This window comes from Eleutherodactylus coqui, chromosome 3 (genome assembly GCF_035609145.1).
Source record: "Eleutherodactylus coqui strain aEleCoq1 chromosome 3, aEleCoq1.hap1, whole genome shotgun sequence".
Taxonomy (NCBI): domain Eukaryota; kingdom Metazoa; phylum Chordata; class Amphibia; order Anura; family Eleutherodactylidae; genus Eleutherodactylus; species Eleutherodactylus coqui.
This window is the reverse complement of record NC_089839.1, coordinates 298,387,867-298,459,955: the sequence shown is the minus strand read 5'-3', so window position 1 is coordinate 298,459,955 and position 72,089 is coordinate 298,387,867. Positions and strand designations below refer to the sequence as shown.

The window sequence follows — 72,089 nt, the reverse complement described above, 5'->3', positions numbered from 1 at the left end:
TTTTTGGCGTCCAACTAGGGGGCGGGGCTTATCTTTACGGGACATCGCAACCAGTAGACTGAAACAAACTCCTGGCCCGTTGACGTGGATACTGGATCCTGAGACCCCAGACTGAAAACACCGGTGTAAAGGTAAGAGCTTATCTTACTATTATACAGTCTGGATTCTTTAGATCTCTGTGTGTCTCTAACGGACTAGAGGTTAGTTGTTGCCTGTTTCCTATATTTTCTGCCCCGTCCATATTTTAGAGTGAATAAGTTCATTTAACTGTCCTAGACGGAAGAACTCACTCATTGGGACTTAAAGAGTCATGTTGTCTGTATTGGAGATTTAAATAATTGTTATTGTTATAGTCTCATTTCTGAACAAGAACAAGGGCGAGTCTATTGAATGTTACTTTGGCCGTTTAGAGGAAGTTGGCAGAGATCTGGGCTTGTATGATTGTCCAAAAGCCATACGTAATGCTGCTTTTTGTGAAGCCTTTATGCAAGGAATAGATAAGCGCCTGTCTGACCGCGTTAAAGCATGTACCCCCGATTGGCGACAGGCCAAACCGCGTGATCTATATAAGAAAGCTGTAGGATTTGTCATGGACACAGAAGACCACGCAAAGGGTGTTATGGTTAAACATTACACCATGGAGGGGGACACAGCCCGACTTAACGACCCCAGGCGGGAGACCCGTAAGTGTTATAACTGCGGGAAGACTGGACACTTGGCCCGTAATTGTAGGGCCCCTAAACGCCCTAGACAGAACATGTCAGACGAAAGGGGGCAACAGGGAAGTACGGCCAATACCACATCATCCCGCCCACAGGGAAACAACGGGTATACCAATTACCAATGAAGGTCTGGCACTCCTTCCCCCGTGTCCCTTATAGTTACTGACGCATGTGGACCACAAATTTTTCAGCCTCTAAAAATCCAGGGGAAGGAGGTGCCCTTTTTAATTGACACAGGGGCCACTAAATCATGTGTCAGTACCTCACAAGTCAATGACCTTAGTATTCCTCTCTCAGACTCCATAGCCATAGCCGTTGGAGTGTCCGGTGAACCAACACCCATGCGTGAGACCGAGCCCATAGAAGTCTCCTTTCAAGGGTCACGAGTCCTCACTCGCTTCCTGGTGTCACCCGCTGTGGATTGCATCATGGGAACCGATGTGATGGGACCCCTGGGGTGCTGTATTCAGCTCCATCCTTCCGGTGAGGCTCATGTCAGTACCTCTGCGGCCGACCACCAGGTATTCTGTCTCATGGCAGCAGACTTGGTCACTCCGCCTCCTTCTTGTACTGTATATGTGTTGACCCCAGAAGATACACAGGTTCTCTCAGCAGTGCCAGAGACCTTATGGGCAAAAGGGAAGACAGACTTGGGCCATCTCCACGTACCCCCAGTCATGGTATATCTCAAAGATGGGGAAAAAGCCCCCATGATCCGCCAGTATCCCCTAGCCATGGCACAGGAAGACGCAATAGCCTCCACTATTACAGAGTTATGTGCCTTGAATGCTTTAAAACCTTGCGTCTCACCCGCTAACACGCCACTCTTCCCGGTTAAAAAGAAAGGGAAGAAAGGTGAACCTGATACCTACCGGATGGTTCACGATCTAAGAGAAATCAATAAGGTGACCATCCTAGAGACAGCCTCCTTTGTTTTCTTGCAGACAGCGGGTGTAAAGCCAGTAAAGACAAATTACAGTTTTGCAAATCTCATGTTGTGTTTCTTGGTCACTGCCTAGGTCCTGGTACAAAACACCTCACGCCAGAACGTACCAAGGTGGTGGAGGACATGCCACTCCCCGCCTCCCATGCTCAGTTGCGGACATTTCTGGGGTTAGTTTCATATTGTCGGCCGTGGATTCGCTCTGCCTCCATGACCATGCAGCCTCTGTACGACTGCCTGAGTTCTAAGCCATTTGCTTTGACCCCGGAAGCCGAGTCAGCTTTTCACCAGCTGAAAATACAGATTACCAGTGCTCCAGCACTGGGTCTGCCAGACTATGATAAACCCTTCCAGATGTTCGTGACTGAGATGGCGGGACATGCTACTGCCGTCCTCACACAAGAGCATGGTGACAAAAAGCGCCCTGTAGCATACTACAGTGCACATCTTGACGCAGTAGCCAGGGGTTCACCCTCCTGTGTAAGAGCAGTTCTGGCTGTACAAGCACTACTTGAGAAAGCTTCTGAGGTGGTCCTAGACTACCCTCTTGTGGTCCTCACGCCCCATGACGTACATGGAATTCTGACACAGGTGAGCCGTAGACATCTGTCTCTTGCTAGACAGGTCAAAATGGAACTTGCAGTACACTCTTCATCCAATGTCTCATTTCAACGTTGCACAACTTTGAATCCGGCCACCTTACTGCCATTAGGTGACACTGATTCAAATGGGGGAGTAAGCACAGGGGATCAACTTTTTGTCAATTCCCTAGGCGAAGAGGAAGCTTTTGACACCGAGCACCAGCATGACTGTGCTGCTCTGATGGAGCAGGAGACAGCTGGATTTGCTCATGTCACAGATAAGCCTCTCCTGAACCCCCACCTTGAAATGTTTGTGGATGGATCACGATACCAGAATGAGATGGGCAGATTTGTGACAGGGTTTGCTGTAGTATCAATGAATGAAGTACTGATAGGCCGCGCCTTGCCCCCACATATGTCAGCACAGGAAGCGGAGCTGTGCGCTCTGACCGAGGCCTGCAAATTAGCCCGGGGAGTTACTGCTAATATCTATACGGACTCCAGGTACGCGTTTGGCATTGCGCATGACTATGGGCCGATTTGGCGCGCGCGGAGCTTCCTAACAGCTCAAGGCAGACCGATAAAGAATGGTGAGGCAGTAAGTAGTTTAATGTCAGCTATCATGCTCCCGAAGCAGGTAGCCATAATAAAGGTAAAGGCACACACCCAAGGGGACTCCTTGGAAAGCAGAGGCAACGAGAAGGCAGACAGAGCAGCTAAGGCTGCAGCCCTGCTGGACTGGAGGGCACCCGTGTGCAGAGTTCAGACCAGGTCCTGCCCAGCGGAGGAGGATCCTGATCCCCCTGCCAAGGACCAGACTCCCTCTGTCCCACCACAGAAGGAGGTGGACCTACTCCCCTCAGGGCAAGAGCAGGAGCGCTGGGCAAGTGCAGGGGCAGTAAAAGGAAATGAAGGTTGGATGATGGGTTCCCGTATGTGTTTACCTGCGGCTGCCTATCCTAGTATGGCCCTTTTGGCTCATGGAAAGGTGCACGCTTCTCGTAATGCCATGGTAGCCCTGGTGGAGAAAATGTGGTACGCTCCGGGATTTGACAGGATGGCAAAGGCATACGTCAAGGCTTGTGAAATCTGTGCACTACACAACCCCGGTCAAGTAGTAAAGACCCCTCGGAAGTGCACTCCGCGACCTTTGTACCCCTTCCAGAGACTACAGATAGATTACATCCAGCTGCCCAGGTCAGGAAGGTATGAGTATGTCCTGGTATGCATTGACCTCTTTTCTGGGTGGGCTGAGGCCTACGCGGTCCCGAAGGCCACTGCCCAGGCCACTGTAAAAAAAACTTGTGTCAGAGTTAGTGTGCAGATTTGGGGTACCAGAGACCATTGAGAGCGACCGTGGTACTCACTTCACTGGTGAGGTAATGAAGGAAGTCATGTCCGCCTTAGGAGTAGAGCAGGCGTTTCACACCCCCTATCATCCACAAAGCTCCGGAAAAGTGGAAAGACTCAATGGCACCCTAAAACTAAAAATACAGAAAGCCATGGTTCAAACAGGAAAACCTTGGCCCGAGTGCCTACCTCTGGCCCTCTACTCAGTACGGACCACGCCAAATAGGAAAACAGGACTGTCTCCTTATGAGATTCTCTTTGGCTCCGTGCCCAGGCTAGGACTGTATCACCCACAAGCTCTATCCCTGGGTCATGATAAAGTTACTTCCTTTGTGCAGGACTTATGCCAAAAGCTAAAAATAACGCACGACCTAGTTTTCTCTTCTATTCCAGACCCTGATAGTTTGGAAGGATCCCACTCTCTGAATCCCGGAGATTGGGTGGTGGTAAAAAGACACGTCAGAAAGACTTTGGAACCTCGCTTTGACGGACCATACCAAGTGCTGTTAACCACTCCCACCTCGGTCAAGCTAGAAGGCAAACCCACTTGGATCCATGCCTCACACTGCAAGAAAGTTCCAACGCCTCAGCACCACGAGGGGGGTGGAGAATAAGCCCAACCCAGGGTGGGGGAGGGGGATGGCAACCTGGACACCAGCACTGATAGTCTGGATAGGTGTATTATTTACCCTTTGTTTTCTTGGACTACTCTCTTTTCGGGACAATTCCTCACCAACTGTCGATGTAAGAAGAAGATGGACTGTTTGGGCGGAAGGACACCCCAACATGTGGGAATACTTTGCAAAAGACGTACTGAATATCTCCCACATGTGCATGCCCAACCTTCGGAATGGGGAAGATATTTTACGGACTTGCTTACTGTCTATCCCCACTCCAATAAAGACACTTCGCGATATATATTCAATAGTGCATAACGATAGTGATGTGGAAGAGAGCAATGTTGTTCAGGAAAATACCTTTCTTAATGTATATGAATATTGTCCCCATTGTGATGCGGTCGAACATACACTTTGGTCAAATATGACTCGTTTTCGGGTCAGGAATGTCGCTCCGGCTGAGGTATGCTATAACTTCACGTGTAATAAAGAACATATGGGAGGTTGTGCGCAGAGAACCAGGGTGACTAGTGATTCCCAGAGACTCTGTAATCGCACAGTCGAGCAATGTAGAAAGGTACATACTCCTATGCTTTGCAACCACACAGTCCGAAGCCCCAGCCATTTTAGGCACGTCAAATTACCATTAGGCTGGGTCCTGTCCTGCGGTAACCTGACTTACACATATATTCCAGCTAACCTGACCGGAGGTCCCTGCTCCCTAGCTAGATTAAGTATACTAATGTACCAAAAACCTAGCAGCCCACAACTCACCAACAGACAAAAGAGGGAGGTAGAAGGACTGGATAGCAACTGTGAAGGACCACCCACTCTACTTAGCTACTCAGAACATACGGCACTGGCGGTCAGTATTGTGGGTGTTCCCGGGTTGGCACAATATAACGCAAGAGTAATCAATGGATTAGCATGCGATATGGTAAAGGGCCTGAATGCTACATCACAGGCCTTGGACCTTCTCCTACTAGACATACAAGGAGTCAGGAAAGCAGCTTTACAAAATAGAGCCGCCATAGATTACCTGTTGCTCGCAGTAAACCACGGATGTGAGGAATTTGAGGGGATGTGTTGTTTCAACCTCTCTGATCACTCAGAATCCATTCACCAAAAGATCAATACCTTGGGAAAAATAGCTACTAGCATAAAACAGGATAAAGACCAGGGATGGTTTAGTTTTCTTAACCCTGCAAATTGGTTTTCTGGTCTGGGAGGATGGTTCATGGGAATCCTACAAAGTATAGTACAGATAATTGTCATGCTGTTGTGTATATATATAGTAATCAAAGTCATAATCTCTTGTGTGGGCAAATGTACGGCAAAAGCCTTTACAGCCCCTGTGTAGGCCGACCCCTGCTGGAGGTAGGCAGAACATACGGCGGTTCCTTCCAGTCTTGTCACTAGGTAGTGTAGGGTCAGGGTGAGGCGACCTGGACGTGTTCACCATTAGGACTATCTCCAGGAGGGACATTGGTGTGGGTGAAGATTAGGGAGTCCCACGCCGTGCGTACCTGTGCACGCTACTAGTATTGTAACATCATACTAGAGACGCCTTATAGGGACTAGTCGACCAATAGGACCTACCTCGACTATGACTTTTCAAAATAGAACTGGACCCTGCGTGTGTCTTCCTGATGTCCAAAATGGGGGAATGATAGGGGCCAAGAGGGGCTGAAGGAGTTAATATATGTTGCTTATCAAAATGAATATATTGCAAATATATATGTGTAACAGAACTCATGACTATTGAGAAACAGGCCTGTGGTTTCTCTCTTAAGGTCTACGTCTGACCTAGTGGAATCAGGAAGTTCACTCGAACAGATGTCTTGGAATTTAGCAAGAGATGGCTTAACCACAAAGAAGTTGTCAGCTCTCTCTAAAATTAATGTGTTTGTCTAAAAGTCATGTGAAATCATAAGTTTAAGATGTATGTAAAATCACGAGTTTTTCCTTGTTTAGCCACGAGGGGGATTGGCTATAAAAGCTAAGAGATACAGACAACAAACAGAGTTCATTGTTTCAACCATATACCGTGTGTAATGGTCAATACTTTGACTCTCAAGAGCGCTCCTACTTAGGTCAATTTGGAACCGGACAACATCACTGACCAGTCTGTTTGTGCAGACTAACCCTCGACAACTTCATTTGCCATTTTTCTGCCCAAGCCCCCAGCTTATCCAGGTCCGTTTGTAGCCGCACATTGTCCTCCGTTGCATTAATTATATTGTATAATTTTGTGTCATCTGCAAATATTGATATTTTGCTGTGCAGCCCCTCTATCAGGTCATTGATAAATATGTTGAACAGAGTGGGGCCTAGTACTGAACCCTGTGGCACCCCGCTAGCGACTGTGGTCCAATCAGAGTATGAGCCATTTATTACCACCCTCTGCTTTCTATCATTGAGCCAATTTTCTACCCACTTACACACGTTTTCGCCCAGTTCGAGCTGCCTCATTTTGTATATTAGCCTATTATGTGGCACGGTGTCAAAGGCTTTAGAGAAGTCCAGATGTACAAGATCAATAGATTCTCCCTGGTCCAGCCTAGAGCTTACTTCATCGTAGAAACTGATCAGATTTGTCTGACATGAGCGACCCTTCATGAATCCATGCTGGTGAGGAGTTATTCCCTTAATCTCCTTGAGGTACTCATCGATGGCGTCTCTCAGAATCCCCTCGAAAATGTTTCCCGTTACTGAAGAGAGACTTACTGGCCTGTAGTTACCAGGCTCACTTTTGCTCCCTTTTTTGTAAATTGGAACCACGTTGGCAATGCGCCAGTCTAATGGTACTACTCCGGTCTTGATAGTGTCTAGAAATATTAGGTATAGCGGCCTAGCTATCTCGTCACTTAGTTTCTTTAGTATCCTTGGGTGTAATCCATCTGGGCCCGGCGATTTATCAATTTTAGTTTTCTTTAGACGCTTCCGCACCTCCTCCTGCGTTAGGTATGAGATATTTTGTGAGGGGTTCATTTTATTCAACTGCATCTCGTGTGGCATTTCCTTTTCTTTGGTGAATACACTTGAGAAGAAACTGTTTAGTAGATTTGCTTTCCCTTCGTCATCATCAATGATTTCTCCTGCATTGTTTTTTAAAGGGCCAGCGCTCTCCCTGCAAATCCTTTTGCTGTTAAAGGGGTTGTCCCGCGCCGAAACGGTTTTATTTTTTTTCAATAGCCCCCCCGTTCGGCGCGAGACAAACCCGATGCAGGGGTTAAAAAAGAAAACCGGATAGTGCTTACCTGAATCCCCGCGCTCCGGTGACTTCTTACTTACCTCGTGAAGATGACCGCCGGGATCTTCACCCTCGGTGGACCGCAGGGCTTCTGTGCGGTCCATTGCCGATTCCAGCCTCCTGATTGGCTGGAATCGGCACGTGACGGGGCGGAGCTACGAGGAGCCGCTCTCCGGCACGAGCGGCCCCATTCAGAAAAGAAGAAGACTGGACTGCGCAAGCGCGTCTAATCGGGCGATTAGACGCTGAAGATTAGACGGCACCATGGAGACGGGGACGCCAGCAACGGAACAGGTAAGTGAATAACTTCTGTTTGGCTCATATTTAATGCACGATGTATATTACAAAGTGCATTAATATGGCCATACAGAAGTGCTGAACCCCACTTTAATGTAGTTTAAAAATAGCTTCGGGTTGTTTTTGCTCTCTTTTGCAATCCGTCTTTCTGCTTCCTCCTTGGCAGTTTTGATCGTATCTTTGCATATTTTGTTTTTTTCCCTGTATGACTTTAGCGCTTCTTCGCTGCCTTGTTGCTTTAGTAGTTTGAACGCTTTCTTCTTTTCGTTTATTGCCCCTCTTACCGTCTTGTCGAGCCACATTGGTTTCCTTTTAGCTGAGTTTCTTTTATTTTTAAAGGGAATGAACTGCTCACATGAGGTGATTAGGATCCTTTTGAACTTCTCCCATTTTTCCTCCGTACTGATATTTTTGAGGATGTTGTCCCAATTAATGTTACCGATAGTAGTTCTAAGCTCATCAAATTTTGCTTTACTAAAGTTTAGTTTCTTTGTCGCTCCCTGATAAGGCTTCCTATTGATTGACAGCTGGAAGTTGATTATATTGTGGTCGCTGTTCCCCAAGTGCCCCTCAACCTGCACCCCCTTTATACGTTCCGGTTTGTTGGTTAGTACTAGGTCCAGAATGGCCCTCCCTCTTGTTGGTTCCTGCACAAGTTGGTTCAGGTAATTGTCTTTAATTACTCTCAAGAACTTATCACCCCTGTGAGATTTGCAGGTTTCGTTCTCCCATGTTATATCTGGGTAATTAAAGTCCCCCATGATAATTACTTCGTTTCGCTTTGACACCTCTTCTATCTGCCTTAGTAGTAAGTTTTCAGTTTCTTCTGTTGCTTTTGGTGGTCGATAGAAGACCCCTATCAGGATTTTGTTATTTTTTCCTCCCTGTATTTCTACCCACAGAGATTCCACCTGTTCGTCTCCTACCCGTATATCCTCCCGTAGCCTTGGCTTCAAGTTCGATTTGACGTACAGACATACCCCTCCCACTTTCTGGTTCCTTCGGTCTCTTCTGAAGAGATTGTACCCCTGCAAATTCACCGCCCAATCGCACTTATCATCAAGCCATGTTTCAGTAATTCCGACTATATCATAGTTTTCATCAGTCATTCTCGCTTCAAGCTCACCCACTTTACCGATCAGACTTTGTGCATTCGTGGTTATACAATTTATATCATTTTTTTTGTTTTTTAAATTTGTTTTGTTGCTATTCGTACTTATGGCTGATCTATCAGTTCTAACTGTACTAACCCCACCCCCTGCTCGACCCCCATTCCCTTTACTTGGACCCGGATCGCTAGTTACACTGGCTACCCCACTATTTCTCATTTTACCCTCCCCCCCAGTCCCTGTAAATTCATTAAAATCGCAATTCTGTTTTAAAGCTGCGAGTCTGCACACAGTATGCATTCAAAAGTCCATGCATGACATTAAATCTGTGTATTCTACATCTAAGGGCTTGTATGGTGCGTCCTACATACTGGAGACATCATAAGCATTGTCGCATGTAAATAACAAAGTTAGAGAAGCCGTTTATAAGAGGTTTTTACCTGGTAATTTTCATCGGTGGTGAAACTGGTCATTTCGTTCGTAATATTTGAACAGCACCCGCCGCCCCTCATATTATACCTATAGCAACCACCTATGGCCGGGAGGAGATGTTGGATGTCTTTGTTACACTTTTTTGTTTGTTTGTCTCAGCTTGCTCGGTGCTAGACAGGTTTTTAAAGATCTAGCTCTACTAAATATGATGTTGGGTGTGAAGAATAATAGGTGAAGTATTATAATTTAATATTATTCCCCCATTTATGGTTAGACGAAAGCCCTCACTGACTCACTGACTGACTCGCCTCTAATTCTCCAACTTCCCAATGGCGTAGAAACATGAAATTTGGCACAAGCATAGATTATGTCTAAAGTAGGAAAAGTTAATGGGTCCCAACTCAATTATTTAATTCTAAGTGCAAAAGAATTAGCATCCAAATATTAATTACGGAATCTAATTCTCTCACTTCCTGATGTTGTAGAAACATGAAATTTGGCATGAGCATTGATTATGTCATAAATAGGAAAAGTTAATGGGTCCGAACTCAATTATTCAATTCTAAGCGCAAAAGAATTAGTGTCCAAATTTTATGTATATAATCTAATTCTCTCACTTCCCAATGTCATTTTATATAAAGGAAACGTCGCATGGTTACCTCCACGTGGTGTTTCCTGGGTAACGCAAAGAACTATGCAAAATGGTGAACATATTTTTTTCCCGGTATCTCTAAAGTAACCACGACTTCAGAAGATTTTCTGTGTGAACACCAGATAAACACCAGTACCAAATTAACTTGGGTGAAGCCGGGTATATCAGCTAGTATATATATACAGTATATATATATATGCGAAAGCCCTCACTGACTGACTCGCCACTAATTCTTTAGCTTTCCACTGTTGTACAAATGTGAAATTTGGCAGGAGCATTCTGTAGGTCCTACATAGGAAAAGTAAAGGGGTCACAACTTGATTATTCAATGCTAAGAGTAAAAGTATTGGCATCCCTGTGTAATGTACCTAATCTAATTCTCTAACTTCCCAATGTCGTACAAACTTGAAATTTGGCACAACCATTCCTTAGGTCCTAAATAGGAAAAGTAAAGGGGTCATAACTTGATTATTTAATGCTAAGTGCAAAAGTAAGTGACCCCCTATGTTATGTAACTTCCCGATGTCGTCCAAACGTCAAATTTGGCACGACCATTCTTTGGGTCCTAAATAGGAAAAGTAAAGGGGTCTCAACTTGATTATTCAATGCTAAGTGCAAAAGTAAGTGCACCCCTATATTATATTCCTAATTAATTCTCTAACTTCCCGATGTCATACAAACTTGAAATTTGGCACGACCATTCCTTAGGTCTTAAACTAGGAATTATAAGGAAAATATATAGTACTAGTGTTTCTAGTGGCGCAATGCACCTCACAGCTCTGCTGCATGCATGTAACACACACACACAGCACTACTACATGTAAATCACATATAACTCTGCTATTCTTCATGCAACAGGGATGAAAAGTAGCATGGCAGAGTCCTGAACAATGTGAATAATAATTAGTGTTCATGTGACCCTGGACTGCTCCAACACAAGTGACTGATCACGTGACACTGACATCATGACAGGTCCTGTGAGCACAGGACTGCTGTAAATGTTCATTAGTATTCCATCCCCTACAAACCCCAGAAGTCATAGTTGCTATGGAATACTAATGAACACCTAGCTGGACAGCAGCTCTATGTGCATATACTGAGGAGAATGTACCTCACCTCTATGTGTATATACTGAGGAGAATGTACCTCACCTCTATGTGTATATACTGAGGAGAATCTACCTCACCTCTATGTGTATATACTAAGGATAATCTACCTCACCTCTGTGTGTGTATACTGAGGATAATCTACGTCACCTTTATGTGTATATACTGAGCAGAGTCTACCTCGCCTCTATGTGTAAATACTGGGGAGAATCTACCTGACCTCTATGTGTATATACTGAGGAGAATCTACCTCACCTCTATGTGTGTATACTGAGGAGAATCTACCTCACCTCTATGTGTATGTACTGAGGAGAATCTACCTCACCTCTGTGTATCTACTGAGAAGAATCTACCTCACCTCTATGTGTATATACTGAGGAGAATCTACCTCACCTCTATGTGTATATACTGAGAAGAATCTATCTCACCTCTGTGTGTATGTACAGAGGAGAATCTACCTCACCTCTGTGCGCATATATACTGAGGAGAATGTACCTCACCTCTGTGTGTATATACTAAGTAGAATCTACCTCACCTCTACGTGTATATACTGAGGAGAATCTACCTCACCTCTGTGTGTATGTACAGAGGAGAATATACCTTGCCTCTGTGTATATATACTGAGGAGAATCTATGTTACTTCTGTGTATATAATTAGAAGAATCTACCTCACCTCTGTGTGTATATACTGAGAAGAATCTACCTCACCTCTGTGTATATATACTGAAGAGAATCTACCTCACCTCTATGTGTATATACTGAAGAGAATCTACCTCACCTCTATGTGTATATACTGAGAAGAATCTACCTCACCTCTGTGTATATATACTGAGGAGAATCCATCTCACCTCTATGTGTATATAGTGAGGAGAATCGAACTGACCTCTATGTCTATATATAGAGGATAATCTACCTAACGTCTATGTGTATATACTGAGGAGAATCTACCTCACCTCTATGTGTATATACTGAGGAGAATCTACCCCACGTCTGTGTATATACTGAGAAGAATCTATCTCACCTCTGTGTGTATGTACAGAGGAGAATCTACCTCACCTCTGTGCGCATATATACTGAGGAGAATGTACCTCACCTCTGTGTGTATATACTAAGTAGAATCTACCTCACCTCTACGTGTATATACTGAGGAGAATCTACCTCACCTCTGTGTGTATGTACAGAGGAGAATATACCTTGCCTCTGTGTATATATACTGAGGAGAATCTATGTTACTTCTGTGTATATAATTAGAAGAATCTACCTCACCTCTGTGTGTATATACTGAGAAGAATCTACCTCACCTCTGTGTATATATACTGAAGAGAATCTACCTCACCTCTATGTGTATATACTGAAGAGAATCTACCTCACCTCTATGTGTATATACTGAGAAGAATCTACCTCACCTCTGTGTATATATACTGAGGAGAATCCATCTCACCTCTATGTGTATATAGTGAGGAGAATCGAACTGACCTCTATGTCTATATATAGAGGATAATCTACCTAACGTCTATGTGTATATACTGAGGAGAATCTACCTCACCTCTGTGTATATACTGAGGAGAATCTACCTCACCTCTGTGTGTATATACTGAGGAGAATCTACCTCACCTCTATGTGTATATAGTGAGGAGACTATACCTCACCTCCATGTGTATATACTAAGGAGTACCTACCTCACCTCTATGTGTATATAGTGAGGAGAATCGAACTGACCTCTATGTCTATATATAGAGGATAATCTACCTAACGTCTATGTGTATATACCGAGGAGAATCTACCTCACCTCTATGTGTATATACCGAAGTGAATCTACCTCACCTCTATGTGTATATACTGAGGAGAATGTACCTCACCTCTATGTGTGTATACTGAGGAGAATGTAGATCACCTCTATGTGTATATACTGAGGAGAATCTACCTCACCTCTGTGTGTATATACTGAGGAGAATCTACCTCACCTCTATGTGTATATACTGAGGAGAATGTAGATCACCTCTATGTGTATGTACTGAGGAGAATCGACCTTAAATCTGTGTGTATATACTGAAGAGAACGTACCTCACCTCTATGTGTATATACTGAGGAGAATGTAGATCACCTCTATGTGTATGTACTGAGGAGAATCTACCTTAAATCTGTGTGTTTATACTAAGGAGAATGTACCTCACCTCTATGTGTATATACTGAGGAGAATCTACCTTAAATCTGTGTGTATATACTGAAGAGAATGTACCTCACCTCTATGTGTATATACTGAGGAGAATGTACCTCACCTCTATGTGTATATACTGAGGAGAATGTACCTCACCTCTGTGTATATACTGAGGAGAATCTACCTCACCTCTGTGTGTATATACCGAGGAGAATCTACCTCACCTCTATGTGTATATAGTGAGGAGACTCTACCTCACCTCCATGTGTATATACCGAGGAGAATCTACCTCACCTCTATGTGTATATACTGAGGAGAATCTAACTGACCTCTATGTGTATATACAGAGGAGAATCTACCTCTCCTCAATGTGTATATACCAAAGTGAATCTACCTCACCTCTTTGTGTATATACTGAGGAGAATCTACCTTAAATCTGTGTGTATATACTGAAGAGAATGTACCTCACCTCTATGTGTATATACTGAGGAGAATGTACCTCACCCCTATGTTTATATACTGAGGAGAATCTACCTCACGTCTGTGTGTATATACTGAGAAGAATCTACCTCACCTCTGTGTGTATGTACAGAGGAGAATCTACCTCCCCTCTGTGTATATATACTGAGAAGAATCTACCTCACCTCTATGTGTAAATAGTGAGGAGAATCGAACTGACCGCTATGTGTATATATAGAGGAGAATCTACCTAACGTCTATGTGTATATACTGAGGAGAATCTACCTCACCTCTGTGTATATGCTGAGGAGAATCAACCTTACCTCTGTGTGTATATACCGAGGAGAATCTACCTCACCTCTATGTGTATATAGTGAGGAGACTCTACCTTACCTCCATGTGTATATACCGAGGAGAATCTACCTCACCTCTATGTGTATATACTGAGGAGAATCTAACTGACCTCTATGTGTATATACAGAGGAGAATCTACCTCACATCAATGTGTATATACCAAAGTGAATCTACCTCACCTCTTTGTGTATATACTGAGGAGAATCTACCTTAAATCTGTGTGTATATACTGAAGAGAATGTACCTCACCTCTATGTGTATATACTGAGGAGAATGTACCTCACCTCTATGTGTACATACTGAGGAGAATCTACCTCACCTCTGTGTATATACTGAGGAGAATCTACCTCACCTCTGTGTATATACTGAGGAGAATCTACCCTCACCTCTGTGTGTATATACCGAGTCGAATCTACCTTACCTCTATGTGTATATAGTGAGGAGACTCTACCTCACCTCCAATGATCTCTTGCATAAATCACGTTTTTATGATATAGGTTATGGTTACGGCTCACCAACTCTTCCTCCCACCACAGCTCACACAGCATGCCTACAGCATTCTGCTACAGAAGCCCCCTCCTATCCATTGTGTCTATGGCCCATAAGGCTGCTGTAAAGCATACACTAGCAGCTTTAGAGTTGAGGTGATCTAAAGTTTTAAAACATCTTATTTTTTCCCATTTCTATTGATATTTACACAGTTTAACATCTCAAATGTACTTTGAAATAAAAAAAACTAAATTTTTGACTCTTCAAAGTAACCACCTCTAGCTGATATAACAGCTTTACACAGTCAAGGTATCCTTTCTACATTTGCATTCAGATATTGTTCAGAATTTTCTTACCAACATTGTTGCAGAAGTTCCCACAAATGTGCTGCACTTGTAGGTCACATTACTTTCACCCTTCTGCCCAGTTAATTTCAAATAAGCTCGATGGGGTTTAACTGAGTGACGGGTAATACTCTTTTTTACGGACCTCGCTAATGGGCCTTCTACCTGCATATACATCTTTTAAAGCGGTGGCTTAGCGGACTACTGACAGCCAGGCTCCTGCTCTAACAGCCAGGAATAGAGAAACCTCAGATCCTGCCAGCTTTTTACATGCCACAATCAGTAGCAACTGCAGCATGTAAGCAGATGACAGGGGAGGGGGCTCTTTTTGTTGTAGTGGCCCAGAGTTTATATATATATATATATATATATATATATATATATATATATATATATATATATATATATGTGTGTGTGTGTGTGTGTTTGCAAGGTGTATGCAGGTTAGTCCAAGAGAGAGATTTGCCAAGGGTCAGTCTGCCAGTCAGTCTATGCAAGAGAGTTGTGGAGAGAACTTCTGCTGAGTGGGAAAAACGGTGTCTCATCTTGTGAGGAGCCCCAAGATGGAAGAGGCTGAGCAATGGCCTGATGTGTGCCCTGTCCCCAATCCACCCAGACCTCCTTGCTGTTAATATGGAGGACTGAGAGCAAGAGTGAGAGAGTATAAGAGGAGCCGCCATGCAGCTCTGAGTGCTACTTCCAAAATGTGAGTGTTGACCGGTAGAGAGTTTGAGAGAGAAAGAGAGTGTCCAGGAACAGAACCCCACAGATAACTGGGACTGTGGACTCGTCTGACATCCTGTGAATCCTGCCTGTCACTATTGTGTCTACACCGGTGTCCTGCTGGCTGATGTAAAATTTTGGACTGTAATCTTTATTTGGAGTAAACAAGCGCAACCGACCGTTCCTGGTTTTGCTCATAAAGTTATCCCTGTGTGTGGACTACTTATTTCCAACTTCTGGATTCACCGCAGTGGATGGAACAGTGGCGTCACCTGTGACAAGGACTTAAGGTAAAGCGCAAACTAGGTTTGTCTGTGAAACTTCCCCAGCAGTAAATCCTATTTTAACATATTTGTTTTGTATAAATGTCATGTTATTTTACATGTACGGATGTTCATATTCTCTTTTAGATTTATGTTTTTGGTTTTTGTCTCATATATTTTATCACTATTCAAATCGATGTTTCTATTATATTTATCGTTTTTATTGACGCATTTGTGAGATTTCATTACGTATATGAATTTTGTTTATTTTTTCCCCTCTCCCCCCCCCCTTTTTTTGCCTCCCCTTTCTTTGTTAATCACTCCTCCATTATCTATTTGTACTTATCACCCAGTCCTATCCAGCCAAACTGACGAAGGGGTTCATCCCCGAAACGCATATTCTATTGCTGGTTTTTAATTTGTGAAATAATAAAAAAGTGCTTTCACCATCACATATTGGACCTTTATCTTCATCCTACAGTAGCTTAGAGGGTTACGCCTCCATACCAGTTTTTTTTCACATCCTTTTTGCCCCAGCAGTAACTTGGTCAGGTCCCGTTCTACCCCCATGGGAGGAAATGGTAGAGTCCCGTGATAAGGCCTCAATCTACCCCACTCCTCAGATGCTGCAGGGCGGAGCTTAGGGCGTCACCAACAGGATGATTTATAGTAACATAGTATGTTAGGCTGAATGAAGACAATGTCCATCTAGTTCAACTTGTTTCAACTCCTCCCCCCCCCCCCCTTCATCCTTATAAGTCCAGAAGAAGGCAAAAGAAAAAACCCAACCAGCCAAATTAGCTCCTGACTCCATAATGGCAGCCAGAGTAATCCCTGGATTGACATTTGAGACCAACAACCCACTGGTCACCTAATGTCTATATCCCGTAATATCATAGTGCTCTAGAAATTCCTCCGTACCTGTTCCTAAATATGGAGAAGAAGTGCCTCCGCCATTTTTCCCAGACCCAGAGAAAAAGTTGTGTACCCGTGTATAAGTTTCTACAGATTACTGAACTGTTTTCTGGTCTTCCAGCCCTCTGAGCCCTCTGAGAAAGTCATTGGTGAAACAAGGCTGAGCTACCTGTAGAAAAATGCAGTGAGATGATAAGGACTCTTCGTTTAAATCTCATTCATATGTTTCAAGGATGTGTTGTACCCTGAGAGATGGACGCTTTGAACTGTTGGACAAGGTTGAGTTGCCTGATTTGCATTTTATGACAGTAAATAAAGAAGACAACATGGACCCTCAAAATGGCGCCCAAGCTTCTTCATTATCCTGTACTTTTGAGCCCGCAAAAACTTCCCACCACCAGCTTCCCGCTGTGGCTGAGGAAAAAGTAGGGGGGGGGGCGTTGCCCCTACTGTGGAACAGCAACAGAGTACAGAGGACCACCCAGGGGAGGAGTCAGCACTGCTGGTGAGTGAGCCGCTAGATTTCTCCCAACAGACTAGCGTGAGCACCCCTCCAGGTGAAATGGCGGCCAGAGTACTACAGGGAGTTCCAGCCAAATACCCTTTGTCCAAACCCCCCTTTCATTGGGGCGATGAGCCCGAACTAGAGGGATTAGTATTCCCACCTGCACCTGCTTCATCTCCTCCAGAGGAGCGCCTGAGGGAACCCTCCAGACTGGATTCTATCTTTCCTGAGGGTGCCTCTTCTGCTGTTACACCTCCGGCAAGGGAGAGACTCCAGAGGCCACAGAGATACCACGCTGGGGACAGTCTTGTGGAGAGCCAGTTACCCCCATGGATCCTGATCCAGCGGGAAAATTAGGAAGTTAAGGACATCCTACCTGCACACCTATGGCCCTTATCAGGGAGTACAGGGATGCCAATTTCACTTTTACCTTCATTAAGGAACAGGTGGAGTGGCCAAGACGACCCCTATATGTTGTGCCTGCTTCCCTACTCAAGGGATGGACTTTGGACTGCGCACACATGGCACCAGGAACCGTGGAGAGGTATGCCAGTCCAGAGGACTTATTTACATCACGGCGGCAGTCAGCCCTGAGCCAGCAGCAGACCCAGGGGAGCCCATCATTCCCTATACTAGGGTGACGTGGTGTTAGAGATTCCCGTGTTGCTTTTTAGACTTCTTTTTCCAAAGACTGTATTTCCCCTGTTACGCCCACAAGGACTGAAAAGTTATTGTATCCCCGTTGCATAGTTTATAATGCAAATGATTGTGTTTTTCTAACGTTTATTGCTACTACTATCACTACTTTTCTTGAATATTATATAACGTTGCATAAAACATTTGGTAATGTGCAAGAGTGTGACAGGAGTTTAAAGTAAAAGTTTTTCATGTCTACTGACTGTGTGCACGTTTGAATGATGTAAATGAGTTAGGGGCAGGGGCGTAACTAAAGGCTCAGGGGCCCTGATGCAAAAAGTGAGCTGGGCCCCCCCCTCTATCTGTATCTGTACCCGTACCCATACCTAAATCATGCTGCACAGAGGCATAACTTGGAGCTTCTGGGCCCCAATGCAAAACCTGTAACAGGGCCCCCAACTATAATGCTTCATTCATAGTACTGGTCTGCCTATATGTAGGAGAGAGGCCTTATGGGCCCCCTAAGGCTCCTGAGCTCGGGTGCAACCGCATCCCCTGCACCTCTATAGTTACGCTCCTGGTTAGGGGGTTTTGTATGCTATGTCCCCACTAATCCATTTAAGGTGTGTGCCTGTCTGTTATCTCCACTGTCTCAGGGGATGCATCCTGATTATCATTTTTCTAGTCAACTCGGTTGGGGGGTAATGACTTTTAGCTACTACCCTTCACATAGTTCCTTCAGGGGAAGTGATGGTCATTCCACTTGCTCCTTGTTCTTCTAAACCTGCCAGTCACTCTCTTCTATTCTTTTGTCTAGCTACAGTGATGTATTCTCTTTTTTGTCTTCTTTAGTCTTTGGGGAGAAGAATTATGTAAGTGCCCCATAGCAATGTTAGTGAATCCTGGATTTTGTCCAGCCTAACAGTCTACTTCAGTGGTTATGGCCATACCACTTCTCATACACGCTGTCATGCATTAATGGTTTTAAAACAAAGTGATGTCTTAGGTATAAGAAATCCACGTCAGAGAAAAGGGAGGCATGACTGGAATAGTGGATCATCTTGTCGGTACAAAGTTCAATAAAGTTTAATTCAAACAAAAAAAATTCAGTTGAATTAAATACATATTTTTCCCAACAAAAGAAAATAGTTTTTAAATGGATAATATACCCCCAAAAATGTAAAAGACCAACACAAAATGGGTATTAGCACGTTAGTAACAACCCAGGCAATGAAAATATTTTGTTATTTATCTCACATGATGAACGCCATTAAAATAATTTAAGAAATAATGCCAGAATTGTTATTTTTCTTTTGTTTGATTCCCAAAAACTGTAATAAAAAGCAATCCAAAAGTCACATGTACCTCAAATTGGTATTTCCGTGTTTCCCCAATAATAAGCCCTACTCGGATTTTTGGGGGGTGGGGAGGGCTTGAAATATAAGCATTCCCCCGAAAATAAGCCCTAGCTACACTAGATAAAAATAGAAGAAAACAGCAATACTCACCTAGCTGGCAGCATCCAGGTCCCTCACACTGGTCTCAGGCGCTGCGTACAGGCTGTTGTGTCCTCCACGCTGACAGCACTCTCTTCCTGGTAACGGGGCTTTGAACACCCCACCTCCAGCAGGCGAGGGATGTGATTGGATTACGAGCACCGCAAGCTCAACCAATCTGAGTCAGCACTCAACCATTCACAGCCATTCAGTGAATGACATCACTGAATGGCTGTGATTGGTCTATCTGTAATAAAAAGCAATCCAAAAGTCACATGTACCTCAAATTGGTATTCCCGTGTTTCCCCAATAATAAGCCCTACCCTGATTTTCGGGGGGTGGGGAGGGCTTGAAATATAAGCCTTCCCACGAAAATAAGCCCTAGCTACACTAGATAAAAATAGAAGAAAACAGCAATACTCACCTAGCTGGCGGCATCCAGGTCCCTCACACTGGTCTCAGGCGCTGCGTACAGGCTGTTGTGTCCTCCACGCTGACAGCACTCTCTTCCTGGTAACGGGGCTTTGAACACCCCACCTCCAGTAGGCAAGGGCTGTGATTGGATTACGAGCACCACAAGCTCAACCAATCTGAGTCAGCACTCAACCATTCACAGCCATTCAGTGAATGACATCACTGAATGGCTGTGATTGGTCTATCGAGCGCTGCCTCTGATTGGCTGAGCCAGCGCCAGGCACCAAGATGCCACCGGCTAGGTGAATATAAGACACCCTAAAAATAAGACACTGCACCTCTTTTGGGGCAAAAAATAATACGGTATAAGACAGTAAACGTGGTAGTATAAACTACAACTCTCCCTGCAAAAACAAGTTCTCAAAGAGCTCCCTTGCCAGGGAAATAAACATGTTATGAGTCTTTGAATGCGGAGATGCAGAGTCAATTGTTTTTTGTTTTGGATCATTGTCTTGCTGTAATATACAATTAGGCGTACACCAGAGGGTATTGCAGGGTGTGTCAAAATGCTGTGGTGGCCCTTTTTGTCCACTGTTCCGGTCACTCTGTGCAAGTTGCCAACTTTGGACCCAGCACAAGAGCCCCAGACCGTCATACTTTCTTCTCCATGTTTGACAGTTGGTATCACACACCTGGGAACCATTCTTTCACCTACTTGACGGTGTACAAAAACCCTGCGTGATGTACCAAAGATGTCACATTTTGATTCATCAGTCCATAAGGCCTTTTTCCACTCTTCAGTAGTCCACTGGAGGTACCGCCTGGCCCAGCAAGTCTTTCTTCTATTGTGCCATCTTAGAGGTGACTTTTTACTGGTACTCTACCTGCCAGACAGCCATTGCTTCCTGGAGGCGGGGTTTACAAACTCTCTTACCCGGAAGCAATGTTCTGTCGACTGCTTAAGACTGAAGCGAGAGTGCTAAAGTGCCAGAGACCAGCAGGAGGGAGCCGGATGTCGCCTGCTGGGTAAGTATTGTTTTTTTGGTTTTTTTTATGTTGTGTTGTTAGGGCTTCGTTTCAGGGTAGGGCTTATATGTCAAGCCTTCCAAACCCCTCCTCCCCCCCCCGAAAATCAGGATAGGGCTTATTTTTAGGTTAGGTCCTACTTTTGGAGAAACTCGGTAGGTGATACATTCCCTTTAAATAATACAATTCTAGCTACCCAGAAAAACCACCAGAGGGAGCTGAGGAGCTGACTGTAGACAGATTTATCACTGATTTCCAGTATATAACAATTAATTGCAAAACTGACCTTATATGGTGCACAAGTTAGACCTTTATTAATGGGCCGATGATTGGATAACTCGAACGTACTGGGTCGCAATGCGAACTCTTTAGCAAACCCCCCACCTACTCTGTCCTATTTATAAGACCGGTGTCTTCTTATATAGAAGAGGGACTTTTGGACCCTGTGAGACACCAGGGCCTGGGTGCAACTGCTACTTGTGCATCCACTATAACTATGCTCTTGCCTACTGACCAAAAAAAAGAATCAATGGGCCATTTAAAAATGGGCCCTGACTGCACAGATGGTAACTGGTGCAGTGAATAATAGGTCTATACTTTGGGATCAGTTTGGATCTTTTATGAACCATTTCCACTTTTTGAGGAGGATCTTCCCACTTCAGCGGAGCTTGACGTCGCAATAATTAAGATGGTAGCTTATATCTGCCACCTAGTGGCGAACAGATTACCCTACAGCCCAAAAAGTTTACTGTGAACAACTGAAAACATTAAAAAGGCGCCTAAGGAAAAAGCTGAAAATCCAGATTCTGTGCTAAATTGAAGCACCACTTCACCCTCCGGAATTTCAGTAAGGTGAAGTTCACATCCGCATTTTGTTTTATGTTCTGATTTTCAATCAGAGGAGCAGAAAAATGGGGGGAAAACGCTTCCATTTTACTTCCTATTGACTTCAGTGGAATTTAAGGAGCTTCAGTTATGGTCTGTTCGGTTCCCTTTGGTCTGATTTCCTTTTTTTCCTTTTCTGCCAAGAAAACTGAAAGTGAACAGATTGATGCAAACTGAAGTGAACAGTTACAATATATTAATGGATTTGTTAAATGGTTCCATAAAAAAACGGATCGTTCGGTTCCATTTGCATCAGTTTCTAAGGCCTCATGTCCACTCAAAAAATACAATCCGCGCAGAATCTGCCGCGGATTCCGCATGGATTTGCTTTAAATGGCATTTTTTTTGCATGCAGATATCTGCACACATTGCTATCAATGTGATAGCAATGTTGCCGATCCGCGGCAAATGGAGCATGCCGCGTTTTTTCTCCCACGCATGAAAAACGCAATTCTTTTAAAATGCCATCCGCGGGTGCAAAAATCAATTTAATGGACCAGTGGATGGCAATGATTCCCGAGGGGCAAAATCCGCCGCGGAATCCGCAATTCCATTTACCCAGTGGACATGAGGCCTAATAGATTTGATTTTTGTTTCTTCGGCTCTAGTTTAATAATTGCACATGTACAGTGTCATTTACCAGATTCATTAACCCTTAGGCCTCATGTCCACTGGGTAAATGGAATTGCGGATTCCGCAGCGGATTTTTTCTTTCTTGCAAGATCGCATGAGTGAAAACATCGCAAATGTAAAAGAAACCATTGAAAATCATTGGTTTCATAATTCTGCGTTTGCACTTATTTTTGCATTGCGCGATTTTCTCGCCCGTGTGAAACTGGCTTTAAAGGGGTTCTGTCAATAAAATTTTAAAAATGCACACCCACCCACATTCTACCCTTTATCCCTTAAGAGTTAAACCTGTAAAAAGAAAAGACCGAAAAAAAAACCTCACCTAATCCTGTTGTTGTTCCCCCTCCACTATTTACCTGCCGCGTGCAGGGTCAGCTCTAGCGGCTCCTGCGCGCTCTCGCCGTCCTGGCCGCGTCTTACTTCTGCGGTCCACGAAAGTGGACGGCGAGTGTGCTTGCTTGCCGGGAAGGGGGACGCATGCGCACTCGCCGTTGACTCTACGAGGACAGCAGAAGTTAGATGCGGCCAGGCCAATCAGTGGGCGATGCGTGACTTGTGACGCGCCGACCACTGACCCGGGCGGCAGTACTTGCCGGCCGCCATGGTCATAGCAGGGGTGGAAGCTAGCACTTTGCCAGCTTCTACCCTGCAATCGCATAGCTGCCAAAGATAAAGAGGAGGAGCAGCAGCCTCCCGGGGACCGGCCCTGACGGCACAGGTGAGTAGGTTTTTTTGTTTTTTCCTGACAGAACCCCTTTAAGTACATGACCCTTTTTTTTTTCTCCATATCGTTTTTTTCCATTTTCATAGAATCATAGCTCTTCTACTTGTCCACCAACATAGTTGTCTTCGGAGCTTGTTTTTTGCAAGACAAATTGTATTTTTCAGTGGTACTATTTAATGTACTGAAAAATATTTTAAAAAATTCTAAGTGGAGCGAGATGGGAAAAAAAACATTCCACCATCTTTGGGAAGGTCTTTATTCTGCGGGTCTGTATGATTGCAACGATACAAAATGTATCTGGTTTATCTTTTTGTAGTGCTACTTTAAAAAAATAAAAATCTTTGGAAGGAAAACTATTTTCTGCCATTATCTACTGGCAGCCATAGCTTTTTTAATTTTTTCATTGAGGCAGGTGTGTAAGGGATCGTCTTCTCTGGCACGTCCTGTAGTTTATATTGGTACGGGGGAGAGGCGGAACGGGGGTGGGGCTAATTCTCGGAACTTAGTCCCGCCCCACCTCCTTTCATTGCAAATAATGCAGAGGGGCGGAGAGGAGGCAGAGAGGGGGCGGGAGCTCAGTTACTGCTCCTTGCTCTTCCATCCTCCCCCCCCTGCACATGAGGACGACGTATATCGGCTCCGCGTGAAAACCAAGCCGATATACATTCGTGGGAATGCAGCCTTAAAAAAGAGTAGTCCACACACAAAAAGTACTTTTTCTACAAGAACCAGGAACGTGTAGTCTTGTTCTTTTGCTACAACGTCTTTTACAAACAACAGAAGAACAACTAGTATGAAGCAACTTGTACAGTATTAGATTATTAGTAGTATTAGGCTTACATTTCTCACTTGTTTTCCTTTGACTTGTGCAGTGCGGGTTTCGCAAGTGTCGTGGATTTCCTTTTTGCGTCCACGGCCTACTCAATTAGGAATGTTTACACCCTTCCAGATTAATTATGAATTGATTATGCGCATAAGAAGATTTCACACTGACACAGGTTCAGCATGTATAAGCTTCCTCAATTCTGCTTTATTGTTGGGCGCGCAGCCTCTTTTAAAGAGTTTAACATATCTGCCCATCTGGGCAGGTCAAAGATTACATAGATACAACGTATTGTTTAATTATTGGATAAGCATCTTGAAATTCTTCCATCCTCCGGTCATCTGCCATTGGCCATCATGTGGTAGCAGGACGAGATGAGTGGGTTGTCTTGGACACACGTGTGGTTCCTCCGATATGATTGGATATTACAGCTTGAACTATTAATTGCATAAATTTACCGTGTTATTTGCATAAGTTTCCAGTAAAACTGCTCGGGTTATTATTGCGGTAGCTGCTTCAGACTGCGGTTATTTATGTCTGATTTTACTTCTTCTAAAGTTACAAAACACACGGAGAAAATATAGCGTGTTTTTGCTAAATACTAGCTTGTCAGCAGAGTTTAGAGAATAGAAGTTTCATTAAAGGAAGTAGATACATTGGATATCTATATTCGTAGGAAAACAGACAACAATGGAAAAGTACTGTCATTTAGTATACAGAATGCTAAGCATGTAAGAACAGGTTCACTGTCCACTACAAAGGTCCACAATCCAAAATATAGATATATTGGGTTTCCACTACACAAGATATATTCATCCACAGTCTCAGTTATCTATTAGATCTTTCTCTCTTGGATGAAACTCTGAAACGGACTGACTCTAGACCTCTTTCACACTTGCAGTAATCATCAGCCGGTCACTCTCACATGACTTGCAGTTTTCCTGAATAGGAACATGCGGTTCTTGCGTTCTCAGCAGGTCTTGGTTTCCATAACCCAAAAAGGGCAAACTTCCTCCAAGGAGAGACCTCGAGATTGCTGCGCTCTGGCAGGAGAAGCAAACCATCTCTCCTCCATCTCCATGACACGACACTTCTCTCTCCATTTCAAAACTCCAAACTTCTACCTTGACGCCTGACTCACGTGCACATCAACCAATCCACAACTAGACAAAACGATACATTTTCCAGACCTCCCCAGACATTAACCCTTTCACGCCGGAAAGTGCTAATCTTATATTTATGGACACTATAGAGACTATTGGCGCATTGCCAATGTGGTTCCAATATGCAAAAAGGGGTCCATAAGAGAGCCTGGTAACTACAGGCTGGTAAGTCTCACTTCAATAATTGGAAAAATATTTGAGGGGGTTTATGAGAGATGCCATCCTAGAATACCACAAGGAGAACAACGGAATAACTACTCACCAGCATGGGTTAACGAGGAGTCAATCATGTTAGACAAATCTGATCAGCTTCAACAATGAATTAAGTTCTAGGCTGGACTGGGGAGAATCTTTTGATCTCGTATATATGGATATACGAGATCAATAGGTTGATATATCAAATGAGACAGCTCACACTGGGAGAAAACGTGTCTATATGGATAAAGAACTGAGATAGAAAGCAGAGGGTGGCAATAAATGGTTCATACTCTGAATGGGCCACCATCGTTAACGGGGTGCCACAGGGCTCAGTACTAGGCCCCATTCTGATCAATATATTTATCAACGACCTGATAGAGGGGCTGCACAGTAAAATATCAATATTTGCAGATGATACAAAATTATACAAGACAATTAATACAACGGAGGACAATGTGCGACTGTAAAAGGAACTAGATAAGCTGGGGGCTTGGGCAGAAAAATGGCAAATGAAGTTCAATGTTGATAAATCTAAGGTTATGCACATGGGCAGGAGAAACGGATGTCACCAATATACACTAAATGGGGTACTGCTAGGGAACAGTGATATGGAAAAAGACCTGGGGGTACTAGTGGGTCATAGTTTAAACTGGAGCAACCAATGCCAGTCAGCTGCTGCAAAAGCTAATAAAGTCTTGGGGTGCATTAAAAGAGGCATAGGGGCGAGGGACGAGAACATTATCCTTCCATTATATAAGGCACTAGTCAGGCCTCACATGGAATACTGCGCACAGTTCTGGGCACCGGTGCTCAGGAAAGATGTTACAGTGCTGGAGGGGGTTCAAAGAAGGGCAACTAAACTAATACATGGAATGACGGGACTGGAATACCTAGAGAGGCATCAAAACTGGGATTATTTACCCTGAAAAAAGACGGCTAAGGGGCGATCAAATAACTCTGTATAAATACATGAGGGGACGATACAAGGATCTCTCCCATGATCTGTTTACACCCAGGACTACGGCGGTAACAAGAGGGCATCCGCTGCATCTAGAAGAAAGCAGGTTTCATCACCAACACAGAAAACTTTACTGTAAGAGCAGTGAGACTGTGGAACTCTCTCTGCCTGAGGACGTGGTGATGGCAAAATCCATAGAGGAGTTTGAGAGGAGTAGATGTCTTTCTAGAATGCTATGGTATTACAGGCTATAGACATTAGGTGACCGGTGGGGTTGTTGATCTCAAATGTTGATCGAGTGATTACTCTGGCTGCCATTATGGAGTCAAGATGGAATTGCCTTCCCCTGGACCAACAAGTAAGGGGTTGAAACAGGCTGAACTAGATGAACATTGTCTTTATTTAGGCTAACATACTATGTTACTTTACCCTACCATTATGTTTACCCTACCATTTCCTCGGCTGAGGGCCTGCTCATCGGACGCTGCAAGACCACAGCAGAGGGAGGAGAGCATAGTGTTCTTTTCATGTGCATCCTCCCACTGCCGCCAATATCTCAGACACCCCCTTTAAGACTAGGGCTACACGGCGACTTTGGCTGTGACATGGGTCATGCAACCAAAGGTTGCAGTGTAATCCTTTGATCTGGTAATGTAATAGAAGTCAATGCAGTCATGTTGCGACTTATAAGTTGCTGCAACCGCAGATCCCAAGAAACCAACCTCTGGACTTTTTGCAAACTGCAGGTCTCTTTTATGAGATTGGAGGACTCCAGAGTGATCTTTACCCAAATGACCTATGTCAAGGCTGAAGTTGATTAGAAACACTATTTTTTCTCCTTAGTGACTTGCTCCTGTCTCTGTTCCTTCTCTCCTTCCACAGTTAACTCTCTCTTTCCTATCAACTCTCTTGGTATTGTTGTATCGTGTCTCCACCAGAACTTAGGAGTGGAGACAAGGGTTAGTCCTGCCCGACCGCTGTCATTCTGGGCCTCGCCCTCCCATCTGCGCGGGTCTAACCTAATCGACTGTCAGCATTCCTACCATGCGGCCTTTCCACACCCCGGCATTCCATTTCCTTCGGTGTAGGTAAAATGATGTCCCCTTGCTCGGTGAGTGTTGCTAATGTTCTGCCCTTCCGCCATCGGTGCTCTCCGTCTACCTCAGTCACCCCTGGCGACCTCACCTCAGTGATTGACTGTCTGCAGCATTCTTAGTCTTCCCAATCTGCAGCGTTTTAACAGGCCGTGAGTGGTCTACCCGGGTCTGCCTCCATGGCGACAGTCAAGCACCTTCCTACAAGGCACCAGCGCTAGGACCAAAGTTCACACAGCGGAACAGAAAGAGGCATGAGGCCGGGCACCGGCTTGAGTCAGAGGGCAGCACAGCGGTGCATCTGCACACAGTTCACCACAGCTGGCCATCCCGTCACTGATGACGGTTTACATAGCCGGAGAGCGAAGGGTCGGCCGCCACCGATACTAGCAGGGACACGGGAACTGGGAGATGACATGTCAGTCAGCACAGTGCAAGGGGGATACGGGACAGCCAATCAACAGTTGGCGACATGCACTCTGCCTCCACCCATTCTCCTGCCCAGCCAATTAAGTTGGGGGGCATTGTTTGTGGGCATATGGTTTGTCTCCACCAATTCTTGTGGTGAAGACAAGATACAACAATACCCTCTCTCTCTCTCTCTCTGGCATAAACTTGGTTTAGTACTCACACTTGGATGTTACTTTCCACCACAGCAGCTATGGTAGATGTTTTTCTTAGAGAGAAGACAGCCAGAGAGAGAGACTGAAGCAACCTATCAGCTCCAGAACTAGACTGGCTAACCCCACCCAGGCCCTGTCTTTTATACTCTTCCCACTAACCAATCCCTCACCTAACTAGGGGTAACTGACATGTGTGGGAGCAGGCTAGGGTGTATTCTGCAAAATCATGCAGTGTTAGAAGATAGTAGCAATACCAAACATTAAGGTCATTGCGGAATATCGCCAAGGGGGAGACCTGTCAGGTCTCTGCGGTAAGCCTATCTGACATAGGCTCACCACGGAGAATCACGGCATGCTGCGATTTGAATCCTGCGAGCAAACAATCGCTATGATTCTCTGCTCGTGGACAGGGGGCTGCGCTTTCCATTGCAACGCTATGGAAAGCGTTCACTGCGTTACCCGTGGCCGTATTATGGCCGCAGGTAACGCAATGAACAATCGCCCGTGGACAGGCAGCCTGACCCATTATAATGGGTTAATAATTATCAACCAATAAATAAGTTGACAGTTACACACATAAATAACCATGTCCACATTACATTAGGTGGTAGCAGTAGTGCTGTGGGACCCTGACTCTGGGGTACTACGCAAGAAAGCTGCAGAGGGAGAGTAACTCCATAATGCAGTGTCAGATGCATGAAATAGCGGGCATACAGAGTGGCACTATGGTCCTTGCCTGGAGTTTCTACCATCGTGTAATATCAGTTGGGAAGGAGGGATAAATTAAGGACGTGGTCATACAAGTTTATAGCTACATCCATTCCGCCTTAACCAGCACAAATTCATAGAAGGCAAATTTGATGCGGTATTCCCAAAAGACGCATCAAATCTACATAGTAGAAACATGATGAGAATGAGATGTGAAGAGCAATTGAAGCGTGCAGGAAAGGCTGCTGGTACGAATGTGAGACCGGATGAGCCAGCTGGGACGGGTTTTTAACACAGTTTTCCTTGCAAACCCTAGCAAGAATACATTGCAATAAATGTCTGTCTGTTGCAGCCATTGGTGTCACGCGGGGAAGGCAGAGCGAGTGGCCGTTTATGGCAGCACTGGCAGGATGAGGTTGCAATTTAGTAAGAGGCAAAAAAAACAAAAAAAAAAAACTCTAACGCACTGGGCATTTATGGGGAAATGTAATTAAATTAAATGAATGCCTTTAATGTAGTCTGATAGCTGTGAAATGGACAATGGGTCATCTAAAAAGGGACTTTTAAAAACTTGCGATTTTTTTCCTTTTTTTAATTCGTGTAAAACTCTAGATTTAAAAAATCCTATTTTTTTATTTTTTTTGCACAGTGACCGCTAAGTCCGAGTCTGGCACTTCCTGTTCTGTAGAGAATCTTCTCAGTAGCCATATCAAATCAGCAAAATTACAATGAGAAGTGACATTACTACATAGAGAACACTAGACCCACCATTTACAATGGGTGATGTCACAGCTCACCTCCTCCCTGCACAGGTCAGAGCATGGCCAGAGGAAAAAAAAAAAATCCCATAAAAGTCAATGCACGCCCTCCTATCCATTGTGTGTTATGCCCAAGAGGCTGCAGTAAAAGCACAGCCTTAAATGCAGTTACCTGCAACAAGATGTTTTTTTTTCTGCTTGTACATTACTATGGAGGAGGCAAACAAAAAAAAACACCATCTATGGAATTTTGGGTGTAGAATAAAGAGAAAACTTGATCCTGCGTTAAAAGGTCTGCGCTCTTATTAAAAGAACAAGCAGTCTCTGTAAAAATACTATGAGATTTATTGAAGTTCAGGCATGGACAATCTTAACCATTGGATTCAATCATGTGACAATCGTTTTCTATCTATTACAGCACCTTCTCCGGTACATCGGGAGGAGCACTATATACACTTTGTCAAAAACCCTCCGGCCCCTAGAAATAGTTGTCTTATTGCTGCAAAACTCATCCTGCAGTTCCATCTCAGGCAATTATGTAAATTATTAGCGTTGTTGTGTGATAAGTTAAAAGGTCTTCTACCTGATGCCCTAAAAATGGTTCCCCCTTGGCCTACAAAAGTCTCTCGGAGGCTCCTTGTGTGTAGTGACCTCTTATTCTGCTTGTGTGGAGCTTGTTGACCACTGGCCGCCTTTATGGTGCAGAGAAGAGATTACACCCTGTTACCAGCGTCTTAGAGGGGCGCGTTATTGGGATGTGAGAAGCTGGATGGTCGTATCCATGAATTGTCCCCCACCGGCCCGTTCTGACTTGTGTATATGCTGTCATGCATCTACTGGTCCCAACACATCTAAGGCAACTGGGCTCAGAATGCTCAACAGACCATTAGTAGAGAGGATCATCCGAGAAGCAGGAGCTCCAACTGTTTGTTGTCGGCTATACAGAGACAGGTGATGGTTCAGACACAGGGGGTGTAAGAATGGCGTTTCTAGGGACTTGGCTGAAGGATATTTTGTGTCACTGTGCCCATTACATGTACGGCCTCTGACATCCACCCACCTACTGTCGCCCATGTTTGGATTGGGCTCATGAAGATAAAACTGGACGGTTGTCTTCAGCGGCAAATCCAGGTTTAGTTTGGGCACTGACGACAGCCATGTTAGTGTCTGGAGACCTCGGGGTGAGTGCCTCAATCCTGCCTGTGCTGTGGAGCGGCACACTGCCCCCTGCTGGTGTGATGGCATGGGAGGGCGTGTCACAGGAATGTCTCCACAACATTGTCACACTTCCGTGGCTGCCTGCTCACCAGATTTATCCCCAATAGAACATGTATGGGACCATCCGGGACACCAACTTCCATAACCTACGAATTTGCCCAATCTAGAGCCGGTTACAGCAAATGTGGAGCGATATGGCATAGGATACCATACGGAACCTGTATACCTCCATGCCCTCCCATATCACATCCTGTATCCAAGCTAGAGGCAGTTCAACAGAGCACTAGAACCTCCATGCCCCCCCGTATCACATCTTGTATCCAAGCTAGAGGCAGTTCAACAGGGTACTAGAGCCTCAATGCCCACCTCTATCACATCTTGTACCGCCTCTAGCTTGGATACAACAGGGTACTAGAGCCTCCCTTCAATAGAAAGTTTTATTCCATCTGACAACTTCTAGGGGAGGGATTGGTTTTGACAACAAGTGTAGTTTGCCATCAGATGCAATAAAACAGCACCATGGCCAAATCCCTGAAACCGAACAAAGAAGATGGGATTTTCCTATTGTAGGCGTCATTCAAAATGTAATCTGCATAAAAAGCTGTAACGTCTGTGTTTAGATTAGTATATAAACCAATATAGTTATTAAGGATCATAATTAGTGAGCATAAACGACTGTCCGACACGTCATCATGAGTAATTGGAGAAGAATGGCAAGGTGCCAGTTGGCCGCTCCGAGAGATCAGATTTGTTGATTGTAGTGTCTGAACATTGAAGAATTTGTTGGGAATGTAGATAAGTCAGGATTCAACAATTGCACTTCAGATGCTGCAACAAATCCTTCAGTTTGGTTGGATTTGTTAGGCCCGGGTGCTGCGAGAGAAGAAGAAAAAAAAGATCAGTTACCGCTTGCATAAAGAAACCAGATATGGCGCTGTGCAAAAGCTGGTGCACTGCTGCTATCCTAGTCTAGGAACTGTATTCCTGCCATACAATCACATTCTATACATGGATCCATAACACAGACCTGTGCATGAGCCCTTACATTAGAAAGATGCGGCCATTTTATTCCAAGAACAGCCCCACATCTTCTCGCAGGTCGTGTCTGGTATTACAGCTCAACTCAATCCACTTCAGTGGATCTGAGCTGCAATACCATGCATAACCCTCAGTTAATGGTGCCTCATTAGTACTAGAAAAGACTATTAAAAGGGCAACTAAACTTTTCTAAAACGTCCGACATCACAGGGACATGTCCAAAGTTTTGATCAGTGGTGGTCCAAGTCCCGTTCAGTTGCCCATGTGCAGACTCTGCTCACATTGGCCAAGTGCAATAAAAGGAGCTGCTGGATGATTTCAGACTACCCCCTAAAGTGGATAGCACACAAACTCGAGTCTGCCCCATTTTTTTGAGAAATCGGAGGCACTTGAGCATAACCAGTCCCACAAACGATTATTGCAAACTTAGCAAGTCTGTCCTCGATAACAAGGGTTAAAGGGAACCTGAGCCGTCCCTACAGCACTGTAAGCCAAGTTATGGTGCAGTTATGGGATGCAATAGGGAGCCAGGAGATGCATTTATGCTCACCTGCTCCTGTGATCCATCACTGTCTCACACACTTAGGGTGCGTTCACATGAGCGTAGGCGTATTTAGAAAGAACGTTTTCGGCGATCATGACCAGAGCTAGAAAGCGTATTATCGTTTGTTCCTACTTTGCAAACTCTTTTCGGCCATCGAATATGCGTTGGCGCGTATTTCGGTAGCATATGTTCCGTTTTTTTTTCGGGTTGCCGTTTTTACGCGCCGTAAAAATCGCCCGTGCGAACGAATACATTCAAAACCAACGCCTCAGATGGTCACATATATGCGATTGGGCGCAAAAATGCACCATTTATGCGCTCATGTGAACGCACCCTAAAGTAGCCATGAGGCTCCCAAAGACTTGTATAGGAGATCTTGCAGAGTCCCATGTGCAGTCTCAGATTTTTTATTATAGTCATTAGATTGTTATAATAAACTGTTGCAGCATCACGGTAGGTCCGCTGTTTATTATACCACCAAAACCCTTCTCACTTCTGCTTCAGGCTTGTGAGCAAACCCACTTTGGCAGGCACAGCCCTAGGGCGGCAACCCATGGGAGGATTCCTGAGTCACACTGGGAGGAGAAAAGTCCCTCCCTACCACTGGAAGCAGCCGCCATCAACCTGGAGACCATGTCGGCAAGCCCCTATCCTACTAGAAGACCCCAACACCATCCAGGGGCACTTGCTTTCATTTACTTAAAGGGGTTGTGCCAAGACAGAAATTTAGCCCCTATGCACAGGGATAACTTTGATTGTTAGGATCTGACCGCTGGTAGCCCTAGGTGATTGTGAACGAGGGTCCCTAGGGTTCCCCCATAAATGGAGCCGTGGTCATACATATGCACTGCAGCTCTATTAATTAGAATGGAAGGTACAAAGACTTCAAGCTTTTACCCGCCTCCAATATTCCAATGACATGGATGGAGCAGCAGTGAACATGCGTGACCACCACTCCATTGATGTGGGGTCTTTCAGGACACCCGTTTACAGGATTATTGGAGGTCCCAGCTGTTGGACCTCCATTGATACAGAAAGTTACACCAATTCCCGCAGAAAGGGAGTAACTTTCTATCGTCACACAATTCCTTTAAAAAGGGCTTTTCCCACTAATGACATTTATCCACTATCCACAAGCTTTCTGGAACTCCCTGCAATTCTGACATTAATGTAAATCGAGTAGCAGTGCGCAAACCACTCTAGTCACTTCTATGGGTCAGAGGAAGATTGCCAAGTGCATTGATGGTCACGCATCCCTGCTACAGTCACATCAGGAACTCAGGATGCACAGATGTCAAGACTGCTTGGGGGTCCCAGGTTTCATTAGTTCTAAAATCCCTTTAATACAACTGGTCAAAAGAAGCCTGGAGGTCTAAAACAGCAATACACAATTATTTGCAAGGAATGAAGTGATTGTTTGCAAAGGTCTACAGTGATCAAAAATTATTTTTCTTGCAGTTTAACTCTTTGGATGGGGAAGGGGAGGTGGGGTTGTTCGGCGCATCTTTGCCATGCTCATCAGACCCATCAGTACTTACCGCAAACTGCAAAGCTTGGTTTAGGTCCTCTATAATGTCTTCTGTGTCCTCTAACCCAATGGACAAACGGATAAGGGTGTCGCTGATGTTCAGCAGGGCTCGGTCCTCCTCTGGCACTGAGGCGTGAGTCATAATGGCTCTACACAAGAGGAAGCAGACAGTATTATACGGGCCATAAAAGTGCTGGAAGGAGATGAGCCGGTTGCAAGCCCATCTGTCAGCTGCTCTGCATATTTTACCGGCGCCTCTGCCGTTAGAGCCAGAATCATGGAGCGCTGGCAATGAGATATGGGACTGCAAATCTGGACAGAAGTGAGAATTTAACCGCTGTGTACTTAAGTTCTCTTGGTATCTCAGGAGTAATTAAACGAAGGGCTAACGAGTCAGCTTAAAGGGAAGGGGGTCATCAGAAAATGCCCTATTCTACAAATCAAGTTTAGCATTTTTATTTTTCCATGTCACCACGTATATAAAAAAGCCAATATCTCCCAGTTTTCACACCGGTGAAGCCTAATAGGCTGACACTTGCTGTTCTGTAGAGCTCCCTTCTCAGTAGTAGTCTCATTATCACAGGCAGGATTATAATGAATTATTCACACTAGTTCACTCATAGAAGACACCTCCTAATGATGCATCAACTTGTAAGCCCATGGATGGAATTCAAAGTCGCGTTACAGAAAAGAACAGTTAAATGCCACTGTTGATGCAAATTCCACACAAAAGCCAAAATCCCATTGAAAAGTGCTAAATCCTTGTATGGAACCGCCCACTGAAAGTCCTTTGAATAGGTAGTCAGTATTTGATTATGGGGGTCCAGCACTTGGAACCCCCACAATCAGCTGTTTCAAAAGCCTGCAGCACTCAAGCCTCTTCCTTGCCTACCAGCTACAGCAGCACACATTGTAGAGCTGCTGTAGGTGGTATAGCAGCTCAGTCACTTGAATTGGAGGTCAGTGGACTGAGAGGAGGCCACAGTGAGAGTCTCTTAAAACAGTTGATGGGCTAGGGTCCTGAACAGTCAGTCCCCATCTTGCAGATATTGATCTATCTTAAAAGGAAAGATCCCAGAAAACACCCTTTAACTTTATTTGAAGAGGACAGAGCAAGGGCTATGATTCTTTTCTGAAGCCTGGGTTACTGCCTAGAAGATGGCTCCATAACTAGTTGGGTTTAAGAAATAACTTGGCTGCAAGAGGTCTGGAGCAAAACTGAACAAGGAAGGGGAGAAGCTAGTTAAGACTGATGAAGACTTCTAAGTGAACTTGGTCCTGGCACTTGTGTACATAGTGCATGGAGAAATAGGCAGTGGTCACACCTGGACCCAGAGGAGAAGCAAAGACCCCTCTGGCCCCAAGCATTATAAAGTGGAAGGCCACATTACACTTTTTTTGCTACAGGCTTCAATCTGTGGTTTGCCAGCTAATGCAAAACTATAGTTTCCAGCCAGCCCTCACAGCCCCATGTTAGAGATCATAGCCTTACTGTGTCATTGTCACACTTACGGGTGCTCAGCCAGACTTTCATATCCACCAAGACTTTCGGCAAGTGCAAACACCTGTGGGGGGGAAAAAACATTTCAGGCTTTGACTGGAAACCATAACAGGCGATGCCAAGGATTTCCAGGTTATATTCCAAGATCTGTGGTATATTAGAAGCTCATTGTTCCAGTTCATTAATTAGGTAAATATTCCACCCGGTGCCAGCCATGGTTCAGGAAATACTTCTAGCCTGTGCCAAGAAGCGTCCGGCAATATTGTACCCAGAGGTCAATCATTGGTCTGAAGGTCTGTCAGCAGTTTTGATGATGCAAAGCTATGCAGGGGTTGTCCAGCGTTATGCAAAAAGTGTATACTTTTCAACAAGAGAACCAACATCAGTCTTGTTCACATTCATGTCTGGCATTGCAGCTCAGCCACACTGCCTGAAGCACTGGAAAGATAACTGGGCATTATCATTCTGCTTGTTAAAGGGGCATGCCCCTACATAGTGTGACGCTTAGCACTGATTGGATAGTGTCAGTGTGTAGGGATACGACACGCAGTTGGAAAATGTATTCATAAATTTCCAGGAAGAATAACAGGAACAGAACAGCTAGAAGATACGTCCAGAACTGTCATATTATGCAGAATATGGTTTACCAAGACTGACATGGCAGAAGTGCGGCTAGAACACACACACACTTAGAGGTTGCGATATATAGGAAAGCTATAGTCATATTTACTTTTAAGCTCTTGAGGAAGATCTTTGCATGTTCCACATTGCCTTTAATGTAGAATGTGATCATTCCTGGCACTCCTGTGCACTGCCGCTTGGTGATCTCATACTGTGGGTGTGATGGGAGCCCTGAAAACCAACAAAAAAAAAAAACCTATGAGTGGAATCTGGTTAGTAGACGAATGCATATGGTGATACCACATGGCAGTACCTGGTGTGCCCACTAGTCTAACAGACATAAAAGGACCCTGTGTGTTACCATACAGGGTCTTTGCTTATCTGGGTAAATGGAGCCTAGGGCCATGTTCATACAAGGCAGAGTTGGTGGGTTTTACCTCCCATATAAACAACCCCACCCAACCCCCAAAAAAATAAAAAAAAATTTAGGTCAACGTAGCCATATGAGGGCTTGTTTTTTTGGAGAAGTTATACTTTTCAGTTGGACTATTTAATGTGCCATATTATGTAACAGAATTAACAGTGTTGTTTAAAGGGTTAATATACGCGATCGGAGTGAACACTGACCACGGCTGACAGCCGACACCACCCATGTCCTGGGGCACTAAGGGTTAAAAGTTAGGAATACGTCCAAATGATACCTGGAAACAGAACTTTGTCAACACGAGGATCTCTCTCCAGAAACATGGCCGCCGCCAGGGCATTATGGAAGTGCTGCCTCATTCGGAGGGGTAATGTTTTCAGGCCGCGGTTGCAGAGGTAGCAATCAAACGGTGATGGAATGGCGCCAAGAGCTGCAACACAAGAATAGTCAGAGATTCAGTATGTAACGCAAATATTGGAGTTTTTCTACAGAGTCTGGAGCAGCAGGGAGAGATGAAAGGCAAATATTACATTTAACAGGATCCTCTAGCTCTGAAATGCGTTAGATCCAATGGGACTGACTAAGGAACCGAAGCGCTGAGGCTGAACAAACAGTGAGGTGGTGAGAAGGTAAGACAAGAATTTTAACAAAGGAGAACAAAAAAAAAAAAAAAAAAGTTTCTCCAGAAATTCACATAAAATACATTAGAAAACCACAAGATGTAAGCCGTGCCATCGACTGAAGAGTGCTCAACATGCCTCAGGTCTTTTACCCCATGTGACTTGTGTTTGCAAAAGCCCATTTGTTACAATGTATCGTAACGTGTTGCAGATGATTATAGAGCCCTGAACTAGATATGATGCTATACATCAGAGGCAGCATGCTGACTGTTTCCAGCTGTAAGGCCTAATGAATGCATGGAGCCTGGACAACGGCACAGAATCCTTACAGCACTGTAGTATTATAGGCGGTCTATCTGCTCCTTATGGCACCATCTAGTGACCTTTAACCCCAATTCACAGGGGATCAGTGATCGCTGGGATCCTAAGTGATTCTTGGAATGGTGGACTCCCAAAGCCCCAGGTGAATGGAGTGGTGGTCCCTGCATTGACTTCTACAGGAAAGAGTTAACTGAGCGCATCAATCACCCTTGTATTCACTTCTATGGGACATGCAGAGATCAAGGCACTTAGCAATCCCTCTCGATCCCATTGAAGCAAATACAGCAGCTCCCCCATTCACATTAGGACTATTCTAAACAGTACACCTCGAATACCCCAGTCAGAACCCCTGTGATGAGACATTTATTCCCTCTCCTATGGCATTAAGTGGGAAACACCCTTTAGAGGACCTGCCGTGTGCCCATGTCTGTGCCCCCTCATTTCGCATAACTTTGCAGCCCTGCTAAGTCCAGTGAAGAGTGAAGTCTTTTGTTCATACAGTATTCCCCAGTTTCTATAGCTAAGTGTCAGTGTGTGATGTCAGACTCCATTAACACTGCAAACCACCCACTTGACACAAATTCAGCTTCTAGCACTGTCAAAGAAGAGTCAGTATGGGGAAATAGGGAGGAGGCATTGTCAGATTTGGTGGGCCCGCAGCTACAGAGCTATGCAGGAGGCCCCGCAGACATGAGTACATGACAGAGCCTCTTTAAAAGGTGACATTCATACACATCTTGCTTCTTGTACTCACCCCGGTCCTCTGCAATGTCCCGCGGTGTTCTGGTCCTGACAGCGCCTTGTGCACATGCATGCCAGATGTCATACATCAGGTGTGGGCACAGAAGGGCGCATGGCCCAGGAAATTTAAAAGCTCTGGCTCCCGGGTAGCATGTGTAGTTGGGAGCAGAGATGTCACTGGGAGCCGCTGTATGCGTTCCCGGTCACATGATCGCTGCTATCCAATTTAAGTCTCATCTCCCCATAGGGATCATTTCCATGAGGGAAGATGAAATTACATCCCTAAAGCTTTACCTCGACTTCTGCGCACCAAATGGCAGATGTATGCGCAAAAGCTGTGGATTGCCAGGGTAATTTAACATCTCCCTACTCCTGGGTACTGCAGGTAGCTGAGAGCCTGGAGCAGTGATTGAGGGCCCCAGTCAGCGGTCCCCAGTCACGTGATCGCCGTTGTCCAATGGCGATTACGTAAAAGCTAGAACACAGTTGAAGTTTAATGCCCTTTCGCTTTGAGTCTTGTTGTGCATACGGATATAAGATTAGGGCCACGATGAGTATAGGTCTCTGAACGCAGGACAAAGAGGGGGATCCATTTTGGGTGCAAATCCTCATTTTCATGTGCACTATAGAAAAAAAAAAATCCTCTTTTAAATGACATTTGCAAAAATATGAAGTTTAATTTTTTCTCTCCTCTAAAAATTGCATTAACTCCTGAGGAGAAACTGTGGGGTCAACATACTCATGACCCCCCCCCCCCCCCCACTGAATATACTAAGGGGTGTGGTTTTTCAAATGGGGCCATTTGTGGGGGTATCATTAACACCCATGAGCCTTTACAATCTTGGCTTGGTGCAGGAAAACAAAGTGTTAATGTTAAATTTGTACGTCTCCTACATGGTTAAAAAAGAATGAATAAATAAAGTCAGGATCACTTGGATATGCAAAACCTTTACAGAGTTATTCTATGTTAAAGTGACACAAGTCATATTTCCAGAATTTGGAACGGGCTTGGTCACTAAGGGGGTAAGGCCAGCGTCATACAGGCGTATTTCTGGATTCAAAGTTTCCACATGCGATATGCAGAGAATATAACCCATTGACTTGGGTTTTTCTGCACATTTTAGGCGCGAGAAAAAAAAGCCAAAAAACCTCAGACTAATTGAAGATTTCAATTAGTGCGCATTGCGCAAAGAAAAAAAGAAGAAAAAATTCCCTCTTCATTATGTCGTCACTCACCATTCTGAAGGAACTTTAACTTTTCATGCAGTTTGTCGCAGTTTACAGAAACCAGTCCCATGACGACGTCACTGTGGCCTGAAACACAAGGAGTTAAATGTTCTTAATTCTGATACAATATCTCTATACAAGTCCTCGCAGCTGGTTTCTGGGGAATATTTACTGTATCGTTTCGGTAAACAACTTCCTATTGAGCTCTAATTAAACAAATGGATGGATCAGACACAGACTGCCCCCTGGTGGCGACAGACATTACTGCCATCAGTTTCATACTGCAGGGGAGTTACTTACCATTCATATATTTGGTTGCTGAATACATGCAGATATCCGCTCCCAGAGCCAACGGCCGCTGCCATGAGGAAAAAAAAAAAAAAGTGGCATTTCCAAATATATACAATACAGAGTCGGGCTGCGATGTCCAGAGCCCACCAGAAGAGTTCATTCTGGGGGCCCCTTTTACTGCTACATGCAAATATTACTTGAGCCCCGTTCTTTATACTTCTATAGAAAGGTGTTATGGTACAGCCTGTGTGAGGGGTGGGTGGCCGAGGGCCCACGGGGGCGGGCTCTTTGTAAATCATTATCTATTATGACTGGAGTCCTTAATAGGGTCTTCCAGGACTTGAACATTGATGACCTGTCCTTAGTGGCCACCTTGCCCGAGCTGCACTTAAAGCATTTCTAAATGCTGTTACAGCAGCTTAATACCCCATACAAAAGAAGGGACCAATTAACTTCATTGGGGGAGTGTTGTGGGCATGTTCTGTGACCTGTGCAGGGAGGGAGAGGTGGTGAGCTGTGACAACATCTATTGTGAATGGTGAAATCTGTGTCATCTATATATATTGGTGTCACCTCAGTGTAGTCCTGCCTGATGGTAATTGGGGTGAAGGCTGACTGACCACTAAACATAATAGTCTGAGACTTCCTGTTCTGTGTGCAGGGAGGGAAGGAGGTGAGCTGTGACAACCACCAATTGGGAATGGTGGATTCTGTGTCATCTATATATTGCTGTCACATCTCTGTGTAATCCTGCCTGTGATGACGATTGAGAAGTTCTCTACAGAACAGGAAGGGTCAGGCTGTTATTAGTCTTAGTGGTCAATGTGAGAACTGCAAGATTCTTGGATCTTTTAAAAACCGTAACCGTCCCGGATGTGAATTAGCATCACTTACCTGGAAATAAGCCGACATGAAGGTGTTATCGATGGCCAGGATGATGTTCTGATGCTTGTGGACGATATCGGCACAGCCTTGTATATCAATAACCGTTAGCGTTGGATTTGTTGGGGTTTCAATCCACACAAGCTGGGGAGGAAAAGCTATTAAAGTAACTGCTGACCGGGGAAATCCACTGCGAGCCTCAGGGGTTGGTGTAGTAGCCCAAGAATACAACACTAAGGCCGGGTTTCCACGTGACGCTTGTATTGTAGTTTTAGCATATTTCATAGGAGTTTTTGACCTGCATGTTAGACCTTATTCACAAGGGCCACAAAAATTGTATGATTTTTGTAGCGCTGCAACAATGCATGTATGTGAAGCTCGTTGTTTCCAATGGGTTCTTTCACTTTAGAGATTTTGTAGCCTGGAAGGCCCCATTGGAAACCATGAGCTTCACATACATGCGCTGTTGCAGCGCTACAAAAATCGTGTAATTTTTGTAGCCCTTGTGAATAACGTCTTAATTCCCCATCAAAGCATTGTTGGAGGACTGCTGGCATCTTAGGCCCCAGCGCAATGATTTTGGACACTGAATGAGTTTTTGCGTGCGCAGCAGTGTGTTTTACTGTACCTTCTGTCTGCAGGACACGTTCATTTGTGCGCGGGACACAAAAAGGATCGCAATGGCTAAGTTGTATAAAGAGTTCCAGAGGTGTTTTTTTCCCAGCAGAATCAGGAGGGGTATCAGCTCTCCTTAAGGAGAGCACCAAGAAGGTGGGTGAGGAGACTTCTAAGGCCATCCATGCTCCTCTGGGAAATATGCAAATAAGATGGAACAATAGCTTTGCAGCGCCACCTATTGGATTGCAGCATTCCTGCAAATGCTGATCCTTTCTACAGGTCTGTAACCATTCCCAACCCTTGCCTCACAGACCCGTATAAAGGGTCAAGCATTGATTTGAAGGAATGCTGCTGTAAGAGGCAGCTGCTTAGGTGCTCTGAAGTGTCTCCCCGTCGTCTGCGACAGCCACAACGGCCTCTTCGTAGGGTTCTTGTGATTTCATTTATTTTATTAGTAAATTGTGGGGCCAGCGCTATATTAGCACAAGACTATTAAATGTGATGCAATTAAGAAAATCACAAGAACCAGAGTTTAAGATGTAACAACTTTCTTTTCCATTTCCTTGTTGCTGTCAGCAGCGATCCTCTATCAGTGCACACATACAAGCCCTTCAGTAAAAGGGGTCATTCTATTTCCATGTTAGGAGTATCACTAACAGGAATAATGTACCTGGGATTCTACAGGTTACAGACAGAGCCGATGCTCGGGGTAACGTATCCTTGGGCCGGTATAATGGCTCTTCAATGGGGGGGGGGGGAGCTGTGAGCAGTACACACCACTGTTCTGGCCCAGGTTATTAGGGTGTTTCGTGGCTCCGGTCTCCGTAGTTATAACTCTGCTCTGTATTTGGCGCCCTCTCCGTATGGTAAACTAAATACTTCTGCGTTTTACCTCTCGTGCCTCGGCCACCTCGCAGGGACTCCCCTGTGACCGTCCGTAACTTGCCTCTGGATCCAACAACTCTTCCAGCAGCTCCCTGGCTGCAATGCTGATGGGGAACTTTCTTCTCCCAGTAATCCCAACTCCCTCTCTATACACACACACTAACACGGTCTCCCTCTCTGATGGGCACCCGAAGATTTTCACTATCTAACTCACTTGTCAGACTAACTCCTCTCAGCTACACACGTCACACTAACTACATGGTCACTTGTTTAACAGCCGACTTACTGACAAACTGCGCACTTTACTGTTCTGTTCTAACTGAAATCTCCCTGACTGACGATCTTCTTACCATTACTACGACACGACTCCCCTCCTGCCCCTCTCTACACCACACAGACCTGCACGATCAACTGCCTCCCAACTGTCACTCCACTGGCTTGCACCCAGAGTTCAATCTGCCGGCAACCAATCAAAGTTAACTGTCCACCTGACAGATTATTAATTGCTCTGTCGTAGGGGAAATTAATTAGCAGTTAACCTCCGCTGGTTATACATGAACTGAGCGCCGCCATTTAAAGGCAAGGTGCTCTTGTAGGACCCATTCGGGCCATTACACTGCCATCCAATAGGTGGCGCTGCAGAGGTATTCTTCCATCTTCCTTATTTCCAGCAGCATTGAACAGGGTTTCACACATCTCCTTGCAAATTGCATGGACATTTGTACAACACCACCCCCCCCCCTCCCCCCTTCCCTTGTACGCAGTGTGTACAAACCTATTGAAATCAATGGGTTCTATTGTCAGCGTATGGCATGTGCAAATATCATCATGTAGAGCCCACCTTAGCGTGCAGTTACAGTTTTGTGATGCGTTTTTCAGCCGATCATGTCCAATGTGCTTCACCTGCAAATCCTGCCGAGCTGAAAACTGCAGCATTTCACACTAACCTGCAGGCAGCAGCTTCTGATGAGACATTAGCCTGCAGGTAAAGACACTGTAAAACCACAATACAGGCGCCACGTAAAAACCCAGCCCAATGAAAGCTCTGCTACTACCCCGTTTCTCTGAAAATAAGACATAGCATGATTTTCCTGAATTTTTGAGGATGCAAAATGATTTTTCAGGCTTTGAGGATGCTTCAAATATAAGCCCTACTCCAAAATTAGGCCCCGCTAACAGTTAATTAAAAAAGTCAATTTAAATAGTGTCCAGGCAGCTATACATGTAAAAAAGTTAAACCTTTAACAAAAATTAATATAAGACATGGTCTTATTTTCGGGGAAACACGGTAGCAGTTTATTGTACGGGGTGCAAATAATCAGTTCTCAAGTCTACTTTATGGCCAGTTGCAGTGGAACGTATTGTAACAGTGTAATACAGATTAGCATTATGGACGTTTTACAGATGACCATTATAACCGCACGTCAGAAGTATTTGCATCCACCTATTGATCTGTATTTACCCACTAGGAAGTAATATGGAGGGGGGGAAATGATTAGCTCATGCTGCATCTTTTACAGTCAGTCCTTTAGGAGGAAGTTGTACCATATATTCTGAAGTCTGTTATGGGACAGTATAGATATTAGTTGAGTTTTATTGATATTGTTAAGGTGGTTTCACATCTGTGCTGGATCCTCCATTTGGAGTTTCTGTCGCAGATCCAGCACCAAATAGTGGAAGAAAAAGTGCTGCGCGCGGCGCCTTTGTTTACGGCTAAAAGCTGGGCGGCTGAGCAGAAAGCAAACAGATCGCATTATAGTCAACGGGGTCCGTTCAGAGCTGTTCTAAGGTGGAGTCGTTCAGCTACAGGGATTCTCCTTTTCTGCTCCCCGAACGGAGCAGAAAAGCAGAACCTCCGATGCAGGTGTGAAGCCCCCCCTTAACAAGTTATGACAAATTGTACATAAGGTATTATTGCTACGCTTTAGCTAGCAGCAGTTGGGCCTAGATAAGCAAGAGGTAAAAGTCAGATTGCTAAATCATTGTTATATTAACTTAATTTGGGTTTCTAAATAAATGCTGTATATTTTGGTTACTCCATCTGCTGCATCGTACCTTGGATTCTGCATCACTACCCCTCCACTGGGACATTATCACAGGATCCGACTATAGACGCAGGCCAGGCGTGTAAGGAGGCATAGGAACCTGTCACATGGGACGCGATAGGTTGAATTACACCGTGGCACTGCAGATTTGGAGGCGGAATTGAAAACCGCTTAAAAAGCGGTCTGCAATTTTGCATCAAAATCCGCAGTTAGACCTATGGATTGTGGTGTGGAATTCTGCAGCTGCGGATTTGGCTGCGCCCTGCTGCATAATTCTGTCTCGTGTGAAAGGTCCTTGCACACGGCACCCCGGACGCACTATATACAGCCGACGTACCTTGGTTTCTGATGTGATTGCAGCCTCCAAACACTTCAGATCGGAGCAGTCCACAAAAGTCACCTTCAGGCCCATTTCTGCTGCAATTCTCCTAAAATATCTGTTTGTACCTGCATAGAAATAAGTACATGGCGACTGATCAGATGTAATCCTGCTGTAGGGCTGATGGACGCCGTTAGACGCTGCAGCATGGTAGTCACTTCTATGCTTATAGTTATGGCACACAGGCATATTAGAGGAACAGCATCCAAACTGATCATATGGTGGCGTCCCAACTCTACATGTTGGTAGAACGGAGGGTCGTGCATGCTGGATTTCAACATGACTGATCCTTTGTGATAACCTGCAATCAGGAGTCTGGCAGCGGCTTACCTACCTCCCCATAGTGAGAACCCATCAATGTTCAGAATGTTTAGGCAGAGTTGGGAGGAATAGAAGTCAATGAAAGCTTAGCAGAGCGCCATTTAAAGAGCATTCAGCCCAGAGCTATTCTTGCAGATTCGCCCATACGGGCATGCTTGACCTTCATGTAGAGAAGGGCATAAGCTGCTGCCAGACGCCAGAAATCGCAAGATAGAACATGCTGCGATTTATTTTCCCACATAGCATTGCAATGTGGTGCCATGCAGGGAAACATCGCTAGTGTGAAATGCACCCATTCAAAAGAATGGGGTTCATATCTGCATCTGGCAACACACCAATCTGGCACGATTTTGCTGCCAGTGTGAAGGAGCCCGTCAGGCGGCTTCACATATGCAGGTCATTCTGCAGCACAAGCCTTGGAGGAACTTTTTACAATCTTGTATAAGGAGCAGAAATTTCCTCCAATGAATCCACAGCAGTTTAGACAGACGGCAGATTCTACACCCGTGGGGCGCTCTTTTAAGCTGCGGATTTTAACCTCAGAAATTCAAGGGTTAAAAGCCACAAAAATAAATAAAGCACCATTTAGCAACTGCGGATTTGAGTATTTGCTGTTGGATTTCCGCTGCAGAACGCCCGCAGCAAATACACTCTGCGTGACGCCACCTTTAGGGACCTTTCACACAGGACGGAATGGTCCGTAATAATGTTGCAGAATCCGCCATCCTGAATTCCGGACCAAAATATGTTGATTTTTGATGCCGAGTTGTTGGCAGGGTTCAGATATTGTCAATTCTGCACCAAAATCCAGATGTCATCAGTGCAGATTGTGGTGCTGAATATTGGAGGAGGGCGTGCTGCGCAACACTGTAGCGGAATGTTCCTGCCCGTATGAAAGGTCTCATTCTCCCGTTTCTAGCAGCTATGAAAGGATCAGTGTCACAGAATAGTCCTCGCTTTATAGTAGTCCTCGATCCTTCATCTTTCTCCTTGTTGTCTCCCATCAAGTTTTCCAAGTGAACCTAAATGGAGGCGCTGCAGATCTGTGCCGGCTCCAGAGCGTTTATTAACCCCTTCTAGAATTTTCGTCAGTTCCAAAAAAAGCAACTGACAAGTAAGCAGAAGTCTACTTCTGCATTGATCCCTTTTGGGCACGGTTTGTCATATTTGTGCTTTTTCAGCATCTATGCTTTGTGTCTCAGATTCACATGAACACAAGTGTATTTGCGCACATTTTGTGCTGCATTTTCTTTTGCACGACGCAGTTGTACACACAATACAAGCTTGCGAATAAACTCATTGAAACCAATGGATTCTATTTTCTGCATATTGTGGGAATAGTGTCATGCTCGGATACGCCCGTGTGAGTCCAGCCTGACTCAAGAACATGCCTGCTGATAACGGTTGAGCCTTTACCTCCATACACATCACTAGTGCAGATGATCTGGTCTCCGGCCTTCAGGAGGTGGGCGACATTAAGAGTCGCAGCCAGACCGGACGCATAGGCCAAACCTGGACAGAGAGAAGAGTTATTAAGTCAGCAGCAACAATGTAACAATGCAGGAAAAACACACTAAAAATAACACTGATAATCTTACTAATTAGCATGATCCCTGCATGATCAGTAAGTATCAGGAGAGGCTTTTCAAACGCTTCATTAGGGCTGATTGGAAATTGTACAATTTCATACTCTTGTAATTGGGAAAGGGATATACAGTCCGGGAGGAGGGGGGGCAGGATTAAGCTACAAATAGAGAAGTTAAATATATAATAGGAAAAGCAATCTCCCCCCCCCCCCCCCCCACACACACACACACACACACACACACACACACACACACACACACACACACACACACACACTGCACCGGTTGTCCCCTTGTGGCCTTTTCTTTTGGAAACCAGAGATATATCTAATTCCACATGTGGCATAGAATATGATTTATGTGAGAATATAGACCCCGTATATGGCCATTATCTGACATTGCTTGGAGCTCTTCTGCACCAGCTTTGATGATATTTGTCTGCAGCATATTAATCTCTGTATACAGGTCCTTCTCATATGTGTTCAGGCCGGCTGTACATGCTATACCCAGTATTGTGTGTCGGGACCTCGTTAATGCAGGTCTGCTCCTGTGGAGGGAGGGGTGCATTTTAACCAGTCACCATACAGGGCAGGACGTGCGAGTCTGGTGGACAAATGGCAAAGCAAGTCTTGCCTTGTAGAAAGGTACAGTATCTGTAGGTAGGGCAAACGGCAGGTGGGCCATGATTGACGGAATAGTTACGTGGCTCCCTATATCTCAGCTGCTTTCGGCCTTTTAAACGGGCAACATTGTATCTGTGCGTTTTCTTGTAGAACACACACACACACACCACTTCTCACAGGTCCTCGGCACACTTGCTTGTAGTTTTTCCCCAGCACTTCCTGGCCAGGGGGTTCAAAAACCAGCCAGTCACTGCAGCACTCGATGAACCAATCAGAGCCAGTGCTTCCTGGAGGTGGAGTTTTTTAACCCCTGACCAGGAGGCGCTGGTGAAGACTACAGAAAAATGTACCAGAAAAGTAGTGCAATGAAGCAGACAGCACATGTTAGCCGCTTTAAGAGAAATAACCCTTAGGGTGCATTCACACAAACATATCGGCTCGGTTTTCACGCCGAGCCGATATAAGTCGTCCTCATCTGCAGGGGGAGGGGGGGGGGGGGGGGGGAGCCAGGAGCAGGAATTGAGCTCCCGCCCGCTCTCCACCCCCCGGCACTATTTGCAATGGAGAGAGGCAGGCCGGGGCTAATTCTCAAAACTTAGCCCCACCGCGATCCTGCCTCCTTTCATTGCAAATAGTGCAGAGGGGCAGAGAGGAGGCGGGAGCTCAGTTCCTGCTCCTGGCTCTTCCATCTTTCCCCCCCCCCCCCCCCCCCTGCAGATGAGGACGACGTATATCGGCTCAGCGTGAAAACCGAGCCAATATACGTTCGTGTGAATTCAGGCTTAGCATGCCTTTCCACTTGCTTTTTTTTTTTTTTTTAATGCTGTAATATCGCTGTGTTTCTTTTAACGCGATTGCTAATGGGACTTTCAGCGTGTCACAATTTTTTTCCTCACAATGTAGCAGGCTACAAAATATCGCTAATGTGAAGGAACCCATTGGAAGGCAGGGGCTTCACATACATGCAATCTGTAGAGATATCGCATCGCGAGAACAAAAAAAAAAAAACATTTGCACGATTTTTTGGCCCATTTGAAAGCGGCCTTGATATTCTGTCTCCGGCAGAGCTGCATTTTCTTCAGTGCATTCAAAAGAATGGAGTTCATATTCGTGCGTCTCGCGGTGCACAAATCTCGTCGGGTTTTCTCGGCCGTGTGAAAACCGCCTTAGAGGTGCGGTTTATTACACAGGTTTTCTTTCTGGCATAAAATTGACTTTATTGGGGTTGCAGTCTGTTTGATGCATTTATATTGTGCCCATCTCACTTCATGTGGACATTTAGGAACTTTCTGTGATGAGGACTGTTTATTGTCCTATGCATAAGAGGGGAGAAACCTGGCAGTAATTTGTCCCTTTAAGCTAAACCACACTGAAGACAAACTAGAATAACCAGTGGAAGCTGCAATCATTGCCCTACAAGAGGTAGTATTCATACAAGGACAGGTCTAGAATAACAGCAAAGGCAGAAATGCTAACGGCTGCCAAGAAGAATTGGCCATAGGTTCTACAGGGAGAAATCCCAGATGGGCCGGGGTGGTCAGGCAGAGCTGGCGTCAGCACCTGGGCAGATGCCCAGACCCACTGCAGCTGAATTAAGGTTAATGCAAGAGGGAGCACTTGCTGCAGACCCTGCTCTCCTGATGGCCGAGGTGGCCCGAAGGTCCAGGGAGCAACTTCAGGCAGCATGGCTACCTAGTGCAGAGGTGACGCCAGCACCCATGTCATCAGGCCGCCACCACGTCTTCTAATTTAAACATCCACCTCTGCTTCCTTTTTGTTGCTCATCCAGGTGCAGAGAAACAGACCAAGAGGGGCTACTAATGCTTCATGGCAGGTTACAATGGTGGGTCAAGTCTGACATCACCACATGATAGACAATAAACCCCCAAAATGCTAACGCCTCACTTCAGTCATTGGGTTGCTGCCAATATTTTATGTATTATCTCATGATATTGAGACTTAGACTTCTACAACTATCATCTGTGACAGACAAGTTATGTGAGCTACAAAAAGTTATTGGCCCATCAAGATCTGGACTCTTACAGTATTTGGCGCCATCAAGAACGGCAACGGCCTTCTCTAGACAGTTTCTCGTTGGGTTTCCACTGCGGCTGTAATCGTAACCCTAAACAAAGGAAATAAAAAAATGAAGTCCATGAAAACAAGTATTCCTATTGGTGTATGCTTTATATGAAATTTACATACTGTGATACTTTAGGCATTTCCACTACAGATCGGGCTACCATCACAGTTTGCGGCCGCAGCCACCAGCTTACTTTTCTTTGTGGTCGCGGTGCATTTTCTCCTTCAGCAAACAACCTGCTCTGGCATCTGGCTGGCCTTTAACAGCGGTCCGGAGGGCATGTGCAAATATGCACAAGCATCTTGTAAACTTTCACTGCCAATCACATGGTACTCTTGGATATAACGAGAGGTCCCTGACTATCTTTTGGCTTGTTGTATTGGCCCCTGTATGCTGCCTGCCTTAACTTTTGGCCGGTTGTACCATGCGGAACCCATTCTGTGTGTCCTGACCTCCGGCTTGTTCCTGATTCTGAAGTTATGCTGCCTGCCTCAACCTGGACCATCTGACTACAGTCCTGCTCACACCCTCAGGTCCTGCACCTTGACGTATAGCAGCACCAGCTGCCACATTCTGAAAGTGGTCCCAGTAAGAACGGCCTGAGGACCCCACAGCAAAACCCAGATCCCAACCAGTAGGGTTAAAAAGGTGAAGACCAGGTTTCCTCAAGTATCAACTCAGGATTTAGCCTTACTAATGTATGGCACAGTGGATCTACATTTGCTGAACCTGACAGCTACTAGGCCAGAGACATTAAATGGGCAGCCTTCTAGAGCCGACCTCTGTTCATATGCTCTACTAGGCCATCACAAAGGAGATCCCCTCCAGATCTATAATCCAAAAATGGAGACCTTCTGTTTGTGCAGCTCCCACAATGGCAGATTAAAGACATACTCATTACAAATAGTCATTCATGTGAATGGTTAGGTAATGCAGTTTTTCCTCTGCAGGTGCTGCTCCCAAAATTTAGCTGCTCATTGGGGTTGCCAATCATGTGATCTCCCCTGAAGTTGCATTCTACAAGGGCTTGCCTGATGAGACAACCCTTCTAGATAGAGCGATGATCTGTAATTCTTCATCACTGGCTACAGGTTTTCCACATTTGTTAGGGTTCCATTAACCAGACCCCGACCTGTCCGCAGAGCGATGACCGTACAGTCACCTTCCATTGCAAGGAATGAGTGGGGGGGGGGGGGGGGGGGGGTGACGCCTTCTTTTTGGTTAAACCTTTTTGATGCTGCAAATAAAAGTGCAGTGATAAAGTTACTGTCCAACTAAGTTGTGATATTAGGCTTTACTGCAGGGTGTAGTTATGACAGTCATGATCATTTCCACTTTGGTAATTCAGCCTAGAATGGTGAGCAATCAGCATTTTATAGTCAGAGTTTGTTCAACAAGCGGTATAAACTTAATGACAGGTGTCATACAACCACACCCATGTGCATATACCCTCGTTATTAGAGGGGTCTCGTCCATGCAGAGGACATCCCTCTACCAGTATGATCCATGTACAACCCATATGCTTGCACAGGGTACCAGCTACCATATTTCCGCCCGACAATGAGATCCTGTTTTACATTAATTTTTGCCACAAAAGAGGCGCTAGGTCTTATACTTACCTAGTAGGCTCAGTCCAGGTCCCTTCCGAGGCTCTCCGGAGCTTCGACACGCTTCTTGCAGTCCTCGTCTACCCGTGAAAGATCACTTCCTGGTTATGCGATTCATAAGTCCCACCTCCAGGAAGCAATGGCTCCAATCGGTTCTCGAGCGCTGCTGAGCTACAGCATTGACTAATTCATAAATCCCACCTCCACAAAGCGATGGCTGATTAATTCTTTGACCGCTGCTCAGCCACCCAATGCACCAATGACAGTCATCGCATTGCTTCATCAAGCACTTCATTGCTTGGTTGATCAGCGCTCGACAACCAATCACAGCCATTGTTTTGCGGAGGCAGGATTTATGGGAAAAAAAAAAACACAACACTTTTCTTATGACAGGTAAATGGGGTGGGGAATCTCTTAAGGGGGAGGTGGGGGGGGGGGGGGGGGGGGAGACTGACCCTTGTACTAGCCAGAGCTGCTGACGAAGAAAAGAAAAAAAAAAAAAAAGGCTCCTGATCTGACCCGACCCTGTATATTCATCTGAATGGGGACAATGTGACAAAATGTATGTTGCGGGGAGAAACTTTCAGCACCAGTATCAGCAGATTGCAAGGGTCTCAACATCCAGGCCTGCGGGGAAGAGCAGATCAAAAGAGTGGTTTTCTTCATTGAAGGAACTATCATGTTGAGATAACCTTGAGTTGTCTTGCTGGATGAGGCTCATGTAATCAGTTACCAGTGTCACACTAGGGCACTAGAAGTTAAACTTTGACTTGTCAGGACCTTGGACAAATCTCCAAGTTCAGATTAACCAAGTAGCCAGCCGTTTATGACAGCAGCGTATTTCACAAGCGCCAGGAATCCATAACTCATTTATCAAGAGTGACCTTGCTGCCCACCGTAACCAGTCACAGGGTAGATGTGAGTCCATACCCGCTCTGAAAAGAATTAAAGCTTCACTGTGATTGGTTATGGGCCACATGGTCTGTTGACGTGGTAGGGTAAGGACATGCTGCAATTTTTTGTAACACAGACCATCATTCCGATTAAAAAAATAAAAACATTGTGTAGATGCGGCCATTCATATGAATGGGTCCCATTTCTGGACAGACTTCTGTTCTAGAATCAGATGGAAAAAGCATCCGTATGCAAGTAGCCTACACGGGCCGATCATCAGGGCCATGAGCACTGACTAACAATGTGCATGTCCGATAGTCTTTTTGGGGTTCACATGGGCAGAATATCTGTAGTATGGAGACATACGATCATCCCATACTGACATCGCTGGTCATACAGGAAGACGTGCAGCTGACCAGAGAGCATTTTAATTAGAGATGAGCGAACGTACTCGGTAAGGGCGATTTCGCAATCGAGCACCACGATTTTCGAGTACTTCACTACTCGGGTGAAAAGTACTTGTGTGCTCTGGGGCGGGGGGTTGCAGAGGGGAGTGGGGGGTAGCAGCGGGGAGCCCTCTCTCTCCCTCTCCCCCCACTCCCCTCTGCAACCCCCCGATCACCCACAGCGCCCCCGAGTACTTTTCACTCGAGTAGTGAAGTACTCGAAAATCGCGGTGCTCGATTGCGAAATCGTCGGCCTTACCGAGTACGCTCGCTCATCTCTAATTTTAATGCTTACATAAAAGCCAATCAGAAGACAAACAAGCGCTTGCCTTTTTAGCAGTTAATTAGTATCTTTATTAGAAAAAAAATAAAAATAATAATTAGGTGATCCTTCATACCCAATCGCGAGGCCATGTAAAGTCTGGGGCAATATTTGCCAAATTCTCACTGAAAACAGCAAATTTAGGCGCTAGTCACCCCGTATACCCGCAGCCACTGACAGGGCACTTAGAAGTAATCTCCCACTTGTCAGAGCCATCGGCCCATGTAAACAGGCAGTCGTTCATTTGCAGTGAATGGAGGCTGGTGGGTGCCATCGCCGGCCCCCAGTCACAGAACAGTTATGGCTCTTGTGTAAATCACAGGAACAATAGTCGGAGTACCTTAAACCGGTTGTCCGAGTGGTAGCTTATTGGTAAAAAAAAAAACAAACCTGCATGCAGGACATTATAGTCTGCAGTCCCTTCTGGTTAACGGGACCTCAGTGCTCAAGTATATCACCATTATGTTATGTTACTGCACGCAGAAGGGCTTTCACCAATAGGTTACAACCCCTTCAAGGACATGTTCACACATAGCGGATTTGCTGCAGCCTTTCCCCAATGTCCACCATGTGCAAACGTAACTTTAGGGCGCCTACCCACTAGCGATAGGTTTTCCTGCGATGAGAGAGTGAGTGAAAACGCATGATTATGAAACCAATGATTTTCAGTGGTTTCATTCTCATTTGCGAGGTCTTCACTCAAGGCTCGCAGCGCTAAGAAAAATCTGCGATATCGCTCATTGTTATCGATGGGGCCAGCGGCAGCCCCTTTGAAGGCGAAGGGAGTACATCCTGGACTTCTGCCACAGCTGTGACAACTATGGCAGGGGATTCCTTAATCCCCACCTCCAGAAAGCACTGCCTGTGATGGTCATTCAATGACAGCTGGGCGCTGCCTCTGATTTGGCTGAGCGCTGTGACCAATCACAGGCAGCACTTTCTGGAGATGGGGATTTTTCAATCTCTGGCCTCCAGGAGAGTCGGACTGCTCTTCTAGGTGAGTAAAAAAAGTTTACGATTACCGTTCAGTTTCCACTTGTTTGAACGACTTACTGAATGAATCGTTCCGTGTAAAGTCTACGTTTTCTGGATACGAGGGGAGTTTATTCACGTTACATCTGTAGGTCGGTCCTCTCTAATGTTACCTTCTGGGCTATCAGGAGATAGATGTAGGTGGGAATCCCCTTCCCCAGCTGGATGCCACCATACATACTGCTAGTTGATAGTGCTGATATCCAGTGACTAAGCAGGTCACACGGCAATCCCATGTAATATTACATCATGCACAGCCCTCTTCACATAGACACACCAGTGACAACACAAAGCTGTGGAACCTGCTGGCGACCGCCGCACATGTCACCGAAGTACACAATGGGGAGGGGGACATAGGCAGGACCATGCGAGAACCTCTTGACAGCTTGCAATGGCAAAGATGCTTCATGGTCCTCTATAGGGGATAATATTGTAGGACTATACTAGGAACGGTCAGATAACAGAGTGGAAGATTAAAGGGCAACATTAGAGTTTATAGCCATTAATGACATACAAGAGCAAGACTTTCTCCATAAATCAAGGCAAAAATGGAAGTTTCTCAGGCTCTAGAGGATAGAAAATATGTATTATATATAATTAGCCTTAGACATTTCTATTTTGCCTTGATGTATGGAGAAATGAAGACAACTATATATAGTTCTGTCTATTGTCCTGAAACTCACCGCATGCTCTCCTGGACCATGCTGCTTGAAGGTGGTGGAGAGGGAGATGGGTGGCACCACTGCCATCGAGTTCCATTGCTCAGGTTCCTGCCCTGCATGGATCGCCTCAGTGGCAAAGTGTTTAAATGCCCCCAGATAGCCATGTGTAGAGCACTGCCTGTGCGCCTGGTCCTGCATGGTGCTGCTTGTAGCAGTGTGCACTGTGCTTACCCCCCTCCTTATGAGTAGATTCCACACTGCAGCTGTAGTGGATTGGTGGAGGACGGAGGCGTTGTCATCACCATCACAGGAGGCGGAGAGGTGACGCCCCCTTGTCCTCTGATGTCATCAGTGTGCAGAATCTGTAAACAAACCAGATACAAAAGAGATACAATGTTGCGCTGACACAAGTATACAATGCAAAGGAGGGAAGTGCAACATACTAGGTTTTATTTGGAATCCTACATTAACCCCTTGATGACACAACATTTTTTTCTGAGTTTACATAAGTTTTATTAGTTTTCTTTAAAACAACAAGTACAAAACTGTATGAACAGTCCTGTCATCATAGGGACCCAGACTAGAAGAGTCAAACTAGATAGATAATAAGTTGCGAAATATAATGTTGCTGATGCAACCTATAAAAATGATAGAAGGGTCCTAAGGGCTCCTTTACACGAACGTATCATTACAGCGTGCGGGTTTTGTATGTGGAATACGCTGTAACAACCTGCTATAGGCTCCCATGTTGAAAATACGCGAGAAAGACGGCAGCATGTTCTATCTTGGCGTGTATTGTGCACACATACACGCCAAGTTAATGCATGACCATCAGCGTCAAGCAACAAGTACGCAATGTTACCATTTACTTGCGGGCTGTCGCATGCGGGCGGCACCCAGTGAATTATGTTCGTGTGAAGTCGCACTAAGGGCGGTGAAACATGGGTGATAAAATTACGCGATGCAAGAGCGCGTGAAAACATACAATTATGAAACCCATGCTTTTCACATTTGTGATGTTTTCACTCGTGTGATGCTGGGTGACAAATGATCGCAGCGCGTCCGATCTTTCTGCGTTTCCCTATGTTTCCCTATGGAGCCTTTGTTTTATTGCATTGCAACACACAAACTTGCAATTTTCATGCGATGCTAAGCGTTTCAAACACTAGAAAGTCCTATTGTCTTTCCCGCTTGAAAACCGTGAGAAAAATTGCAAGCGGCTGCGATGTTTTTGCGGGAAAAAGCAGCGCTGATGGTCAGACATTTCATGAGCAAAATTGCGATATTGCCGCGGTTTTCTCGCAGCAATTTCGCGATCATCCGTGTGAAACTACCCTTAAGGGAAACGATCTTAACAAAAAAACACTTGGGGAGACATGACAGACATGAAGGGGATGGATGTGGGGGAGGGGTAATGGGATAAGTAGGGCCTTATTCACATGAATGTTTTATCGCGGCTTTTTTGCCGTGATAAAACGTTGTCCGAAAATCGCGGCCATCTGAAGCGTTGGAATCCAATGCATTCGTTCAGATGGCCGATTTTCGGGAGCAGAAAATTGGCCGTACGGAAAAAACAACACATGCGGTGCCGATTCCTGCCAGCCATTTTTACATGCAGCCGGAAAAGATAGATCTTGCCCTATCTTTAGGCCCGATCAGCCTATGGGAGCCACCAGCAGGCAGTGGGGGAGGGAGTTTAGCAGGACTAGCTCTTCTAAGCTCTTACCCTCTCCCTTTGCTGGCAAGGGGAGGGGAGCAGATGGAGCAGTGCTAAACTCTCTGGCCCCATCCAACGGAATTCCAAGCAGCATCATATATACGCCGCACCCGGCCGTGTGAATGGGCGAGAAAATGGGAGATTTAGCCATGACTTGGTCACAGTTGACGATCGTTCGTGCGATTTTCGGCAGCGATGTGGGTGGACGAAAATCGCAACACCTGTATAAATGAGGCCTCGAGACGATGAATGGGGACTTTATAGCCCCACGACCCCGATAAGGAAAACGTACAAACCAGACTATAAAATGAATAGGGGGAGGGAAGAGACACTAACAGATTACATTGTAATCTGGGATTGAACTGAAGAACGCCATAGCTGCACAGTGAGGGAATAGTGATACCAGGATGCCCAGGTTCTCTCAAAAAGTACCCTGTGATCAGTAATAATGTCCACCAGCTTCTTCTTTTTTTTTTAGGGCAGGAAGAGAAAACAAGAATTCTGCAATTGTTTATTCTTTCTTTACAGCGTAAGGCCCAATGACGGGTTATCGCTGCGGAACTCGCCGTCAGACACCCGCCACGAATTCCGCAGCAATGTCCGTCCATAGACATGCTGCGTTAAATGATTCTCCCCTGCCCATGAGCGGAAATCAACTGCGATTTTCCGCTCGTGGGGGAGATTCGCAGCATGTTCTATTTTGTGCAGAAAATCGAACAGACGGCTTTCATTGCTGTCAATGGAAGCCATCCGTCCCGCGATACTTCCGTTGTGAGCACTGCAGAAGTATCACGGAAATCCGCGTCACAGTCCAGCGCATCATGCGCAGCACTGCACATGCGCGCCGGCTGCGACACCCACGGCGGATCCAGACAGCTGAGTATAGGGTCACTGGGGGGCGCTGGGTCTGATTCCACTGCGATATTTCACAGACAGAATCCGACCCGTCCACGGGCATGAGGCTTCAATCTTACAGTATAAATGATACTTTTTTTTTTCTTTGAGTCGGTGCGATTCCATTGCTACCAAAATTATTTTTTTGTTTTTTTTCTCACTTTTGCACACTAAAACCCCGTTTTTTTGGAAATTATTTTTTTTCTACATTCAAAGTCCCATAACTTTATTTTTCCATAGATGAAGCTCTGTGAGGGCTTTTGTACTACCCTGTTTCACCGAAAATAAGACGCGTCTTATATTAATTTTTGCTCCCAAATATGCGCTACGTCTTATTTTCAGGGGGTGTCAATCCATCTGTGGCCGCTAGTCCCTCAATTTGCCAGCTTTGTGGACGAAATTTCTCAGAAATCTCGTCCACATGGGACAGCAAATCTGTCACGGCAAAGCTGGGAGAAGCCGGTGTTGTGGTGCAGATTCACCGGCCACAGAAACGGAAAAGCGTGCAGCCAGGTCGCTTCAAAACAAGCGGCTGAGTGCCGTGGGTTTTGAAGCAGCGCCTTCCCAGCAGAAATCCCGCTGTTTATCGCTGTGTTCAAACTGCAAGATTTCCGCTGGAAATACGCTCTGTGAGAACCCAGCCTTAAGAATCACACAGGGTGCCTGACTCACACACAGAGCCATAAAAAAATAAGGGCTGTAAAGTAACGTACCTGTCTGCAGACAGAAGGTCCTGTACCACTTGTAAGCAGGGATGGTATTGCAGCTTCCGGCCAGCAGGGGGAGCTCATCACAGCAGACATGTACAGCAGGAACAGAACGTACAGTATGGACTTTTCCAGCCAGCAAGGGGAGCTCACAACAGCACACTTGTACAGCACAGCAGGGACAGGATAACAGCAGACTGTCTGCAGATCTACCTATACATCTGGAGGTAGGAGACAACAGGGATGGCAGCAGGGGACAGGCCTCTTGACTTGCCTGCACACTTTACTATGCCTTACTATCGGGGGTGCCTTGTATTTGGGACTTCTGCAAATTTTAGGGGGTGCCTTATTTTCGGGGAAACGCGGTATTTTGAGGTACACATGGTTTTACTGATTATTTTTATTGCATTTTTTTGGAAGGCAAAACAAACAAAATAAGGCCCCCTGTCCACGGCAGTTTGCTATGGAAAGCGCCAGCACCTGTCCAGGAGCGGAGAATCATTGCGATTCTCCGCTCGTGATGCGCAATGTAGATTGCCCCTATTCTCCGCGGTCAGCCTATCTATTAGATAGGGCTGACCGGTGGAGATTCAGCAGCGGCTCCTGTTCCCGGGTGGCAGCTTCACCCATGGACAGCCGGCCTAAGGCTGGATTCACACAGGGCAGATTTGCCGCGGTTTTCCGCTGTGGTTTTGCAGCAGAAGAACTGCTTCTGCGGCAAAACCGCTTCAAATGTTAATTTGGGCTTGCGGATTTTCGTGCGGAAAAATCCACAAGCTTTTTTTTCCGCAGCGCTTTTTTACTTTTTGCCGCGTATTTGGTGCGGTTTTGGCTGCGTCCATAGAGGTCTATGGACAAAAAAGCGCAGCGGAAAAGACTGTAGAATGAACATGCTGCATCTTCTAAAATCACGCCGCAGTTGCATTTCCGCACTGCGGCTGTGCGGAAAAAATCCGTCCTGTGAGAACAGCTTTTTGGCAAATCTCATTTGTGCTGCATTGCACTGCAAACGCAGCAGTTTTGCCGCAGTGCGGATATGCAACGGCAATCCGCGGCAAAACCGTGGCAAATCTGCCCTGTGTGAACCCAGGCTAAGTATTTTGCTTGCAGTTTTTAGGCTTTTTTTGAACAAATAGTGCTTTCAATGACATCCACACGTTACTCAATTCTTGCAGACCTGGGACAATGTTCACACTTGTTTTGTAACAGGCAATAACTTCCATAACAACCTGGTAGACATCAAAACAATTTACACGGAGTCCCTCAATCCCTAGGGCTGGGTTCACACGGGGCGGTTTTGCAGTGGAAATTCCGTGCAGAAATCCGCATGCGGCTGCTAATCCCGGGATTAGCCAGCCATGTGGACGAGATTTCTCAAAAATCTCATCCACACGGGACAGCAAATCCGCTGCGGCCAAGCCGGCAGAAGCCGCCGCTGGGGCGCGGATTTGCCGACCGCAGCGTGTTCATTTTTTTTTTCCCGCTGCGGCTGCGCTCTCCTCTATGGGAGCGCCAGCTGCAGCGGAAGAGTGAGCAGCAGGGCCGCTTCAAAACCGCCGCGGGTTTTGAAGCAGCGGTTCTCCCAGCGGTAATCTCGCTGTTTTTCGCTGCAGCCAAACCGCGAGATTTCCATCGGGAATCCGCCCTGTGTGGACCCAGCCTAAGGGCTAAGGCTGCCTGTCCATGGGCGGATTTTCATTGCGTTCCCCGCGGCTGGATCATGGCCGCGTTGCTATGGAAAGCGCAGCCCCGCTGTCTACGAACAGAGAATCTTAGCGATTTTCCGCTCGTGGCCTATCTTCCTGGTGAGCCTATCTGTCAGTGCGGAGAACCGTCAGCTCTCCCCTGCTCCCGGGCGGTGGCTCCTGCGGCGGAGATCTGGCGCAGGGTATCGCTACACCAGTGGACAGGCAGCCTAATGCTCATGGACGGATTTCTGCCGCGTTTCACGTGTTGGAAATCCACGACTACTGAACCTAATAGCTCAATGTTCACGCTGTGGAATTCCACAGCGTGAAAAAAAATCGCGGCATGCTCTAATTGCCGTGAAAAAATGCGCGGCCAACTTTCATTGTAGTCAATGGAAGCTGTCCATCACGCGATACTTCCGCTGTGAGCACAGCGGAGGTATTGCATGATTACGCGTCACCAGCTGCATCATCGCCCACTGCCGGCGCGTCATGCGCTGTACTGCGCATGTATGCTGACTCCACTGACGAAGTCCGCCACAGCTGTGGGCATAGGGCCTAAGGCTGAATGCCCACAGACGGATTTCTACCGCATTTACCGCGTTGGAACTCCATGTGTGAATTCCGCAGCTATTGGGTTCTATTGAACCTAATAGCTTTCTGCCTGCCAATGCTCACATGCGGAATTCTACCCCGGATTTCCGCAGCAGAAAAAAAAACGTGGCATGTTCTATTTTCCGCGGATATATAATATAGCATTAATGGAGACTGCAGAAATCCATGATCACTAGCAGGCACTTTTTTGTTTTTAATCGCGGTACTCCCAAGGCGCAAATCCCTGGCTGTATGCCGCATCGCTCATGCACATGAGCCCCTCCTGGAGGAGTGAGATGGCCAGGTCAGGCTAAGTGGAGCTGAGCTAGGAGGTTATTCATGGAAGAATGGAGGGAGCCGAACAGACTCTTTTGTAAACGCTTTGGCTCTTGACTGAATGGGGACAGGTTAAATTCACGATTGCGGTGGCTGAATTCCTTCCCGCTGACAAGCCAACCTTCCCTGACAAAAATCCCTCAGGGCAAGGTTGCAGAGGACGCTAGAAGACTTCTTCCAAGACCTAGGCCAAACTCCCCGACTTCCCTCCATATCTGGGCTCTAGCTCCCCCTCTACACCCACGCTCTGCCTCTTATGTCATCCCCACTGACCAATCCTGGGCTAAGAGGAAATCTCTCCATCCAATCCTAGGGCTAGACAGGGGTGATGGACAGGCAACAGGACGAATTCTGCAAAGCCATGTAGAAACATGCAAAACAGACACCAGACACCAACTGTGACCAGACATGGCCAATACACAAAGACAAGACATGGGTACACGTACACACACATATACACCACAGGAAGTAGCTGGCAAAGTGCTCTGGGGCCCCAACTCTGGGCACTACACATTATTTTCATATTAGTAAAAGAGCCCTTAAATTAAACCCCGGACGGGGTGTTAGATCCCTCTGAGAATACGGAATCCCAGCAATCTGGACTGGCAGAAGGCTGAGGAGATGGCCCCTGGGGGCTGATGGTTCGAAGGAAGCTGGGGTCCCTGCAGGGAAGGTCCAGCCTGGTTGTGTGCAGGTCGATTCTTCTTGTGCGCTGGTTGGTGCCATTTCTAAGAGTTCTTTGCCCATGACCCAAAGAGACCTTGGATCACCCGCAGCAGTTAGAATAGGGGCATAGTTGAAGATGCTGAAATGTGAGATGGTAAGGAGCTGCGCAGCTCGGCAGTTACACCCTTGCCATGGAGAACTACGCTTGTGCGTTCTTGTCATGAAACACTAATAGTGCAGGCTGGGGTCCTTAGAAAGCTGGAACTGGACTGCTTTTGTGCATCGGAGGTTTCCTTTTTGGGTGTGTTACTATGGTTTTTATTGTACTTATCGTGCAGATTTGCCCGTGGTCCATAAACCTGCAGCCACAGTACCGTACATTGAAATGGCTAATTAGTCTAATTAGTTTTACATGTTCAGGAAAACAGAACATTCTGCGGATTTTGTAGCAAAACTTTTGCATGCAAAATACGCAAATGTGAACGAACGCATTGGAATCAATGGATTCTATTCACTGTGTATTCAAATATGCAGGCACATACACACGGGTGAATCTGGCCTTATAGACCTGGAGAATCAATAACTGACTGATTGGCCTGTTTTTGTGCAGGTCAGGGCTCTTTCACACGGGCGCATATATACGCCACGTTTTCACGCCCGGCTGTATATATACTACCGATGTGAAGCATTGGTTTCCAAGGCATCCATTCACAGGGGCGAATATACGGCGTGTAAAAATGTGAAAGCGTTAAAAAAGGAACATACCCAACCGAAATATGCGCCAATGCATAGACGTTGGGCAAAAAGATAGTTCTGGAACTATCTTTTGGCCAATATACACCTGTGGCTCCCATAGACTCCTATGGGAGTTGGGGAAAAAGAAGGGAAGGGGAGGCATTTTTGTAGTGGCCAACGCTGCGAAAAGCTTACAGCTTCCTCTATGTAGGCATTAGAAGTCAATTCCGAGGATTTAAGCCGAGAGAGGGTTTTCTGGAGTGCAACGTATTTTTTCGCTAAAAAACGCACTCACAGTCATGTGAATGGGTGAGAAAACGCTAATTACCATGGCAGAAAAAAGTCCTTTCACGCGATTTTACAGCGCTGTCTAGAAAACATAAAAACGCCTACGCCTGTGTGAAAGAGCCCTCATACAGATAATTTTTTCTGCAGCATAAAAAAAACACAAAAATCGCATTAAGGCCTCCTTCACGCGACTGCATGCGTTTTTAGGTTTGCCCGTATGCACTGTATTATCGCATGAATGAATGATTGCCACGATTGAGTCGCGAACTTTAGACGCCTTTTTTTTCAGCCTTTCACACCGACAGCCGTTGCGTATTGGCAAAAAAATACGCAGAAGCGCGGAAAACCATCGATCGCTGTAAAATGCGCGGTATGACCCATAATGCTTAAATAAAGCCAGCTGCGTTCTTGTCTCAGCGCTGTACGCCGGGAAGCTCCCTCCACCTGCTTTTTTTCTGCTTCTATTGAAGTCTATGGGAGCTTCCTGTGTATCTTGGCAAAAGATAGGGCAAGAGCTATTTGTTTTCCGCGCCGCATGTCCGTTTCCACGTGGCTTGGCCGCAACAAATTGGCTGCAGTATGTGGATGACATTTTTGCAAAATCTCATCCACTTTGCTGGCTAATCCCGTTATTAAGAGCCGCGGGCGGAATCGCTGTGTGGACATTCCGCATGGACATTCCGCCCTGTGTAACCCAGCCTTACAGTACAAGAAAATACAAGAAGTCCTAGACAACCACTTTAATGTTTCACCATTGATTGCAACATCTGTAGTAAGCTGGAATGGGGGTGACGTTTGGGGGTTCTGGATCCGGGTCTCATAGTCGCCATTACAGTGTGAATCCATCCCCAACAGGCCATACTACAGTGAAATATTGGGATAATGGTAAGGACCGGCCTCTGCTCCCTGGTGTGGTGGTATAGTGCAGTGCAGACCTCTAGAGTCTAAGGAGAAAACTTTACAACCCAACTCAGTGTCTGGTCCTGAGGATGGTGGCTTTAGTCCCAGCTACCTTGCTGTTCTGTATTGCCTGTTGCGAGTTTCTCACCATGGCCCTGGAGTCTGTAGCCTTTCTGTATATACCGCTTCTCCTCAAGGACTGGCTGTGAAATAGTGTTCCCTGAAACCAGCCTTACTTCTTTACACTAAACTCTTTACTTTTTTCTGAACTTTCTAGATAACAGCGGAGAAGTTTATAACTTTTGCTCCTCCCACTGATCACTGCTGATTGGCTGAACACTGGGCTGTTTTATCCATCTCTGTACTGTACTCTATCAAACCACCCCCTTCAGGACAAGACAGAAATACAGTGCATTACACATTTAATATACACATATAGACATTCTCACAGAAGTGTCAATATTATTGTGTAGTTACAGGTCTGGGTCACTCACATCTGGTGTATGTGAAACCATCTTAGCATGAAAAGTTAAAAAGCTGCAGCGAAAATCACTACAAAGTATCTGTTACCAACATAGATATTGATGAAATACCCACAAAAGGGTTTCTTTCGGAATGTCCCTTACCATTCCTTTATCTACATCTATCAAACATTTATAGCATATCCCAAGGACATGCCATAAATGTCCATGTTTGGAAAACTCCACTAAAAGGGGTTGTTGCCTATATAAAATTAGCCCCACGGTTATTTTAAAGGGTATGGAATAAGAAACAAACACCCACCAGTGCCGCAGCAACGCGTGTGAGGGAGGCCTTAGGTAGAGAAACATTTTGCAGAATTACAGGATTAAGGAAGTTTTCCGGGACATAAAAAAAAAAATGTGGGATGCTTAAAATCCTGTTGCGCTGAAGCCCTGGTGCCCATTACACAGAACCCAGAAGAAGCGGAGGGCGGTCACAAGCCGTTCATTATGTACGCGATCGCTCAGACAGTCATAGGAGTCAGTGGGGATTCTTCCATATGGCCACTTACGCCTCTGAGCGACTAAGCGGTTACGTTCACAGCAAATGGCACATGACTGCCCGCTGCCTCTTATAGGTTCCGTGCGGTGGGCATCAGAGCTCCAGTGCTGGTCAGGGAGTCGCCACAATCGGTGACCGGACGTTTTTTTTCTTAATTTCACACTATTTTAAGCCTCCAGAATTTTTTCCCTAATGTCCCGGAAAATCCCTTTAAATATCAGATGAGCCAAAATGCACGTGACATTGGGGATGATTTACCGCATGAAGAATAGCAGATACCACTCCGAATATTTTTGCGTGTATAACCCTTGGTTCGATCAGGAACAAATCTTCCCATTCCTTCCCATAGAAACCTGCAATAGGAAAAGTCCATTCGTACAACAAGCATAGAAGATACACCTCATATAACTAGCAGTCTCGTAGATATCTATACGGCATGTAATATGCTATTATGGCTTATAACACAAGATACTGACATTTGGCGCCAGGATGTCTGAGTACAGATGGCGTTCTCTCACTGATTCCAGGAGCCCCGTGAAATCTTCGGCTTCAATAAACTCCTCCATCGCCTTTTCATGAGGCCAAAATGGAAGGTTTGCGGAAGCCGCCGCCTGTCGCCATCTGCTGCTTACCCATCTTTGCCACCTTCTCATCTATTGTCTTGTACCCTCTCAGTAAGTGTGTTGGCACATAAAACACCTGCCAGTGCCCGCCGCCAAATACTTTTCTCTGGATTTGTGTGCCTGGTTTTCCTCACCGGCATCAGCAACGAGTCTTGTATGTACGTGTTATATAGTGGTGTTATTCTCCAAGGCGAATATTTCGTTGTGCATTGTATCTTGTCCCAAAACTGCCATCATAGATTGGTAAATGGTTGGATGTCGGAGATGAGAAGCTTGGCCACGGAGCAGACCAGCTGATCGGTAAAGAGAGATCTGAAGCACGCCCAGAGCCGTCTCCCTCCTCTTTCTGATGGGGCATACGCTCCTAAGGGTCTGCGGACTGGGGTCCTACCTCCGGTATAGGTGCGGAAGCAGGGTGTCTTTGTTCCAATCATGCCCAGAAAACCATCAAAGTACCCTTGGTTACATCTTGTATTTTTGGCCTGGGCGTAGGGTTGCCAGATGGTAATTAAGTGTGAAGGCCAGTGACTGTATTCATTTTTATCAGCCTGCAGGGGTGCGCTACAGAGAATGGCCTGTAGGGGGCAACAGACAGTCAGTCTGGTGCCTGAAACAAGAGGAAAAACACACACAGGTATGGTATGGAATGGAAGATGTATGTCACAGAGGTTGTTGGCTTCTGTGATGTAGATTGGTCCAATAATACTCCAGGCCAGATCTTCCACCTAAACCAGCAAGCTATGTAAAGGGACAGGTGGAAGTAAGGAGGAGGTGTGTGTGTCTCGGAGAACCAGACTTCAGTTGTAACCAGACTTGTGTTGTGACCAGACTTCTGGTCAACCTGACTTCTGTTGTGAGCAGAGAGACGCTGTGGACAAGGAGAATGGGGAATTGGGGAATGCCTGCCCTAGGACTTGGGTCTGGAGACACTACGACTTAAAGACCAGCTGCACTCTGGACAACTACAGGTCTGTGAAAACAAACGGACTTATAACTGTTTCCCTCAGCTGTGAACTTACTTCCTCCTCCTGTGGACTACGGAGGGTTAAATTGAAAGGACTTTTGCAAAATGTATTATTTCTCTGGAGATCCAGTCGTTTATGTTCTGCTAAAACTTATATGAATAAACTAACAAAGAAGTAAAAGTGACCATTTGATGTACTCATTAACCCCCGTGTTGCTGCACAGCCATATTAATGGGCAGTAAAAAAATGATCATCAGCAGTAAGCACATTTGGCCGAACAGCAAGCCCAGACCATCAAGTATTTCACTCACTCTACGGCTCTGGTCTGGTTGCTGCTGCTCTAATCAGAGACTGTGACTACTGACCTCTTCCCCCACCCCCCCCCCCCCCCACCCCCCAGTGTCTGAGTTTCTGATTACACCAGCAGCAGCAGTCAGACCAGAGCTACAGAGTGAGTGAAATACATGATGGTGTGGGGTATCTGCCCGGCCGGAGGTTAACGGTGGGGAGGGCACAAAGTGGGGGTACTATTACTATGGGGGCACTAAGGGGGGTCACTATTATTGGGGACAGAAAAAGGGACATTGTTACTTCTGAGTCCACTAAAAGGGTCACCATTACTACCTGGTCTGCTAAGGAGGTTACCTCGTATTACCACTGTGACCACTAAGGAGGCACTATTGCTACTGGGGATGGTATGGGGACACTATTACTGTTGCGGCCACTAATTGGGGTTATTATTACTGTTGGGTCCACTAAGGGGCTACTATTACTACTGGGCTGCTACTAGGCACTATTACTTTTGGGGTCACCGTGGGGCTTACTATTACTGCTAGGACCACTAAAGAGGCACTATTAATACTGGACCACTACTGGGCACTATTACTGCTGGGGCCACTAAGGGGGTTATTATTACTTCTGGGACCACTAAAGAGGCACTATTACTACTGGACCACTACTGGGCACTATTACTGCTGGGGCCACTAAGGGGGTTATTATTACTTCTGGGACCACTAAAGAGGCACTATTACTACTGGACCACTACTGGGCACTATTACTGCTGGGGCCACTAAGGGGGTTATTATTACTTCTGGGACCACTAAAGAGGCACTATTACTACTGGGCACTATTACTGCTGGGGCCACTAAGGTAGGCACAATTACTAGTTGGAGACTACTAGAATAACGGAGGTAAAATTATGCATTTTGATAAGCCATGCCCCAAACCATTCCCCTTTTACCTTGGCTGGTATTTTTTGTGACAAGGGTGGTAATACTAATTCTTGACAGTTCTATATATTGTTTAACCAGGAACAATCTTTAGTTGCATACACAGGAACGGTCTCTTCAGGAGGTGGTTGTCCAATCCCAAGTGTCTGGCCTGGCACTCATTGCCTTTCTCCCGGGTACAATGTTAGACCCCGTATTGAAGGTAGGTTCCTGAGGTCCATGAAATTGTGGCAGCTCTAGATAGATCCGGATCACCTTATCCGCTACGCTTGCAGTCCGGTACTCCACGGCTACTTCACAGCTCCTTCATGCAACAACGGGGAGCGCCTCACGCACACAGCTGCTCTGCAACACTGCCTTACTCAACTGCGCCTTACAAGATGGCGTACCTACCCTTCCTCATCCAGTACCTCAGCGCTACCACCTCCCCTTTAAAATAACTGTATACCAATACTGACAAAACAATGTTAAAACATAAAACAATAGAAGGGAGGCGGGATTACACACGCATACGTGAAAAACGCAAATGCTCTGATGCAATGCAGGTTTTTTTTTGCAAAACTCATCACATTCGCATAAAAATCACAGTTTTGCAATATTATTCAGACTTTCATGGATTGATATTGCACTTGTCCGCAACTCGCGTGTGTAAATGTGGCTCAGGCCAAACTTGGACTGATATTGCCCTTGCAAATCTGCGATTTTTTTATTTTTTTTTTTCTTCGCGAGTGCGATGCATTTCGCAAGAAAAACGTATCGCATCGCAGCACTTGCAATTTTCACGTGTATGAAAAATGCTTGTTGGTCCAATCGTTAAAATAGGAATGTTACACAGGAAATAATGAGTGATATTGCCCCAAAATAGGACATGCTGCAAGCTCTTTCCGCAGCATCACTGCGAGAAAAAAATTTGCTTCTGTAAATAGACACACTTAAAATAATGCGTTCTATTTTCGTGCATCTCACATTGGGATCTATGATGCTGCGAGATCACAAAAATGTGCTCTTAAATATGTTTGTGTGAAAGCGGCATTAGAGACATAACACAAAGCGAAGAGCTGATCGATAAAATCGCACACGGACCACATATACTGCCCACGCAGGGCTTCCTGTACCCTCGCTCTCTTCTGCCACCTGTGGGACATTTAGGGCAACTTCATTGTGCAACGAACCTGCTGCAAAAATTGAATATTTTCCCTGTTGATCTTGGAACGGATTTGGCGCATTAGAAAGGTTTAAAATAGGTGGTGAAAATCCATAGCTTGAATGGACATCCTGTGGATTTAAAATCTGCAGCACTGGTCAGATTACACAGCGGCTGCTTCTAGTTTGAATGCGATTTCTTGAAATCTCATCCGCTTCTATTGTAACGCTGTGTATTTGCCACATGCAAGTTCAAGGTGGAAAATGCACAACATATAAGCCACATGTGAAGCTGGGTGACCTACAATACAGCCCTCAGTGCAGCTAAATGAATACATGTTCAATTCGTCCACTTTTGCTGTAGTACGGGACTCTAGGCCGCAACACTACTTAAAGAGTACTGCACTTTCAACTAACTTTTGGGATGTCATAGAGATAGGTCAAAAGTTTTGATCAATGGGGGTTCTGCTGTTACCACTTGAATAAGGGGGCTGCAGCGCACATCCAAGAGCTTTGGCTGATTTTGCTGCTTTTCGACTCCTCCGATAGCCGAAGTGGGCCATCTTCTACTGCTAGAGGAGCTGAGATAGAGGAGCTCTTGTGGGTGCTGCAGCCCACTCGTTCTAGCGGAACCCACTGATCAAAACGTTTCCCATGTCTCTGACATATCAAAAGTTAGCTGAAAGTGCAGCTCCTCTCTAACTTTTTTTATTGTAACACAGACGAAGGTAACGCAGCCGTATTTTACGGTTCATGTTATATAACAGCAAGTTATTTTGAGTCACTGCGGCCACAACATCAGTGCTATTATTACGGCTGTCTGATGCACCCAGGCATGTCACGGCTCTGTTTTGTTCAGGGCCACAATAGGGCACCCATAGAGATGCAAATTGCATATGGCACACATGTCAAACACAAGGCCCGGGGCTCAAATTTGGCGCACCACCTCATTTTATGTGACCCGCCAGCCGTACAGCAGCCTAACAGGCATTGCACACACCCAACCTTCAGCAGTCCAGAGTATGTGACCACTTACCTCTCCCGACGTCTGCGTGCACCATCCACAGATGCTGAGAGGAGAGGTCAGCGGTCACAGACTCAACAACGACCACTGCCACCGGCCGGGGGCTGCAGACTGGCTGCGTGGAATGCTGCCCAGCTAGAGGCCAATAGGGGGGTCACTACTACTACTGGGACTACTACGAGAGGTCATTTGTTACTACTGGAGCCACTATTACTACTGTGCCAACTGTCATTACTAGGGCCACTATGGAAGCCCGTTGGCCGGGGCATGGTTTCAATATTTACACCTACATACATACATGCAATCTCTCAGTCCTAGTACACAACTCATAGCTCCTTTATCTCAAGTCGAAAAATTATACATGACATCCACTCCACCTACAAAAGAGATCTCTCAGGTATACCATATTTTGCTGGCAGAGGAGACAGGGAACGACCCATTGGTATTTAAGCAAGTTTGAGAAAAAGAAATAGGTAAAACTTTCACAGAGGAACAACGGGCCAAAATCTTTATTCTGACACACAAAACTTCTAGGTCGAGCAAGTTCCAAGAACTCAACTATAAACTTCTAACCCAATGGTGCAGAACTCCATCGCGACTGGCCAAAATGCTCCCCCAGTCCCCAAACATTTGCTGGAGATGCTCCTCGGGTGTAGGCTCCTTCTTACATATATGGTGGTCCTGCCCCTTATTCCTGCCTATGTGGCACGACATAAATAGCCTATACAACGCGGCTTTTAACTCCACCCTGACCTTCTCCCCAGAAATGGCTCTCCTTACACTGCTTGCAAGCTCTCTGGCAAGGACCAAAGAAAGTCCACTTAGATTCATTCTCCTAGCCATGCGTCAACTTATCCATAAGTTATGGAAATCAACATCACCCCCCAGACGACTTCTATGGCTAGAAGCATTAGATAATATAATGCATATGGAAGCGCTTGGTGCTGATGAAGACAACAAACATGCCAGTTTCTACAACACATGGGCAGCGTGGATAGTATTCCGTTCTTCACCCCGCTTGGACGCGTAGTTGGTATTTGGTGTTGTAACTCCATAACCACGAAAACTACTTTAGTCTCCCCTAATAACATGATTACTATAAGTAGCATAGGGCCTCTTGGCTGTAGGGCATACTGCTTCCCCCCCCATACCCCTCCCTCCTCGTTATCCCGTCCCCGTGGACATAGTTAGGGTCTCAGCGCATCTGGTGAGAGCGCAGACCTAGTTTTTCTATTACTATAGATTAAAACACAAGAATTAATTGGTTTTAGTTAGAACGAAGGAAATGTATCATTCTGCTGTAAAACATATTTTGAATATAAAACCCTTTCTCATTGTATCGTACAGTTCTTTAATAAAATACTTTTGAACTATAAAACAGTCACATTACACACAACCAGATACATTTTCCAGACATAACCCAGACATTAACTCATTCAGTGCTGCAGAGGTGCAATACACATCAAATGCATGCCACATAGAAGACACTGACAATACAATTACCACGAGACAAACACATAGCGCTATGGAGGGCCCCGCTAACTCTGGGCCACTACACTATTACTGCTGGGGCCACTGTAGCGGACACTATTACTACTGAAGCCAGTATAGGGGTCACTATTACTACTAGGGCCATGATGGTGGACACTATTACTACTGGTACCCCCTGAAGAAGCTTAAGCGAAATGCGTGTCGGGGGCCAGGTGATAATGTTGGCGAATATGTGGTATTTAATATGCTTATTTTATAATGGTCTTTATTGTGAACATGGTTGTGATAGCATTGGATATTCTTTGTATTGACTTGTTTTTATGAACATGACGTGCTGAATGCCTTCCTTTTTCTGATGAATTATTTCTTTTTTTGAAGATTTATCTCTTCTGTAGTGTAACTTCTTAATATTATTATATTTAATAAAATAAAAAGGTTTTTTTGAGGCTTTTGCGTGTTGACCTATTTTTTTGACTCTTACTACTGGGGTCATTATGAAGCACATTATTACTACTAGGCCCCTACTAGGGGTCATTATTCTGACTGGGTCCACTATGGGGGAGACTATTACTACACAGGGTACTATGTTGGTCATTATTACTACTATGGCCATTATGGAGGACATTATTACTACTAGGCCCCTACTAGGGGTCAATATTCTGACTGGGTCCACTATGGGGGAGACGATTACTACACAGGGTACTATGGGGAACATTATTTCTACTTGGACCACTATAGAGGTCACTATTACGGCTGGAGTCACTATTACTATTTGGGCCACTATAGAGATCACTATTACTACTGGGGCCATTATGTGGATCACTATTACTACTGGGGCCACTATGGGGCTCACTATTACTACTGGAACATTATGGTGGACACTATTACTACTGGGGGTACTATATGGGTCACTATTACTACTGCAGCCACTGTTAGTACTGGGGCCACTATGGAGGTCACTATTACTACTGGGGACACTATGGGGGTCATTATTTATACTGGGGCCACTATAGAGTAGACTATTACTATTGCGGCTACTATCAGTGTCACTATTACTACTGCGGCCATTTTGTTGGACACTAATACTACTGCAGCCAAAATGGGGGTCACTATTACTCCTGGGGCCCCTTTGGTAGTCATTATTACTACTGTGGCCACTATGAGGGTCACTAATTACCCTACTGGGGCAACTATGTGGCTCATTATGCTTACTGGGGCCACCATGTGGATCACTATTACTGGGGCCACTATGGGAGTCACTAATACTCATGGGGCCACTATGGAGGTCACTGTTACTATCGGAGCTATTATGGGGTAGATTATTATTAATTGGACCATTATAGGGGGTCACTATTACTGCTAGGGCCATTACGGGGGACACTATTACTACTTGGTCCACTATGGGAGGTCACCATTTTACTGGGTCCACTATTGCTACTTGTTTCAATATGTGGGGAGACTATTACTGCTGGGGCTATTATGGGTGTCACTATTACTGGAGCCACTATGGAGGTCCCTATTCTACTATGGCCACTATGGAGGTCCCTATTACTACTGGGAACATTATGGGGGTCACTATTACTACTGCCGCCATTATGGAGAACAATATTACTACTTAAGCCACTATAGGGGTCACTATTACTACTGAGGCCACTATGGAGGTCATTATTACTACTGAGGCCACTATGGGGGTCACTATTACTACTGGGTCCACTATGCGGGAGACTGTTGATACTGTGGCCACTATGGTGGTCACTATTACTACTGTGACCAAAATGGCGGTCACTATTTATACTGTGGCCACTAGGGGGGATCACTATTCTGCGTGTCGGCATTGGCAGGTTAGGTTCAATAGAACCTAATTTCTGTGGATTTACGCCGCGGGAACTGCGGTAAAAATACAGTCGTGGGCATTAGCCCTAAGGCTGCTTTCACATGGCCGGGAAAAGCGTGCCAGATTCGTGCGTTCCGAGACGAACAAATCTCGCACGAATATACATGCAATCACAGAAAACGGCCATTACTTACTGAGTGAGGAGTGCATATAGCTGCATCCTCTCACCATGCAGGTAGCAGACTACCAAATGAGGGAGCTAATTACACCTGTGAGGGACACCAATGAGACAGCCACTCACACTGCCTCTTAATATAGACTGGGGTAACTGCTTGGTGTATACTCCCACACAGAGTGGATACAGA

At 45.6% G+C, this 72,089-nt stretch overlaps 1 protein-coding gene across 1 annotated transcript; it reads right to left on the bottom strand.

Annotated features, from left to right (window-relative positions):
- Positions 1-29,735: 29,735 nt before the first annotated feature.
- On the bottom strand, positions 29,736-54,109 carry LOC136621917 (cystathionine gamma-lyase-like). Its single transcript, XM_066597777.1, has 12 exons — positions 53,889-54,109; positions 48,865-48,946; positions 46,029-46,124; positions 44,250-44,359; positions 40,377-40,508; positions 39,492-39,549; positions 39,201-39,278; positions 36,560-36,712; positions 35,968-36,089; positions 35,249-35,301; positions 33,747-33,885; positions 29,736-31,499 (listed from the first exon to the last, which is right to left on the bottom strand). The coding sequence occupies exons 1-12, from the start codon at positions 54,063-54,065 to the stop codon at positions 31,434-31,436; spliced, it is 1,266 nt and encodes a 421-aa protein (XP_066453874.1). The 5' UTR covers positions 54,066-54,109; the 3' UTR covers positions 29,736-31,433.
- Positions 54,110-72,089: the final 17,980 nt, after the last annotated feature.

Coding starts and splice junctions, on each gene's coding strand:
- LOC136621917 (XM_066597777.1), bottom strand. CDS start 54,065: ATGCAGGACCAGGCGCACAGGCAGTGCTCTACACATGGCTATCTGGGG. Junction 48,947..53,888: donor ATGGTCCAGGAGAGCATGCG/GTGAGTTTCAGG, acceptor TCCTTTGTTTAG/GGTTACGATTACAGCCGCAG. Junction 35,302..35,967: donor TCTTCCTCAAGAGCTTAAAA/GTAAATATGACT, acceptor TCCCCCCCACAG/GTGTTTGCACTTGCCGAAAG.